At 38.8% G+C, this 72089-nt stretch overlaps 3 protein-coding genes across 3 annotated transcripts in view; 1 reads left to right on the top strand and 2 right to left on the bottom strand.

Annotated features, from left to right (window-relative positions):
* Positions 1-42447: 42447 nt before the first annotated feature.
* On the bottom strand, positions 42448-42915 carry LOC134805727 (uncharacterized). The gene has a single exon (XM_063778973.1). It carries the CDS (start codon positions 42913-42915, stop codon positions 42448-42450), a length of 468 nt encoding a protein of 155 aa, XP_063635043.1.
* A 15430-nt stretch (positions 42916-58345) lies between these two features.
* LOC134805726 (uncharacterized) lies at positions 58346-59189 on the bottom strand. The gene is made up of 2 exons (XM_063778972.1): positions 58640-59189; positions 58346-58578 (listed from the first exon to the last, which is right to left on the bottom strand). Exons 1-2 carry the CDS (start codon positions 59187-59189, stop codon positions 58346-58348), a joined length of 783 nt encoding a protein of 260 aa, XP_063635042.1.
* Positions 59190-71109: 11920 nt separating this feature from the next.
* LOC134805725 (uncharacterized) overlaps positions 71110-72089 on the top strand; it is a 3982-nt gene continuing 3002 nt past the window's right edge. Inside the window, exon 1 of the mRNA XM_063778971.1 lies at positions 71110-71821. Coding sequence (XP_063635041.1) covers positions 71236-71821 — 586 coding nt within the window. The 5' untranslated portion in view covers positions 71110-71235. The remainder of the gene's footprint in view (positions 71822-72089) is intronic.

Below are 72089 nucleotides of genomic sequence, written 5' to 3'. Positions count from 1 at the left end.
GTGTACATAATTGATTTTACGGTCGTCCGGGCCTCGCCGTTAAGTGCGCGCCTAATCCGTCTTACGTTATTGACGGCACTAAACATGGGCGACGTGTCCTCGAACTATGCCCTAAATGATATCCATTCGGTGATATCACCGCCGAATGCGGGTAACTCTAGCGGTTTATGATACATTGGCGCGTAGGTACCGTGCGGTACCTCTAAAAATCGCAGTTGCGGTTTGCTAGCCCGGTCGGCGGCGGCACGCTGCGCGGTCTCTTTCGGCGGCGGGATTTTAACGTTTTCACTCGCGATCTCGCGCTGTAGCCTAGCTTGTCGTTCTACCCAACTTCTAGTTCGTGCGTCGGCTTCGGACGCGACACTGCCGCTGACAGACTGCGCCTTAACTTGGGCAATCTGCAGCTTTAACTTGGCAGTATCGGACTCTGCCTTAGCGACGACTACACTGAGAGAAAAATCATCACCAGGAATTAATAAACAGTTCTGTACTGGGGGAAAAAATTAAGTTTTAGTAGTAATCATGGAAGTTTCACTATTTCTGTAAAATTTATTTATTTCTACAAACAGCTCAGTAATACTAAATCTAATTTCAGCAAACAGACTTTAGTAAATGGAGCATTAAACAAAGTTCAGTATTTGTTACAATCCATTTTTATTACTACTAAAATTCTCCGATTTTTACTAGTAAAGTTTGTGATTTTTGGAAAAAAGCATCTGTGATTTCAAGTTATGATTTTAGTAAATGTCTCACTTACATAGTTTTGTAATATCTAAAAAACGAGTTCGCGGGAATAACATTACCCCATTTAAAATAACAATTCAGTTGTTACTATAGCGACATTACAAAGTTTACTGGTATTTAGTAGATAGACTTGTTGTGTTTATGTTCATTGTTGTACCAATCACTAAACGAGTTTTGTAATACCAACACAGCGAAACGAATGTTAGTGATTTTAGTAAAATTTACTACTTGCTACGTTCATTTGGTTAGAGTTAGTATTGTGTCGGATGTCGGGCGGGCGTGTCTCGTGTCTTCTTTGTTTAAAACATACTTAAGTTAAATAATAAATTTAGGATATATTGTGGGCCATGGACATATTAACCCGCGACCTACTGTGTAGTTGGGGTCTACAGGAATATATTGTTCTGCAACTTCGAGCTAGCTGTTGTTATTCTAGTGATAATGACATCATAGGTAAATCTAAACTGTTTGCAATTCCAACCTCCCTAGCACAGGTGCGCCGCGAGAGCATGTTGCGCGCGTAATAACTACTAGTCTCTTTCTGACTGTATGAATAAGAAAGGAATGGGTAGAATATCTCGACAGGCTTTTATAGTGCCTCTTTAGTACAAAGATATACTAGCAAATGCTTTTTCATTCATACAGACAGAAATAGAGACGGGTAGCTACCACGCGCGCGACATGCTCTCGCGGCGCCCGTTTGCTAGGGGCGGAGGAATTGCAAACAGTTTAGTTTTTGCCTGTGACGTCATTATCTCTAGAATAACAACAGCTAGCTTGGAATCGCAGTACAGTTTAGTAAAACCTATGACGTCATCGTCTCCGATATTGCTAAAGCACGCTTAGAATTACAAAACGGTTAGTTTTCACCCATGACGTCATCACCTCCGATATTGCTAAAGCACCTCTCGGAATAACAAAACCAAATTTCTGAAATTACTCTAGCATACTTCAAATTACAAATATAGAAGTTGTATTTCCTACTAAATGGAAATTGCAAAAGTCAATTTGTTCCTATTAGTTGACTCTCCTTGTCCCCGGATTAAGTTTTATTTTTGTAATTCTAAGTGTGTTTTTGTTAGTTTTTTGTCTCAGTGTAGAGCGGCTTTCCGGATTCATCATCGCGGTCCCTATTTACCGATTCGCGATCCCTAATTGATTCGCGAACAGACGGCGCGCGCGGCGGCGGCGCAACAACGGGTGGCACTAAAGTATTCGACCGACTGCGAACTACCACTGTATCATGAAGCTCGTCTGAGTGTACCGACTCATTTTCACCACTAGTTTTCTGGTTCCCACAGGTGTCTTTGATCCACGTATTGGTCTCGCCGGACGTAGTTTTGCCCGACGAGGGGGTAGGCGTGGGGACAGGCGGGTCCCGCTTGCGTGAGCGAAGAGTTCTTCCGTCTTGTAGCGACATCTTCTTCTTTCTTGATTTTTACGCACACAACACTTGATACACGCGGGGGGTCCCTAACTATATACAAATTTACCTGCCTAACGCCTATGCTCTGACGTTACCGAGCGCAACGTCAGTGCCCCTAAGCGTGGATCCTTCGGTGCACTGAATCTCCCGCAATGGCTAAGTGCAGTGCCTAGAGCGTTCGAAAGCAGTGTGATGGTATCACCATGTGACACAAGCAACGAAAGTTGCCAGGACACGTGGGTGGAGGAAAACCTACAACACTGCACGGTCCGCCGGCAAGCCGGTAATGGTGGTGGGTTATGGAAAGGTAGGTAGGTAAGGTCTGAGCCGAAGCGAACTTCGGAGGCTCAGCGCGTTCGTTTTTCTCATTTCTTCTGAATCAAGTATAGCTTTACTTAAAATTCAGCGCGTACTTGTTTCTTTCTTCATTCGGCAACGAAGGACCATAATTGTCGAGCGTAGACTGCATTACTCGGTGATTTCCGAAGAGAAGAACCGCACACGTTGACTGGACGCGCTGGCCGGAGCTACTGCTGCAGGTTACCGTCGTTTACCACCATTACCGGGTATTGTGTCAGGTTAATAAGAACACATTATTTAGTTTAAAAGAATACTTGGAGATTGTTGGGAGGCTGTTGCCTCTAGTGATGCTGATTGATGAGTGACAAGCACCCAGGGCTGGGGCGTTTATATAGCTGCTGTATGTCATTCGATACCTCCCTTAAGGGAGGTATGAGAGGCCGTGTCCGCCTTCCGGCTGTGACGGCTGTGGCGGGTCGCTCCCCACCGTATGGGGAGGTCAATCTTCGTCGTTTTGTGGACGATGGAGTGGCTGGTACGGGCCAGCTCTTCGCTACCGATCGTTACCCAACCCCACGACCCCTAGCCTGGTGATACCGTTTGAGCGGGGCCAGGTTTCGGGGCAGCGTGGAAGGCGACCGGTAGCTTAGCTGGCGTGTGTGGCGTGGTACATCCGAGGTGTGTGTAGTGCTTGCTTGGCTCCGCTACCGCTGGTGTAGCAGAGCTCGGGGCAAGTCCCGAGCCCACCTGTCCGGTGGTCTGGTGGGGTGGTGTGGCGCGATTTTCCTGAGGTGCCCGTGCCTGCTGTTGTCCGCGCGGTCGAACATGGACCGCGCGAGACGCTCGATGAATTCCTCCAGGCCGCGCCACTTCAGTGTCTCAGCGAGGGCTGCGTTGCTGACGTACCGTGGACACTTGACGATGCTCCGTAGTGTGAGTGTCTCCTGACGCCTCATCTTCTCCTTGTTAGACCTGGAACAGAAAGAATGCCAGGCAGGTGAAGCGTATGTTAGTCTAGAGCGTACGTAAGCTTTGTACAGGCCGAGTTTGGTCCGTACAGGAAGCTTACTACTGAAGACTGGGCGTAGACACATGCGAGCGATTTTCGCTCGGCTTACTGTGTCTTTGGTGTGACGATCCATGGTGAGTCTCCTGTCTATGGTCACCCCCAGGTATTACTGTGGGTGACCATGTGAGCGGCTGACCTAGAAGGGAAGGAGGTTTAGGCAGTTTGATGGCTTGCCCTGTGATGAGCGCTTGTGTCTTGCCCACATTGACTGATAGTCTCCATTTGGAGAGCCAGTCAGGGAGGGCGTCAAGCGTCGGCTGGATCTTGGAGACTGCGTGTGGCATCTAGAAAGAGGAAGCAAAGTAAGCAGTATCGTCTGCGAATGGAGCTAGTTGCGCTTGTTCGACGACTGGGATGTCGTCGGTGTAGCGCACATAGCATGCGGGCTACAGGCAGCTCCCCTGAGGGACGCCTGCCTGTATTGGGCGTTCCTGTGACAGTGCGCCTTCCACTTGAACGCGGAAGCGTCGGTCTGCCAGGAATGAAGCGATGACTCTCACGATGCGGCGGGGGGCTGTGGACAGAGAAAGTTTGTATATTAGACCTTCGTGCCAAACTCGATCAAAAGCTTTCTCCATATCTAGGAGGACCGCGACTGTGTACTCCTTCTTGTTGAGCGACATGCCCATGTGGTGTAGTACACGGGTGAGCTGCAACGTCGTGGAGTGCTGAGACCTGAAACCAAATTGCTCCGGCCTGGGTGACAGGTGTGGCGAGAGGTGCCGGAGCAGCAATCTCTCAAACACCTTTGATAAGTTGCATAGCAACGTGATGGGCCGGTAGTTCTCCGGCTTTCTTCTGTCCTTCCCGGGCTTGGGGAGGACTATGACCCGCCCGGTCTTCCAGATGACGGGGAAGTGCCCCGACCGCAGGACCCGTTGAACAGGCGCGCCACTGCCGCTAAGGTGTTTAGCGGTAGGTGACGGAGCGCCATGTTCGGGATGTCGTTGAGTCCCGGCGCCTACTTCGGGTTGCAGTAACGTCTAATGGACGCCTGGACCTGTGAAGGAGAAAAGTAAAGTGGATCATCGTGTGGCTCGACTGGAACGTTGAGATAATCTCGGACGTGCTGTACGATGTCCGCTGTATATTGCGGGTCGGTGACGGGGTTGGGCCTGAATTGCTGCTCAAGGCTGCGAGCGTGTATTTCCGCTCTGTCCTTGGCTGCGTACTTCAGTTCCCCGTCAGTGTCGTCCAGTAGGGGCCGAATCGGCTCGGGCGTCGCTCTGAGTTGTCTGCATAACCTGTGGATAGAAGGAACGTTATCAGTTATGCTTTCGATGTGCGTTTATATAGGCGCGCTCCCCACCGTAGGCACTTAGGCCACGCCTACTGAATGCGTGGGTGTTACGTGCAGAGTCAGTATTTATTACAAATGTTTACATAATTAGGGAACAAGGTAATATAATTTATTAGGAACAACAATGACTTATAATTAGACGCATAACATTGAATAAAATGGTAAAATAGACACAAGTTAGTACAATAATAGAAATTAAAATAAACACACAAAAGTAAAATTAAGAACCTTTAAAACTAAGATTAAAGTAAAACATACATGATTAAGAGTTATATACGACAGAAATTAAAGAAGTACTCTCTCTCTGTGGTCGCTCCCTCATGACTGAGGATCGTGGTCATCGGTGGATGTGGATGCTCCACGCCTGGTCTTTATGATCTGCCTCCAACGGTGCCTGTTCATCGCGTCTCTGACAACCGAGCAAAAGTTGGTTGAGGATGGAGCCCCTTTTAATTGATCGCTCCATCTTGTTGGAGATCGTCCTCGGCTTCGTTTGCCCTCCGTGTTTCCAACAATAATCAGCTTTTCAAGGCTTTCATCTCCCCTCCTCATTATGTGGCCGAAATAATACAGTATGCGCTGCTGGCAGACTGTGGATAGGCGAGTCCGGACACGAAGCTGTGAAAGGATCGATACATTGGTGCGCATGGCGGTCCAAGGTATCCTCAACATACGCCTCCAGCACCACATCTCGAATGCATCGATCCTTTGCCTTTCTCGGGCTCGTATCGTCCAACGTTTCCACGCCATACAGAAATATGGGGAATACTACAGCGCATACTAGCCGGGTCTTGGTGGTGATGGTTATACCTCTCTTCTTCCAGATGACATTCAGTCTGGTCATCGCGTCCTTAGCCATACCAATACGCCTCTTTATCTCAGGTACGCAGTCGCCATCATCGTAGATCAGTGCGCCCAAATAGACATAGTGGTCCACGATATCAACCCCTGGGATGATGTTATTTATTCTGGGCAGTTTTTTGGCACGGTCTACTACCATTAGCTTCGTCTTGCTCCTGTTTACTGCGAGACCCATTCCATCGCTCTCCGTCTCGAGTCTCTGAAACAGCTCCTGCATATCTTCCACGGACGTCGCTAAAAGGACCGTATCATCGGCATATCTGAGGTTTGATATCCGCTTTCCTCCTATGGGAAACCCCTTGTCCCAATTTTCCAGTACCTTCCGGATGATACACTCGCCATATATGTTGAAAAGGGCCGGGGACAGGATGCAGCCCTGCCGCACTCCCATCTTTGTTTTGAACACACTGGAACAGTCGGTGCCGATTCTGACAAAAGAGCGGTTCTCAACATATAAGTGTTGTATCAAGCCAATTAAATGTTCCGGAGTTCCCATCTCGCGCAACACAGTCCACAACTTGCCCCACTGAACGCAGTCAAAGGCTTTAGTGTAATCTATGAAACACAAGACAACTGAGCAATTAAATTCTCTGCTCTTCTCGATGACTTGGCGGATGTTAAGAAGCTGCTCCCTTGTGCCCTTTCCTTTCACGAAACCAGCTTGTTCCTGTGGTATCTGGCTCCTGAGGAAATGGTTGAGCCGCTGGTTAATTATATGTAAGAGGATTTTACTTGCGTGTGAGATCAACGAGATGGTTCTATAATTGCCGCATGCCTTAGTAGATCCTTTTTTGTGTAAGGGGATGAACACGGATTCTGTCCATTCCGACGGCCATTTACCCGTTCTCCACACCTCATTACATATTTCCACCATAAGTGCTGTTCCTGCATCTCCCATGTTCCTCAGCAGTTCGGCAAGAATACCATCTTTGCCAGGCGCCTTTCCGCATTTAAGCACCCTGATAGCGCCTTCCACTTCCGAACGAAGGATCTCGGGTTCGTCTGGTAACAGTTCCTCTACCATACTTTCTGTACTCCCTGTATCATACAGTGCTGCGCAGTATCGCTACCAGCGCTCCAAACCTGCGACGTGTCCGTCAGGACATTCCCGGTTTCGTCTTCGATGGCACAGGTTCTAACGCTTCGATTCCCCGCTAGCTCCCTCACTTTACGAAACAAGTCCCTAGTTTCGCTACGTACGTTATGTTGCTCAAGCTCTGTGCAAATGTTGTTGTATTATACGCCTTGGTAGCGTAGGGTTTGAAATGGAGCCGCCTGGTGATTTGAATTTAAACTAACCGCTACGACAACGTGTGCACCAGCCGGCTCCGTTCCTATTGATCACTGTGATGCTAGTATGTTTGGTAAAACCAATTTATTGAACTTAGTTCATCAAAATATCCAAGGATTTACCTGTAAGGAACACGAAATTGATTTGTTTATACAGTACTCGAATATTGACATTCTCTGTATAACTGAGCACTGGCTTAAAGGTCATGAATTTATGTTTAATTTCAATAATCATAGTATAGTAAGTTCATTTTTTAGGAGATCTTGCAATCGCGGCGGGTCATTGATAATGGTAAAACATAATTTAAAAAGTAAGGAGCGTAAAGACATTGTTGACATGTCTGTGGAACGCCTTATAGAACTTTCTTGTGTTGAATTGGAACAATTTATAATTATACTAGCTGACCCGGTGAACTTCGTATCACCTATCTATTATTATGTGTCCTTTTGGCACGTCACGCATTAGCCTGGCCGCACACGCTCAGAATTTTATGTAGGTACTGATTGACATGATGTGTAAGCGAGACAGCACCATGCATTTGTAGAGCGACGTCCCGATCCCACCTGTCATTCCGTACGGAAACATAATGAACATTCCGAACGCCTGCAGCCAGGCCTGAAAAAAATTGTTATCGATTAGTCCCTCTACTATATAGGGTGACTTTAAATTGGTAATACAAAATGAATGTTTTACATATATCTTCCCTTCATTAAGCCCCTCAATTAAGTCTCATGCTTTTAAAACAATTAAAAGTATTTTTTCACACCACCTATTCGGAAAAGAGCTTTTTCTTCCCTGCTAGGAGGGATCAAAGTGGCACTTTTCTTCCCTGCTAGGAGGGATCAAAGTAACACTTTTCTGTTCTAGCACTAGCACACTATTTTTAAATTTTTTTGCACATTATTTTTTTAGCTTAAATAATCTGTTTAAGCATCAGATTGTGTCAATACTAAGATTTTTTATTTTCCTCATAGTTGATGTGAAAAGCAGTATGCATGTGTCACACGGTATCAAAATTATTTCGTCTTAGGCGTTAACACTTGAATCCCTCATTACTCTCAGGATTCTACTTTAGAATCCATCGCTTCATTCAGGATTCAATGTACGCCCTTGACGGAAATATATCATTTTGATCCCTTGTAACACAAACTACTATTTTTTTATTCATCCAATTTTTTTAGGCTTCACATTATCCTAACATAATAATTAACAAATGAGATTAAATAATTTTAAATGAACACTTCCCTTTTTGGTTATCAATCACCTGTCAGAGTATTTATGAAGTAAATGTGTTTTGATTAGTAATTGTCACTTGTCAATTGAAAATTAGTTTTTCCGCAAATTTTGATTTTACAAAATTTTTTTAAATAAATAATACCTGAGAAACGTGTTTGCTACAAAAGGTGCAGGAGCACAATTTGGAGAACCTCCATTTCCAGCAAGATTGTGTGCCAGCACATCTAACTCTAATTAGTGTGCGATATCATTTAGACCAAGAGTTCCCTAGCAGATGGATTGGACGCAACGGCCCAGTCGCATAGCCGTCTCGAAGTCCCGATCTTCGCACGGGAATTAAATACCCTCGATGAACTTCGCCAAAAGATAATTGAGGTGTTCAATTCTGTGAAACCAATGAATTTATTCTTGGCAGACTAAATAATCTCAAGAGTATTCATAAGAATCAGATTTATGTGTCCAGAAAAGCGGTGGTCATTTTCAATACATCTTAAAATACGTTTAGTTAAAGTAGGTGCACACTTATCTACTTATTGAAAGTGTTGAAACGTAGGTCTTGTTGTGTGTTGTTACATTCGGTAGCTAGATTACGTATATTAATAAATGATTAAATTTAAATGAATTCGATTATTATTTACCATAGATTGGATCAGGGTACTTAAAACTAAACCGCTTAACTTAATGCCAGTCCAGACGGGAACAGTCTTGCTCCAATCTGATTAAATTGTTTGATCAAATCAGGTGGTGTGGTGTGGTTGCAAACTCCATTTTGCTTGCCGATTCCCTTTTATTCGATTGTAAATGCCCCAGTACACAATGGGCCATCGCCGGCCACTCCAAGGGACGCAGCCATGCGGTAGAATGAGATAGCAATATCACTTGCTCCCTCTAACGCATAAATGCGTCCCTTGGAGTGGCCGGCGATGGCCCATTGTGTACTGGGGCCTTAAGATTATGACCGATAAAATAGAGGTGCTAATGCTAACTTCAAAATCTGTTCTTATTTCTTGTACACATTACAAATGTAACCTGTAATGGTGTGCAGATGTCAACTTTCTAACATTAATTGTAGTTTCGGTTCTGCGTGATGATGATGAGTCAAGTCAGTCATCCAGGACACGTAAATTTAACGCTGTTTTTTAGGGTTCCGTACCCGATGGGTAAAAACGGGACCCTATTACTAAGACTTCGCTGTCCGTCTGTCTGTCTGTCACCTGGCTGTATCTCATGAACCGTGATAGCTAGACGGCTGAAATTTTCACAGATGATGTATTTCTGTTGCCGCTATGACAACAAACAGAACAACATAAATATGTAACCTTACTTACATATTTATGTTGTTCTGTTTGTTGTCATAGCGGCAACAGAAATACATCATCTGTGAAAATTTCAGCCGTTCATCCTATACAACAAACGTGATTTTTTGATGATTTTTGCGTAATGGAACGGAACCCTTCGTGCGCGAGTCCGACTCGCACTTGGCCGGTTTTTTTAATCCTGTTGGCACCTCAGACAGTGGCGAGACACTCCTGACTTCGGGCAGGGGTGCGAAACTCCTGACTTCGGCCAAACTCGGCTCCGCGCGGCTCAGCATTGCTCCGAGCAATTATTAGGGTTGGCACCACTTGACTTCCTTTGGCGTGCACGAACACAGATAAGCTAATCACTTGAATTTTGACAACCCTAAATAGCCGAAAGGGATAGTGCCATATATTAGAAAGGGATAGCATGATTCGACCCTGAACCGCTGTCAAACTTCGGTTTTGTAGGAAGTTTCCTTTCTGTACGGTAGTACTATTATTTATTCTGTGCTTCGGGCAAACTCGGCTCCGTTCGGCTCAGCATTGCTGCGAGCAGTTATTAGGGTTGCTACCATTTGACGTCCTTTTGCATGCACGACCACAGATAAGATAATGACTTGAATTTTGATAACCCTAAATAGCCGAAAGGGACCATACATTAAAAAGGGATAGCAAGATTCATCCCTGAATCGCTGTCAAACTTCGGTTTTGTAGGAAGTGTCCATTATGTACTTACGGTAGTACCAAAGAGTAAAGGCCCCAGTACACAATGAGCCATCGCCGTCACTCCAAGGGACGCATTTATGCGTTAGAGGGAGCAAGTGATATTGCTATCTCATTCTAATACCGCATGGCTGCGTCCCTTGGAGTGACCGGCGATGGCCCATTGTGTACTGGGGCCTTAAGGTAGTACTATTATTTAGTATGTATGTATTTGTCGGTTGTCATTTTGTTTATGGGTGCGTTCGAAACTGTTTAACAGGGAGTTCATAATCGCTCCATTTGACAAACGATAAGCCTCATCACTATAATGCATGCATAAATCAAAATATGTCAATCCTTTGTCATTACTGTCACTATTTTACAATTTCAAAATCTCAAATACGGGGTAATCCTAATATTGTGGATATATCTTGTCGATTCGAAACCCTTTTTAAAATACGTTCTTTAATTTGAGGTCAGAGTTTACCTTATCGACGGGATGAAGATCAAATGTTTGACAGGTAAGATACCTAGGAACATTTTGTATGGGAATGATCATTCTTTCATTATTTTGTTTTCGTAAATTTTTTAATGTTTTTAATGGTTATTCTGCTATTCTAGGCCGAGACTAATCCAACAAATCAAAAACCATGAAAATCGGTCCAGCCGTTCTCGAGTTATGGATGCTGGAACAAACACGACTTTGTTTTATATATATAGATGCGTGTACAGGCCCCCATCGGCAGACTATAACTTATTCGAATCAGTCATAGATGAAGTACTTAGTAGTGTTTTTGGAAGTCATAAAAATATAATTGTATGTGGTGATTTCAATATTAATTTGCTAGAAAATTCGTCATTATGTGGAAGGTTACTAAATACTTTCAAATCCTTCAATTTAGTCAATTTATTTTGTGAGCCCACTCGAGTCACAGCAACCAGTGCTACATGTATAGATAACATCTTTAGTAATAATGACGCGATTAGTAAATCTGTTATTAACAACCTATGTTCTGACCACTGTGGACTAAAAGCTTCTTTCAGCGGGAAAACTGAAGAAATTCCTCAAGACACTTTGTGCAGGCCGATTTCCGAAAGTCGCCTAGGTTTATTCAATCGTAATATTACTAAACAATTATGTTGTCTTTCATGTACCCAGGAAAACCCTGACTGTTTGAGTTCCGAGTTGTTTAATTGTATTAAAAAGGAAATTGATGCCTGTTTCATTCAGAAAAAGGTGCAAGGCAAGGCCAAGACTAAATTTAGCGACTGGGCTACACCGGATATTCACGAGAAAAGACGCCGGCTCTACGACTTATATGATTTAAAGGCAACTGATAAAAGACCGGAATTTCTGGAGTACGTCAAAAATTATTCTAAATCTTTTAAGATGTTGTGTGTCGCCGCTAAAGTCGATTATTTGTCGAAAAAGATCCTAAATTCCAGCGATAAAGTCAAAACTGTATGGCAAGTTATCAGCAATGAAACTGGAAAACGTAAACTGAAGGATCCGCACTACAACCTACGAATTGCTGACACTTTAGTAAGTTCCGACCGTGAAGTGGCAGATCATTTTGAGCGGATTTTCTGGAATATCCCGGTAGAAACAACAAGATCCCTTAATTCATCGCCAGACGTCGCTGAAGAAATTTTGAAGACAAATGTGGCAGAATGTACAGAAATCTTCAAATTTTCGTATGTCTCTCCGAATATAGTTCTTAAGACTTTTAGGTCTTTAAATTTAAAGAAAACAGAAGATCTTTGGGGCCTGTCTGTCAAAGTATTAGATTCCATTATTGAGTCAATTACACCATACTTAGCTGAGATTTTCAACAGATGCATTGATGCTGGAATTTTTCCAGATATTATGAAACATAGCAAAATTATCCCTCTGTTTAAATCAGGAACAAGAACAGATCCCACGAACTTTAGACCGATTTCAATACTACCGGCATTAAGCAAAGTGTTCGAGAATCTTATTCTGAATCAACTATTGTCACATTTCAACAGAAACAAACTGCTTGATAGCAATCAATTTGGTTTCACCAAAGGTCGATCAACTACTGACGCGTGATACTGTGCGGTACTTCTAAAACACATCTTTGATGCCTGGGAAAAAGCTCAAGATGCTGTTGGAATTTTCTGTGATCTGTCAAAGACATTTGATTGCGTTGATCACGAAAATTTAAAGAGAAAATTAAGCCGCTATGGGATAAAAGCTAGTGCCCTTGACCTGGTCTCATCGTACCTTTCGGATAGAACTCAGCGAGTAGTTATTAATGGAACTCAATCGGCGGGGTCCCCGGTAGCCCTCGGAGTGCCTCAAGGTTCAATTCTTGGTCCCTTCCTGTTTTTGGTATACATTAATGACTTACCAAAAGTTGTGCAAGATAGACATGATATAGTGTTATTTGCAGATGACACTTCCCTTATATTTAAAGTGGACAGAAAGGAAAATAGCTTCGAGAGCATTAATGACGCGCTATCTACCATAGTAAACTGGTTTACGGCAAACAATTTGCTTTTGAACGCCAAGAAAACCAAATGCATCAAGTTTACGCTACCTAACGTCAAGCAGGTAAATAACAGCAAGATTAAAATAAAAGGTGATACGCTGGAATTTGAGGATCGAACTGTTTTCCTGGGAGTCACTCTAGACTCCAAACTGCAATGGCATGCACATATAGGCACTCTAGCCGGAAAACTTAGTTCAGCAGCCTATGCAGTGAGGAGAATCAAACAGCTAACAAACGTAGAGACGGCCAGGCTGGTATACTTTAGTTACTTCCATAGTGTTATGTCTTATGGAATTCTGTTGTGGGGAAAAGCGGCAGATATTCAGACAATATTTGTGCTGCAAAAACGAGCTGTACGTTCCATCTATGGACTGGGCGCTCGAGTATCCCTAAGAGAGAAATTCAAAGAAGTTAACATTCTTACCGTTGCATCTCAATACATACTAGAGAATATTATGTATGTTCGGAAAAACATCCACGAATTCAAGGTTAACAGTGATATCCATAACTATAACACTAGAAACAAACATAAGCTTGCTGTGCCCGCCCACCGCCTCCGTAAGGTTAGTACGTCTTTCGTCGGGAACTGTACACGTTTTTATAACAAAGTCCCCACTGATGTAGTGAATTTACCACTTCACAAATTTAAGTCGCACATTAAGCGCTCCTTGTTAAGTAAGGCGTACTACACTGTAAATGATTTTATAAACGATAGAGATGCCTTTAAGCAGGTAGCTTGATTTCATTAGTATAATAAGAGCTAAATAAATATTGTTTTTTTTTTACATTGTGAATTAAATATGCTAGTGTCCAGTAGAATTGACACATGAGACAATGATGTTCTCGCTTGATTAAATTGTTTAATTTAATTTTAGTTTTGGACACTTGGAGACCTTATACATCTCTAAGTATTTATTTATATATTTTATTTTTGATTGTACATACCTATATTTTTAATGTTTCTGACACTTAGAGACCTTTACATCTCTAAGTAAACTTAGGCTAGTAATTATGTGAAGCTATACTGTCTTTTTATGTAAAATACGAGCACAAAATGCCGTGTCTTACAGCTACATGTTATTACTATTTTAATATTATTATAGGCCGGTAGCTTGAACATGTCATGCTCGCTTAAAAGTCTTTGCTTACGGTGGCGTCGTTGATCGGGTCGCCACTTTCCCGAATGAAGGTTGAGGGAGGCGATGGCTGAGATACGCGTCATACTCGTGAACGGGTGCTGTTTGTGGAGACTGGTCTGTTTAAGCTAACACAAGCTATTATACTTAGTAACTTTATTTTTATTAATTAATTACAGTGAGACGCCTCATTCTGCTCTCGTCTGTTTCTTTTCTCTTAATGAATGTATTAATTATACAGGATATTGACTCTTGGAGACCCTATACATCTCTAAGGATAACTTGATAAACTATATAATCTTATAGTTCTGACACCTAGAGACATTTACACCTCTAAATATTATAGATTTTTTTTTTGTGTTTTGTATCTGTATTTTTTATGTAATTCGACATTAAGGGACCATATACATCTCTTAGTAATTGTAATACGTTAGATTGAATTCTTAGTTTTATTTTATAAAATTGTTGATGTTATTATTTTTGCATGTATGTAAATTCAATGATGACGTGTAAAAGTGCCCTTGTGGCCTATTTGCTGAATAAATGTTGATGTTTGATGTTTGATGTTTGATGTTGATGTGTGCATTGTAGTCCTGGCGACATCTTCTTTGGACTTCGCGACTGAGCTCCATGTACCGTTGCTGATCCGCAGCTGAACTTGTACCTCTCTCTTTCAGCTCACGTCGTTCCAGGATAATGCGGCTTGTCGATGATGTTATGTAGTCCTTCATGTCCTGCTTCTTAATGATGTGCTGCTTGGCAACCTGGGTAATCAGCTGTTTTAGAATCGTTCCACAAAAGATGTACTAACGAAATGCAAAAAAATCGCCACGCACTTTAATCATTCCTAAATAGCTCAAAGTGAACTACATACAATACAAAAGGAGCAACTGAACCAAGACATTTTAGGTGTGGTACAGGAGTGTAGTACACGGTAAGTCATAAATTCTAAATAATAATTAAAGGTTCCGTCACACAGGTGCGTTTTCCAGGCGGGGCGTGAGCGCTTTATATGTAAAAGCGGCGCGCCCCGCTCACGCGCCGCCCGAAAAACGCCTGTGTGACGGAGCCTTCAATTGCATGTATTCATCCCTATTGTTATAATAAATCCGACAGTGTCTGAAATCTCAATATCTAGCGTGAAAGTCAACTAGTTTAGCTTAGTTAGGTACCAAAATTACTAAGGATAGTATGACTATGTAAGTAAATATTCTTTATTGTGCACCATACAGTTAAAAATACACAGAAAAATTATAATGATAATAGTATGATTAAGTATGAAGCGAAATAAAAGTTTTATTGTATGTATTAGTTTTGTTATAATTTTATTTAGGAAATGGTATATTTGTTATGTAGGATAGTGCATAATAACTGCTTTAGAAATAATTAAGTGAATATTTTTAAGACGTTCATGAATCTACATAACACATTACATTTTATTATAGGTGGAATAGTGCATTTTATATGGTGGAACGATTAATAAAAATACAGGATTCAATCTGCCTGTACGCAAGTAAATTCAATACCCCTCAAATATCTCCCGAAGAGTGGTTGCACCTCAAAAAACTAGTAGCCATACTACGTCCTTTTGAAGAGATCACCCGAACAATGAGCGACATTAACACAACCATCTCATCAGTTACTCCATTAATACATACACTGCAGCATACATTACAAATAGAAGACAATAAACCAGATACAACTGAAAGATTTAAAACTGTAATAAAATGTGCCACTGACCAATTCGAAGACTTTGATGAATTCGAGATTTGGAGATCTTCATTTCAACAATTCGTTTGCCATATTTACGTATCTGGATCCACGATACAAAACTAAGTTTTTCAACGATGTGATAAAGGAAAAGGTTGAATCAGAATTAATGGCCTTACTTGATGAAGGAAATAAACAAGTTAATGATGCTGAAAGTGAAAACACTGATGTTCCCGCACAAAAACGGCGGAGGTTGGTATCACTAGCGGCTGGTCAATCTAGCAATGTCCAATCAATTTTATCAGATATATTGTTGAGCAGCAATGATGACGACGATAATAACACATCCGAAAATAATGCAGTCGTAGACAAATTTATGATATTTAAAGGGTTAATTAACGAGTACAACCGAGAGAAACGCATTTCTATTAATGAGGACCCACTATTATGGTGGAAAACGAATACTAAATATCAATCGCTACATTCAATTGTGCGCCAATATTTGTCATGCCCTCCTTCTTCAGTAGCGAGTGAACAACTTTTCAGTGGTGCAGGCCTTATCTACGACCCACTTAGAAACAGACTGCAAGGAGACGGAGACAAAGCTGCTAAGCTTTTATTTATTAAATACAATTTACTTCTTTTAGAATCACTCCATTTAATTTAAGTACTTTAACTATGTACAATTTGTATTAATAATTAGACATAGAACCTTTTCGAAGAAGCTTTTTTTATTTAATTAACGATACCACACAAAGTACATTTTTTTTACGTCAAAACTTGTTTACAAAATCATTATATCAGACGTTACGTACCTACCTAATGTAGCTATAAAAAAATCATTTATTTTAAGCTACAAGGCTCATAATCAGTTTATAAAAATGCCTTATTTCTAAATCATATAAATTCTTATGTCATAAAATATAATCATTTTAATGGTTTTTATTTCTTATTTTCTTAAACACCTAAAAGTTCTACGTGATGCTAATTATATTTGGATTGTAAAATACGGTAGGTATTATACATATTAGGTAAAAAAAAATTGTGACAGCTTGAAGTGAAATGTAATGGCGGATGATTAAAAGCAAATAATTATTTTAGTTCACTGATGCCGGTGTTATCTGCGGATTTATGATGGCGAAATTAATTACACTGTCAATTACTATATGTATCACTAACAAAATTTTAAAGGGCCTCTGATCCTTTGCATATTTATCTGAATATAATATTTTTTTATTTGTGGTCCACCGTATTTAATTTTCGAAAAATTACTCAATATGCGTGAAGTCTGGTTTTAAATATAACAATACTAACATTAGGTCAATATTAAAAGTATTTTTATTGAGTATTTAGGTCAGTAAGCGATACACGGCCGTCGTGAACGCTGCTCGCATCACTGTTAGTGCTTGAGAAAGAAGACCTAGGCTCTCCGAAACATGTCGCGCGAGTGACTAAAAACAAGTGAGTCTAAACCGTAAAATTATTCAATGTTAGTATGTCTCACAACAGTTTAAATTCGAGTATTTACGTTTTAATTAATAGTTTTTGTTTTGCTTATTGATTCATGGGTCATCTTAATATGGCGCTATAGGCTTAGGTTGTAAGTAAGACTCTAATAACAGTATAAGATGTACTAAGGTATTGAATAACGCTCGTTTGCGACTACATGATCTATAATGATGACTCATAACTTCTCTTTTCGACTGTAAGTGATACAAGAGAGTTAAGTAGCGATTGCGATACACGGAGCTATAAAATACTTTTTATCGCCTGTTTAGGACCTTAAGTGAAAATTGCAGCTGCTTATTACTCATATAGATGTTAAGGTGGTAGAATTCACTTTGAGCTATAACACTAGCGGCTTAAGATGCATTGTAGCGGCCAAAACGGCTACTGTGGATCTTAAAGCTATACATGGACCTCTTAAAGACCATGATGTCACCAGAGCCTGTAAGCTTAGAATATGTAGCTATTCTACAGCCGTTGTATGTCTTTAGGTGATAAAATAAGTGCTAAGTGTCACTTAATTGTTTGTTGGGAACCGTCGTATTGGTAAAGATAAATAATCTGTCAGATCCTTTCAACCCTATTGTTAGTAACACTGGCGATCTTTAAAAATAAAACAAATAAAATGTGGGTAAGAATTGATTTTTAATAAAAAAATAACAGGCGGGTATTCTAGAGAGGCAAGATGATCGAGATGTAACGGCTGGTTCTTTGTTAAAATAATATAAGTTTAATTAATTGGAAAAGCAGAATACATTGATTTACAAATCAAAGGCTGTATATATTTCTGGAAGCAGATGACCTTTAATATATCCGAAGTGGTAAGAACGTTTAGACAACCTCAGGTATGTGTTAATTTTGATCACATACAAATTTTAACAACTACACGCCTACAATTTGGAATATCACTTGTATTAAATAATATTGGAGTAGTGTAAAATAACTATACACTAATACAATATTAGTGGCATATGTAAGTAGTGCCAGTAAATTATAAAAAAAAATATACAATCATTGTACAGGGTACAAGTATTGAGATTACAAAAATAAAGGAATAAAGGTGTTTCTGATTAATAGCAGCGTTTTACCTTACAATAAAACGCTTATTAAGCGAAATACCTTATTTGAAGCCTATTTAATATTTGAGAGAGCGATACTGTTGACAGATGACGTAGCGGTTCACAATTGGCTGACACCTACCGTCAAACTCCCGCCTTGAACTTCCGTTTCCAGTTATACCCCCTCCATCGACCACCAGGCACCGTGGCTCGGTGCCACGGAGGTTGCCTTCATTGGATCTCAAATAATTATAAATAAAACGAAGTTGCAATAATACCACTTACCAAAGGGTTGCATTATAATAGTATTATTATTCAATTTTCCAATGTGAAATAAAACCTAGACGTACCAGTACATTGGGCTGTATAGTGTGATGATTTTAAGAAATAAAAGTTAGTTTTAGAATAATTTATTTAGATTACTTTTTACGTAGGGTAAGATTATAACACTGTAATACTAACTACCGGCCTCCCACTCAATAAGTAGTGGGGAGACGGGTAAAAACCAGGTGTTCGGATGGACGAGGGTGAGTCGTTGTGGAGCGTTAGCCGGAGGCAAAGGCCTGAGTAGTAAGTAGCTCTCAAGTCTAGAATCTGTATTATAAGTACTAGGATAAGTGATACTATTGTGTGTAGGTATTTAATGCGCCTGTGAAATAATAATTAAGGTATTTAAATAAAGTGTACTGATTGTGAATCCTGGAGTTTTAATATCAATTCAGAAGCAGGGATAAAGAACCGTAAGTAAAAATCGACACTAAAGTAATTCATATCGTTGAAATTGAATTTAAGTTATTGAAATACAATTTTGTTTCAATGGTGAATAATATAACTTATGCTAAATGAGGTCAAGGCACTGTAAATGATTTTGATATTTATATATTTTTTTTTGTTCATTCTATTTGTAACCATATGCGGACACTTGTGCTGTACAGGCTAAGTATGCCTGATATCGGCCACGTGGATCATGCATTTCCTTTCTACTATACGTGGCGTACAGATTAAGTAAATCAGACACCACGTGTCTCACGTTATAATACGCGTGCTTGGTACAGGTCAGTGTGCCTGATACCAGCCGCGTGTCCCATGTGTTTGTGTACTTGTATGATTTAATGGTATCACGTGTGTGGTACAGGCCCAGCATGCCTGATACCAACCGCGTGTGCCATGTTTTGTTTATCGGTGTGAATTAATGGTATCACGTGTGTGGTACAGGCCCAGCGTGCCTGATACCAACCACGTGTGTCAAGGCACTGTAAATGATTTTGATATTTATATATCTTTTTTTGTTCATTCTATTTGTAACCATATGCGGACACTTGTGCTGTACAGGCTAAGTATGCCTGATATCGGCCACGTGGATCATGAACATCAAACATCAAACATCAAACATCAACATTTATTCAGCAAATAGGCCACAAGGGCATTTTTACACGTCATCATTGAATTTACATACAAGGAAAAATAATAACATCAACAATTTTATAAAATAAAACTAACAATTCAATCTAACGTATTACAATTACTAAGAGATGTATATGGTCTCTTAATGTCGAATTACATAAAAAATACAGATACAAAACACAAAAAAAAAATCTATAATATTTAGAGGTGTAAATGTCTCTAGGTGTCAGAACTATAAGATTATATAGTTTATCAAGTTATCCTTAGAGATGTATAGGGTCTCCAAGAGTCAATATCCTGTATAATTAATACATTCATTAAGAGAAAAGAAACATACGAGAGCAGAATGAGGCGTCTCACTGTAATTAATTAATAAAAATAAAGTTACTAAGTATAATAGCTTGTGTTAGCTTAAACAGACCAGTCTCCACAAACAGCACCCGTTCACGGGTATGACGCGTATCTCAGCCATCGCCTCCCTCAACCTTCATTCGGGAAAGTGGCGACCCGATCAACGACGCCACCGTAAGCAAAGACTTTTAAGCGAGCATGACATGTTCAAGCTACCGGCCTATAATAATATTAAAATAGTAATAACATGTAGCTGTAAGACACGGCATTTTGTGCTCGTATGTTACATAAAAAGACAGTATAGCTTCACATAATTACTAGCCTAAGTTGACTTAGAGATGTAAAGGTCTCTAAGTGTCAGAAACATTAAAAACATGCATTTCCTTTCTACTATACGTGGCGTACAGATTAAGTAAATCTGACACCACGTGTCTCACGTTATAATACGCGTGCTTGGTACAGGTCAGTATGCCTGATACCAGCCGCGTGTCCCATGTGTTTGTGTACTTGTATGATTTAATGGTATCACGTGTGTGGTACAGGCCCAGCATGCCTGATACCAACCGCGTGTGCCATGTTTTGTTTATCGGTGTGAATTAATGGTATCACGTGTGTGGTACAGGCCCAGCGTGCCTGATACCAACCGCGTGTGCCATGTTTTGTTTATCGGTGTGATTTAATGGTATCACGTGTGTGGTACAGGCCCAGCATGCCTGATACCAACCGCGTGTGCCATGTTTTGATTTACGGTGTGATTTAATGGTATCACGTGTGTGGTACAGGCCCAGTGTGCCTGATACCGGTCGCGTGTGCCATGTTTTGTTTACCTGTGTGATTTTATGGTACTACATGTGTGGTACGGGCTAAGTATGCCTGATATCTGCCGTGTGTGCCATGTGTATATAGTATGTGGTATAACATGTGTGACAGGCTAAGTATGCCTAATATCAGCCGTGTGTGCCATGTGTATATAGTATGTGGTACAACATGTGTGATACAGGCTAAGTATGCCTGATATCTGCCGTGTGTGCCATGTGTATATAATATGTGGTATAACATGTGTGACAGGCTAAGTATGCCTGATATCAGCCGTGTGTGCCATGTGTATACAGGGTGAAATTTAAATCACTGGCCATATTCATTCCCGGCACTAGGTTACACTTAAGGAATCTATTTAGCGAAAAAAAGAGTAAATTTTTTTTAAATTTTCATTTTTCAATTTTTAAATATTTTCCACGAGTTGTGGTCACCCTATTACCACAAATGTAAACAAACCTAATAGTAGGTTTTAACAACAACATCAGCAAAACCCTTATCTGACCTTCACTAAACCTTATAATCGTTGCAATAGGGTCCACCCAGTTAGTGTTGGCGATGGTAGGCAGGTTTATCAATTACGAGGGTAGTCCAAACCATTCCGCGCTAGCGGTAAACATAACGGTAAGCACAAATGATTAGTCACTCGCCAAGCTTAAAATAATAATCGCGCGCGTACTAAGGTTTAAAAAAATGTTTTCGAACCGGGAATATTACGAAATGGTACGGTGTTATTTATTAAGTGGTGAGTGTTTACGTGGTGCACAAAGATTATACGAAATGGAATCAGTTCCGCAGACAAGGATTGAATCCAAGAGGTGGGGTTCTGTGGGGTGAAATAAAAAGACGCGTCTACGTACGTGAACGAAGCCGAAAGCCTGGACGATTTAAAACGTAAAATTGTGCGTGCATTTGACCAAGTACGAAACAACGTTGTAGTGCTTAGAAAACTAAAGAACAATGTGCATAAACGTGCCGCACTTTGTTTGGAGCAGCACGGATTACAGTTCGAACATTTATTGCAATTACTTGCTTCAGTAAGTACCGAGGATGATATGTAAATAGTTTAATTGCGTCGATTTTTTATCAAATGTACATAAGTTGATTCAATTTTTTAAATACGCCTGAATGCAAAGATTCCTGACCTAGTTTTTACTCATTGTTTTTAACCCACGGACGTTTTGTTAATAATCATTAGTCAGAAATAACATTTTAGATTAAAAATGGGTTGCCTTTGCATTTTGACGGTCCTAAGCCCGTTAAAGTATGAAGGAAAAATTTGCAAATTATGTAGGTAAGCGTCTTATCTCGCTGCAATAGGGTTCATAATTGGTGACGCGATTGCAAACAGCGGGAGGGGCGGGGTGTCAATGACCTTAACTGATAAGAGAGAAGCGGGTGTAGTGGGTAGTTGACGGTTCACCATAACGTACGAGGTTTTTAGGACAACTTGATGATGATTTATTTCGAAAAAAATGTACTGAGCGGTATTAAAAGAAAAAACACGTGTTTAATATTTATTCGAGTTCTTTCGGGTGTTTCATTTTGGCCAGTGAATTAAATTTCACCCTGTATAGTATGTGGTACAACAATGTGATACAGGCTAAGTATGCCTGATATCTGCCGTGTGTGCCATGTGTGTCTAGTATGCGGTATTACATGTGTGATACAGGCTCAGTATGCCTGATATCAACCGTGTGTGCCATATGTTTTGTGTGTGGTACTACATGTGTGGTACAGGCTAGGTATGCCTGATATCAGCCGTGTGTGCCATGCGTGTGTAGTACGTGGTATTACACGTGTGGTACAGGCTAAGTATGCCTGATGTGACCCTCGTATGCCAATATTACGAATGATGTCCAGCCCAGAGTGCTGTGATGGCTAAGTATGCCAAGTATATTCAGCGCAGAGTGCTGTAATGGCTAGGTATGCCATTCATACTCAGCCCAGAGTGCTGAGATGACCATAGTGGAAACGAAAGAAGCGACGCAGGAGATCGTCGAATTCATCCTCAAGTGACAGTAGTCCACACCGAAAATCGAGTCGGATGACTACAAGGGACGTCATCAAGCTGCTCGCTACGTGGAAAAGTGAACCAAGTAAGAACTTTACCTTAAGTAGTAGCAACATGAACAATGTGGTACCTGAATTTAACCCCAAGAACAAAGCCCAGACTGTCGAAATCTGGATCAATAAGGCTAACGAGTGTAACTGTGGCTAACGACCATATACGGATGGGATGAGAAACAAACCATTCATTTTTCATTGCAAAAGCTCAGTGGACTTGCAAAGACATGGTATGAGACTCTTCCCTCCGTTGTGTACACTTGGGAAGAGTGGCAACATAAACTCAAGAGGGCGTTTCCAAGCGAAGAGAATTACGGACGCCTTCTTGAAGAAATGTTGGCACGCACTTCCCGGGCTGATGAAAGTTATCGCGAGTACTTTTATGAAAAACTAGGCTTGCTAAATAGGTGTGAAATTAAGGGGAAGAAAGCTGTTGATTGTATTGTGCATGGTATTGGTGACCGAACAGTTAGGAGTGGAGCTCAGGCTCAAAACTGTACAGAACCGGAAGATCTGCTCAATTACCTCTGCTCTCAGCGAACTGTATTTCAAAACCCATCATTTGTGAATAATAAAGGTAGGGATCGTAACGTGAATAGAAGTAGTAGCTCGACTAACACTAACAAAGCACAGTCCACTTCGAATGAGATTGCAGGAACATGTTTTAACTGTAGAGAGAAGGGGCATCCGTTCTATAAATGTCCCAAACCAATCATTAAATGCAAGAAATGTTTTAGAGTCGGACACGATACCGATAATTGCAAATTAGACCCTTTGAAAATAGATAAAGTCCACCGCAACAGCACTAGTTCCGAAAAGAAAGTTTTAAGAATCGAAAGCAACAATGATCCGAATGAGAAATATTTTAAAACTATTGATGTCAATCAGAAATCAATGTCCGCGTACGTTGATTTCGGCGCGGGAAGCAGTCTCATGCGAAGTACTGATGCTGAGAAGTTAGATCTTGCTAAAAACTTTGAACGCATTCCCATCTTAAGGGGATTTGGTCGTTCCGCAATCAACCCGCATTTTAAATCGTTTGTTGACATAAGAATTGATGAAGTAGAGAAGACCATCGAGGTTTTGGTTGTAGATGATATATATTTAGAGACTGCGATAATGATTGGGCAAAATTTCACGGAACTGCCTGGCATTACCGCCTTAAAAGATAATAATAAGAATACATTGATATTCTGCGAAGCTCCCATCTCCGCAACTGATTATGATAAGCAATTGAAACTTTTTGTTACTGAATCGGTTTCCATTGCACAAGGTGGTGTCGCACCCGTACCTGTCCATGTCGAAGATGTTTCATTTACTGGGGATATTTTAGTAGAGGGATATAGCGCAACTGAGCCTGGGAGAGAGTACCGTGTACTCTCGGGAGCCTATAGTATAGTCGAAGGTAAAGGATCCCTAGTACTATCAAATCTCTCACAACATAACTTGGAGGTAGCGCCCAATACTATGATCGCCAGGTCGATTCCTTTCGTTGAAACTAAAATTTGTCCGGTGAATCGTATCCAGGTAGACGTATCGACCCTGGAGCCACTTAACAGGTCCGATATTAAAGTTGGCCAGGAATTGAGCAATATCGAGGTAGAAAGATTGCATACGTTGCTTCAGGAGTATCGTGACTGTTTTGCCGAAAATTTGAGCGAGATAGGTTGTGCAGTAGATGTAGAAATGAAAATAGAGCTTTTAGATGACAAACCCGTCGTATATCGCCCGTACCGTTTGTCCTTCTCTGAACGCGAAAAAGTCCGAGAAACTATCGATGAGTTATTGCGGAACGATATTATAGAAGAATCTAATTCAAACTTTGCCAGTCCCATACTCATGGTCAAGAAAAAAACGGGTGACCAGAGGTTATGCGTAGATTTTAGAGCGTTGAATCATAAAACTATTAAAGACCGCTTTCCACTGCCGATTATTGATGATCAAATTACTAATCTGAGCGGTAATACTTATTTTACTACACTTGATCTCGCTTCAGGATACTATCAGGTCCCCATGGCCCCCGAAAGTCGCCACTTAACTGGATTTGTAACTCCAGATGGCCATTATCAATTTAAAAGAATGCCCTTCGGTCTGGCCAATGCACCGGCTGTGTTTCAGCGGATGATTAATAAGATTCTTGGCAATAAGCGTTTTGAGTATGCACTAGCCTATTTAGATGACATCCTTATACCGTCAAAAGGTATCGACGAAATGTTTTCACGGCTAGAGAGCATACTCAAACTATTGAGGGAATTCGGACTAACATTAAAGCTAAGTAAGTGTCGTTTTTTTGACACTTCCATTACTTACTTGGGCTACGATATATCGTCCGCTGGAATACAACCCGGTGAAGCAAAAGTAATGACTGTCAAGGACTTTCCCACACCCCAAAATATACACGGCGTTAGGCAATTTCTTGGACTTACCGGATATTTCCGTAAATTCATTAAAGGATATGGTGAAATCGCGCATCCCCTCACTAATTTACTAAAGAAAAATGTGCCTTGGCAGTGGAGCGAGAAGGAGGCCCAAGCCTTTGCAGAATTAAAAGATAGACTAATCCATAGGCCGGTATTATCTCTTTATGACCCGAAACTCGAAACCGAGATTCATACGGACGCGAGTGCAATGGGTATAGGGGGTATATTAATGCAGTGGCAATCAAACCCCAGGGTCTTGAAGCCTGTTGCTTATTTCAGCAGGCAAACAACACCCGAAGAAAAGCACCTGCACTCGTACGAGCTCGAGACCCTGGCGGTTGTATGCTCCTTAAAGAAATTTAGGGTATACATTTTGGGACTCTACTTCAAGGTTTTTACTGATTGCGCCGCATTACAGACTACTTTAACTAAACGAGATCTTATACCGAGGATAGCTAGGTGGTGGCTTCAAATGAGCGAATATTCGTTCGAGATAAGTAGGTGTATATTGGGCATTCTAGATCATTTAACCCTTTCCTGCCTTAACGAGACGGAAACCAAGCTGTTCATAAGATCACTTTCAACAAAAACTTTCGTGTAACCGCATTTGGCCGCTCACTGCGTTCGCTCTATGCGTTTTACGAAAGTTTTTGTTGAAAGTAACCTTATAAACAGCTTGGTTTCTGTCTCGTTAAGGCAAGAAAGGGTTAAATGATCTAAAATACCCAATATACACCACGAAAGATTTAGCAGTTTGCGTTTAGACACCTAGTGATCTCGATTCGTGTTTTAAAACACCCAATGCAACGTTATAAACAGTTATAATTGAATATCAGTTTCTTTACACGAAAAAACGTTACGTAGTGTAGACGTTACTAAATTGACAAGATATGAAGTTTATTAAGCAAGCACAGTCACTTGATTTACACAAAGACTATTTGATTTCTAATAAAACACATTTACGTCATAGTAAACTTTTACCAAGCACCATTCGTTGTCTCATTTGCGGTCCATCTAACTGTGGAAAAACTAATTTAGTTATAGGTCTTCTTATGCACGAAAACGGATTAAGATTTAGAAATGTGTATGTTTATTCCAAAACTTTATTCCAACCTAAATACTTATTTCTAGAAAAAGTACTTCGACAGGTGTCTGGAGTATCATTTTATAAATATAATGAAAACGAACAAGTCTTAAATCCAAATCAAGCAAAACCAGATTCAGTCATGGTATTTGATGATATAGCATGTGAAAAGCAAAACAACGTTAGAGATTACTTTTCTATGGGACGACATTCCAAAATAGATTGTTTTTATCTTAACCAAACATACACAAAAATTCCCAAGCAATTAATAAGAGATAATGCTAATCTTATTATACTTTTTAAACAAGACGAACATAATTTACGTCATGTATATAACGAACATGTAAATACAGATATGTCTTGGCAGCAATTTAAAGAAATGTGCGCTAAAATTTGGTGTGCACCATATAATTATTTAGTAATAAATAAAGATTGTGAAAGAAATAAAGGATGCTACAGAAAAAACTTTAACACTTTTGTTATTCTTACTGAATAAAGACATATAAGAATAAACACAAAGTGTTGCTCATCATTTCAAATATTATCGTCTACAAAGTAAGGTCTTTATTCGCAGTAACTATGGAAAAAATTACTAAACAAGAAATTGTAAAATCAGCAAAGGCTGTTAAGCGAAAACTAAAATTGATGCGTGATATGACAAGTGAAAACCAAACATTCCTAGAGTCAGTTCTTAAGCCAATCACGCAGCCTCTCAATGAAATCGCAGAACGAAGCGGTATAAACGAAAAAACGAAAAATGAGTATAAAAAGAGTCCTGATTACCACAGTACACCAAAAAAACTGAAGTTGAATTATAGTGATACTAAACCAAGTTCATCTCATGATGAAACGGTTTTCGAACTAAATCGTTCGAGCACAAAATCTAAAGAACATCGTTTAGAAGGAAAAGATGTAAAAAAAAATGAATCAGATTTTGAAGAAGAAAGTGAATTAGAGGAAGATTATTCCAACAACGACAGTGTTGCAACAGATGAGGAGACTTTCGAGAGTGTTTCCAGTTTAGATAGAAACTTTTCGTCTCCACTATCATTTTCTGCAAAGGCATTTGAAGATGTACCTTATGGAGTCAGACTAGACAGAGGAAAACTTATGATGGGGTTGCAGAGGGTTTACGTGGCAGATAAAACTATTACTATTAATGGACATGCTTTTCAAAAAACTCAAGGGCTTGTTCAATTGTTATTTAAGAAAATTCCGAATTTAAATTTAGTAACCGAAAACGATAAAGAAAACTACAAATTAATGTTACATCAGACTAATGCACACCGCCGGGATTTTGACTCCACAAAACCTATCAAAAGTAATAGAGGAAGCAAGTATTTGCAAGTAATCAAGCCGTTATTTAAACATACAAGAGTCAGCAACAGTACAGATAATCTTGCAGTTGGTGACGGCTTAAATTTATTAAAGAAAGTTCAGTCTAATACCGGTTACGTTTACTGGGATGATCCAAACGAGCTAGTTGATAGGCTAAAGTTACTAATCGCTTCTCGCGACGCTGGTAACACTGGTCTTGAAAATGAAATAATATCGATTGTTGAAGAATTACGTGAAGCTGGCATTATTCAATAAAACCATTCATCTCGTTTATAAGCACATCAGTTCACAGTGACAATTGAACAAATGAATATTGACAAATTTGGTCACCACGTACATAAACGTTTACGTATTGATCAAAACTATGATGATGCACTACAAAAAACTGATAACGGTGATTACAATTTGAGGTCATCAAGGCTAAAAGGTTTAAAATCCCCTCTATCAAACGATGAAGCGGTTAATAAGGAGTATGTTGATCATATAAATAAAACAGTTCAGACTAATATGGCTAACATAATAATTCGTCTCCAACACATAAACTCAATCTTAGACGAATTTGACAAAAAGTTTTGCACCAAAGCAGATGTTATTAAAATCGTAAAGGAGAAATAAAAATGAGCAAACAAGAAATTGTAAACGAAATTCATAGGGATGCAAGAAAAAATTTTAAACGTTGCGCGGTTGTACTAAAAGGAATTAATGATTTATGGCAAGCTGATTTAATCGATATGATTAAATTTGGTTCAGTGAATAATGGATATAAATACATATTGGTTGTTATAGATTGTTTTTCAAAATATGCGTGGGCAATACCTTTAAAAACGAAAAATAAAATAGAAACCACCCAAGCATTCCAAAACATCTTGGATTCTAATCACGTACCTAGCAATTTACAAACAGATATGGGCAAAGAGTTTTATAACGATGTATTTCAACAGTTGATAAAACTAAAAAATATAAACCACTACTCTACATACTCTACCAAAAAAGCTTCTATAGTAGAAAGATTAATTAGAACACTTAAAGCAAAATTATATAAACATTTTAGTTTATATGGAAATTACAAATGGATTGGGAATCCTTTAAATAACATAATTAAAACCTATAACGCAACTAAACATAGAACAACTAAATTTAGACCAACTGATGTTAATTCCACAAATGAGCAAATTGTGAGAAAGAATATCTTAAATAGTAAAAAAAACCGGGCAAGTGCGAGTCGGACTCGCGCACGAAGGGTTCCGTACCATAATGCAAAAAAATAAAAACTAAAAAAAAGCAATAAAAAAAACGGTCACCCATCCAAGTACTGACCACTCCCGACGTTGCTTAACTTTGGTCAAAAATCACGTTTGTTGTATGGGAGCCCCATTTAAATCTTTATTTTATTCTGTTTTTAGTATTTGTTGTTATAGCGGCAACAGAAATACATCATCTGTGAAAATTTCAACTGTCTAGCTATCACGGTTCGTGAGATACAGCCTGGTGACAGACGGACGGACGGACGGACGGACGGACAGCGAAGTCTTAGTAATAGGGTCCCGTTTTACCCTTTGGGTACGGAACCCTAAAAAGCAATCTCTAAAGAAACCAAAGTTTAAAATAGGAGACTACGTACGAATTAGTAAGTATAAATCAGCTTTCAAGAAAGGTTTTACTCCAAATTGGTCTACAGAACTATTTTGTATTATCAAAGTGAAGAAAACCAATCCTGTAACGTATAACATTGAAGATTCTCATAAAAATATTATCCTCGGCTCGTTTTACGAACAAGAATTACAAAAAACAGTTTATCCAAATGTGTATCTTGTTGAAAAAGTTATAAAAAAAAGAGGTAACCTACTATTTGTCAAATGGTTAGGTCTGAGCGAAGCAGAAAATAGCTGGATGCACAAAAAAGATATAGTTTAAATATAAATAATAGTCATACTATATTTCTTCACATAACATAACAAGTAATGCAAGGAAGAGGACTAGTTAATAGTGTGATAAATAACCTACCTTTTGAGTTACATTTGCCTGGTTATAATTATTGTGGTCCAGGTACAAAACTTAAGGAAAGGTTGTTAAGAGGAGACCGTGGTATTAATCCATTGGACGAAGCCTGCGAGCAACACGATATTGCATACAGCAATTATTCAGACATACCTCACCGTCATAAAGCTGATAGCGAGTTAATAAACATGGCCAAACAAAGAATTAAATCGACAAATGCTAGCAAAGGTGAAAAATTAGCTTCGTGGTTAGTTAAGAAAGTTATGAAAGGTAAATTGCGAGCTGGCGCTGGAATGAAATCTTTTAAAACTGTTATTTCCAAGATTCGAAAACATATTAAAATGCGAAAACCTAAAGGTCGATCATCAACAATTAAATGTGCATATAAAGCAGCAAAAAAGTTACTTCATAAAAATATACCTATTCGTTTACCACGCATTATTCCAATTCCAAAAACTGGCGGTATTTTGCCCTTGATACCTATTTTTGCTGGTTTGTCAGCATTGGGCTCATTAGCTGGCGGAGCGGCTGGTATTGCAAAAGCTGTAAATGATTATAAATCAGCCCAAAAGAACCTGCAGCAGTCAGAACGTCATAATAAAATGATGGAATCGATTGCGATTGGCAAAGGCTTGTACATAAAACCTTATAAGAAGGGTAATGGTTTGTTTTTAAATGCATCAAAAAACTAAATAGAAGGCTGCCTAGAAGAGCTCTCACAAACTTAGATTTAATAAAATTCGGAGGTGATATACCATATTTCAGAGGTGTATTTATGCGCGACAATTTACCAAAGCGACCTCGACGGATGGAATGTGCAATTGTTAATTTAGATATTTCTAAGAATATGGGGACTCATTGGGTAGCCTATGTGAAATTGAACACGTATTGCGAGTATTTTAATAGTTACGGAGATATAAAACCTCCTGTAGAACTAATATCATATTTAAAGAAATATAACATTTTTTATAACTATTGTACCTATCAAAAAATGAATACTGTAAACTGCGGTCATCTATGTTTAAAATACTTACGAAACTTTTGGCAAAAAAATAATATAAATTAAGACACAGTCCGTGAATATTACCAGTTCCCAAAATGTCGTTTACCATATCTGTTACCGGATTAACTTCTACGCTTACCACTAATTATACCCCTCCTTTGCAACTTGAAGGAAGTTATGAGTGTGGGCTTCTATATTTTTCTACGTTTAATTCAATACCTAATATTGATAGCAAAAATAACCAATTCTGCTATGGTAATAATGAGTGTATTGAAATACCTGAAGGATCCTATGAACTTGAAGATATTGGTGATTATATAAAAGAAAATGTGAAAGATTGTACATTTAAACTAATTTGTAATAACAATACCTTAAAAACTAAAATATACTGTTCAAAAGATATTCACTTTGAAAAGAAAAATTCTATTGCGAAAACTTTAGGCTTTGGAAATGAGATCTTAAAGGCGAATATAAAAAACTGTTCAAAATTCCCTGTCAACATTATATCAACGACTGTTATCAGGATAGAATGTGATATTGTGAGCGGATCATTTGTTAACGGAAAACCTAGTCATATAATTCATGAATTTGTTCCTAACGTACCGCCTAGATATCGAATCATAGAAGTTCCAAGAAATCTTATATATTTTCCTGTAAATCAAGATACCATAAGTTCAATTAATGTACGGATACTTGACGCAAAAAATCAACTAATTAATTTAAGAGGAGAAGATATTCAGTTATATTTCCATCTCAGAAAAAAGGTATAATGATAGACTTTAATAAAAAGTCTATGCAACTTCCTAAAAAAATCAGTTTAGATACTACTGTGAAAAGGAAAACACCTATCAAATTAACAAAGGAAAACGTAAAGTTTTTAAAACTTGTAGGATTATTAAAATGAGTGAAATACTCAGTGTGACAGAGTCTTTTGCTGAAGACAATGCAATTGAAAGCTTTGAAGTTCATTCTTATAGACCATATGTAACAACGCTTAATAAAAACGATGAAATTCGAATACCCATTAATCAACAAGACCTATATATTTTACCGTCCGCTAGTACTTTATACTTAGAAGGCACCGTCAAGGTTATTAACAGCGAATCAAATTCAGAAGTGCAAAGCATTCAATTTACAAACAATTCATTTCTATTCCTGTTTCAAGATATTCGTTACGAATTGAATGGAGTTGAGATTGACAAAGTTAAAAATGTAGGTATCACTACCACTATTAAATCTTTGTTATCTATGAATAGTAATGAATCATCGATGTCAAAAGCATGGGGATGGGATTTGAACGATACAAAAAATACTCAAGGTGGACGTTTTGCTGTATCTTTACCTTTAAACAAAATTTTAGGATTTGCTGAAGATTTCAACAAAATAATAATAAATTGTAAACATGAATTGATTTTATTGCGAAGCAATACTAATTTAAATGCAGTAAAACTGAATACAAACGAAGTGTTGGAAGATATTGTTATTGACAAAATCGTATGGAGAGTGCCACATATCTGTATCTGACCGTCAACGAATACAAATGTTAAAGTTGTTAGAAAAAGACCGTCCTCTGAACTTGGCTTTTAGAAATTGGGATTTATACGAGTACTCCAGTAAAGATACGGTTACGTTAAACATTAATTAGTAATAGGCAATTTTTTTTTTTATTCCTGTTCTTTAGATCATTTTAAGATACTTTATTTTCGAATCCAACAAACTTTCTGTCCAGAAGTAGGTAAAAAAAAATAGTAAAAAAAAAGAGCCGTTCTTGTTTGTTAAAAATAGTAATAGTATTTTTAGTTCGTAAACGTGACGAAAATAATATTTATAATGAGTCGACGGGTACCTAATGATTCTCCGATAAACTTTTAGCAGATCATCGATTCGCCGACAACGATTCGCCGAACATCGTTTCGCAGAGTCATTTATTTGTCAATGTAACTTCTGGTCAACTAACGTTACGTAGACTCTTGGTTCACATACCGTTCAGTTTGCTTCTATGTAAATTCGCAGAACTATTATTGGACGATTTCCATTTGGCAGAGTAATCGTTTCGTTTAAGCAATGTTTAGTCGAATAACGTTTCACATTTTACATATAAGTCGTTATTTTCGAAACAAAAGAATGAAATAAAATTTTATAATTTTTTAAGTAAATGCGTTAAGTATATGTATATAAAGTTACGAAGAAGTTAGCGAATATGTGGTGTCAAACTCGTGGTAAGGCTACAGTTGCACTTCATGAAATTGGTGGATTTCAGGAGGAAATGATTGAGTTACTTTAGAAAATACCGAAATCATAATACACATGCCTTTAAAAATTGAGGGGTTCCGTCAATTCCTCATGGATTACAACATCAGATCAGAACCAAAATTGTTATGGGAATACCTCGCAGGTAACTTTTTTCAAACAAAAAAAGAATAACTCAAATCGGACCATGGGTGCTGGAGTAATCGCTAAACATACTACTTTAAAAAAATCATCATCATTATCATCAACAATCATCATCAGGTGCACTTCATCAATAATTGAAATCTCACCTTATTTTATAATTTTTTTTTAGCATTAGAAAGAAGGTAAGCGAAGTTGACATGTCTTTTAATTGAAAAACGCTTTTTAAAAATCAGTAACTAAGTATTACTTATGAAAGCAGAAGAATATAGATCGTATTAGATTCGTGAATGTTACATATTTGCCATGACTTATTTTTAAAAAGAGTTTTTCAATTAAAAGACACGTCAAGATTGTTTACCTTTTTTCTAATGCTAAAAAAACGAACATTCAATATTAATGCCAAATGAACATTCGACCTATTGTGTTTCGACCAATGGTTTCTCGGGTAATTATGACAGTTACTAAATGATTATTCTACGAATAGTAAATATGCGTATCAATGTTCTGCTTATTGACTATTCTCGCAATCGACTATTATGCGTAACGAGATTCGGCGAATCGTTACTCTGCCAAACAACCCGTCTGCGAATTGTTGTCGGCGAAACAAAAATCGGCGTATTTTTTTTCTGAATATCAATAGGGCACCCTGTATTCGGTTGTGGCTATGTTTTTTTTTATGTATGTTCACCGATTACTCCGAGACCCGTGGGCCGATTTGACTTATTCTTTTTTTGTTCGAATGAAGGTACTTCCAAGGTGGTCCCGCATTAATCTGGCGCAGTTCTGATGATGGCATCCATGAGGGATTGAGGGAACTCCTCAATTTTTAAATGCACATGTATGGTGATTTGGGTGTTTTCTTAAGCAACTCGAGCATTTTCTCTCGAAAAGTACCAATTTGATGAAGTGGACCTGATGATGATGATTGTTTTGATGATAATCATGACGATTTCTTAAAATGTACGACGTTCAGCGATTACTCCGAGACCCGTGGTCCAATTTGAGCAATTCTTTTTTTGTTTGAAGGGAACTGCCTCCAAGGGCGTCCCACATTAATCTGGTGCTGTTCTGATGATAGGATCCATGACGAATTGAGGGAAATCCTCAATTTTTAAAGGCACATGTATGGTGATTTGGGTATTTTCTTAAGCAAATCAAGCATTTCCTCTTGAAAACCACTAATTTGATGGAGTGGAGCTGATGATGATGATTGTTGATGATAATGATGATGATTTTATAAATGTAGATTACTCCGGAATCCGTGGTCCGATTTGAGTAATTCTTGTTTTGTTTGAACGAAGTTATCTCCAAGGTGTTCCCATAATATTGTTGGTTCTAATCTGATGACGGAATTCATAAGGAAATGAGGGAACTCCTCAATTTTTAAAGGCACGAGTATGGCGACATCGTTGTTTTCTATAGTAACTCAAGCATTTCCTCCCGAAAATCACCAATTTGATGAAGTACAACTGTAGCCTTACCACGAGTTTGATACTACATATTCGCTAACGTCTTCGTAACTTAATTTCTATACATCTCGCTCGCACTAATGGGATGCCAGTACAGTACGAGCGAGATGCATAGAAAGTAAGTTACGCACACGCTAACGTATATGTCAGTGTACTACTGAGGAGTCGGGAAATGGCAGTTGAAGGGTTGGTGGTTCAGGGTTCAGGGTCGAAGGGTTCCGTCATCAGTGGTTGATGTGCTGTGAGGTTGAGTGATCGGGGGGTTGAGGGATTGGGTCAGTGGCGGGGCGGAGGATAGATTTTGTGTTTGTGTAGTGACAAAAATGATTTCGAATTTAGTGATATGCATTATTATGCTTTTCATTCATGCGTCATGCGTCACTCATAAGCTTTTAACAATGCCTTAAAACTAAAAATGGAAAAATAAAAACTTTTACAAAAAAAAAGAAAACCGACTTCAAAAAGGATAAAATAAAATATTATCCGTTTTTAAGTATATGCGTTACCAACTGATATGTTTGAAGTCGGTGCCAAGACAAATAGTAACAATACCGGTCAAAAATAATCAGCTTTATGTCTATAAATCACATTAGGTATAACTGTACTAATATTATAATGGTGACTGTAGTTCTGTCTGCCTCTTTGTCACCTTTTCGGCTAAACAACTGCCATGTAAACTGGTGAAATTTGTAGGTAAAAAGTTAAAGCCCTGTAGATGGTCCATGAATTGTTTTATATTTTGAAATCAAGTTCTCTGGATAAGAGGCGGGAAATAACTCAGTCCCAATCCCACACCTGGGTACTATGGACAATTCATAAAATTGCTCTTTAAAAAACATGTCGGCAATCGCATTGGTTTTATACTAGTACCGACAAACATGGTACGAACTGCGCCAAGGTGGATTGACGGTGTGTTCTTAGGTATCTACAGAAAGTATGATCATTGCTGTCGTGTAAGGCAATCCAACGTACATACATATAGCCACATTCTTATCGAATCGCCCTAAAATCATGGTATGCTTCACATTTGACTTGGCACCGACTTCAAACATATCAGTTGGTAACGCATATACTTAAAAACGGATAATATTTTATTTTATCCTTTTTGAAGTCGGTTTTCTTTTTTTTTGCAAAAGTTTTTATTTAAATATAAACTTGAAACTGATGTGAGTGATACGGTTTACTTTTAAATATACTTTTATGCAATGGTTCTAATTTTGGTGCATCAATTTTTGTGGTTTTGGTGGTAATTTGAATACCACCAAAATTGCTTAATGCCACCAAAATTGATACTTATGAGCCATAACTAAGTAATTTTGTATTTGCTGTCATAAATTTATACTTTGTATTCACAGCACTAATGATTAAGTCCATTGATTACCAGTAAAAAATAAATACTTTACAATAAAACAAAATTTCACATTTTGTAATTGCACTGACTTTAACCTACATTATTTGATCGTGTAATGTTTTCATCTACCCTCAACTGGCTTAAGGAGCCATTTGAGGGTAGATTTCGTTTACTTTTATTGAAATACCTAAAGATACAGACTATAATAGGGATGGTGGCCAGTAAATCTAATTTTGGTGGCAACCAAATTATTAAAATCATAATATCTCGAAAACTACTATGTATAATGAAAGGCCATTACTACACAATATCGATTGTGACTAGTTACGTATTATCGATACATAATTTAGACAGAAACTTCAAAAATAAAAAATCCCACCAAAATTAGGTAAATTTTGGACCTGTTGAAATTCACCCCCATGCATGTTGTCAAACACTGCTGACGGTATATACTACTTTTATTTTTATTATTTATTGTTTTAAATTTTGTGTTAGTTATATAAATTAATAATTAGTTTTTAAGATTCACTAACAAAAATGTATGGGCTCTGTCTAAAATAAATGTTTATTATTATTATTTGTATCTCCGTTACAAACTCTCGGGTTTTTAAGCCCGGTCATTTATAAGGCGTGCGTGGGGATATAGATCCAACACGTAGAGGCCGTTTGGAGAGCTTTGATGTCATGTAGAACGCCTGCTGGAACCCATTCACGGGTACATAAATAGATACCCGTAAACCGGTTTCAGCAGGCATTGGGAGCTATTATAGAAAAATGGAAAGAGTCCTGGTCTATGGTTTAAATTTGGGTGGAAAATAAGTCTGGGCTATTGCTAAGAGTTCCGGTCACCTGCCATAACATTGTGTTATACAGTGTTATCGAGGCAGGCGGTGACTCGCCACTCGTTAGATGGGCACCTGATGCGCCATCGTAAAGACGGCCAGGCGCAACACCGGCGTGAGCGGCTCAGGGGTGTCGAGAGGTGGTGCTGCGCTTTCTCCGAAGTTACTCGCGGCGTTATGCCCTTTAACACTTCCACCCCTGGAGCATATAGCTCTAGCGACTCCTCTCTGGACGGCCAATGAAGGCAAGCCAGAGCTGAGAGTCCTGCGGGTCCCCTTGGGGTCCACTCCGACCGACGAAGACACGCCGGAGACGGAGACCCTGACCGACTCTCGGGAGCACTCGGGTCCGTGGGGTCGTTACTCCCCAACAGCTCGCCACAAGCTGCCCTGCGGGCTTATTGTTATTATTATTATATTATTACATTTTATTTTGAGATTTTTAAAGTCCCGTATCCATTAGTAACATGTCTTTTGTGTGCGCTACTGAGGCATTTCACAAACCTTGGAGTTTAACCTGCATACATGATAGAACTGATACCGTGCAAATGATGATTTCAGTAAGAGCCAGCTATGATGAACCACATCGTGCATCTCGCCATCTGCCGTAGCAACGGCAACTGCAAGGCGGAAAGCATCAGGCTTCGTGCTTGGGTTGATCTTTACCACAACCACCACCTTTGATTTGGACACGTGGACAATCTGGTGAGCAGTTCACATTTCGTTGGGATTATTTTGAGTTGTTTTACTTCTGTTTAGAACTCTTGAGCGAGTTTCGGTTTAAAGCTAAAGTTGAAAGCGATCTTTAGTGATTTTGATCAGTAATGTTCAGTTTTATTCGATCAGTTGACGCTGATAGTGCCAGTGATTCTGAGTAATATGATTGTAACGCCTGATGTTATTTATTTTCGGGATTCACTCTTAACATTTTTTTTGCTTTCGATGGACTGAAAGTACGCCCGATGGACTGAGTGTTGTCTAGTAACTACATGAGAAGTTCCGGAGCATGTAAGAGGTGCAAGTGGTCTGCTTTTTATGCGCAGTATACTCTTTGCGAGGAGTAGCACTTACGCGGCTGAGATGGTTAACTTCTGATGAGTTATTAGATTCTACCAGGCCGATGGACTGGCGTATCATCCGTGTGATGAATACACCGAAGGACTGGTGTATGTGAAGTGTGAATTCAGGCTGATTTTTGTATATTCTGTTTTATCAATCCAATGTATGGCACCTGGCAATATCACTGTTACTGTAAATGTTGTATTGACTTGCAGAAAAAAAAACGATTGAGGCCTATTTGCGGAAGTTATCATCATATTGTGATCATTGATGTAACTGACTCATGTGCATCTAGTGAGGATCGCAGCAACGTTTAAACACCGAACGGCGTTGTAGCGCCTAAGGGCAGTTTTATTAACGTTGATGTGCTGTAAACTAAAATGGGCGTTGCTGCGCCTTGGCACTGTATGTTGTATTCACGTTGATGCTATCTATACTGGAGCAGGAGTTGAAGAGCCTTAGATTAAGACCGTTATTACTAAATTGAACCGTTGGTGCGTTAACGAGATGAGTGGTTGGTGCGACAACTACATGCGTTTCTGGTTACCCTTATTTTCGTCGAAGCGAAAGTAAGATGAGCCGTTGGTGCGGCGCTTTTTGATGTTGATTTAAGATAATTTTGTTACAATGGATGTCGAGATTGTAATGATGCGTATGGTATACCATTTGAATAGAGATTAAATACGATCATTTGGAGTTGTGAGTTTGAATACACATTGTCACAAGGTCTCAAGTGCGCACGGTCAGAATAACCGAGTGAAGTTACTGTCTATTGTAGTTTTTTTTTTACCGATTTATTACTTATTTATTCAGAGACCATACTTTTATATCCGCAACGCAGGCTTCGTCAGGTAAACACAAATTTAGAATCAGCTACAGGCATCATCACAACAAACTACAGCGATAAAATCCGCAACAGGCTTCGTCAACTCACTTAATCTAAAAATACACATGAATAAAAAACAAAAACCAAAAAAAAACCTACAAATAAAATACACCCTCCAACTCACCGCCCGCAGGCAGTGTACCCAACAGGCTGGCCGCATTTCCCCGTTGAATCATCATCATCATCTCAGCCATAAGACGTCCACTGCTGAACATAGGCCTCCCCCTTGGACCTCCATACGTGCCGGTTGGAAGCGACCCGCATCCAGCGTCTTCCGGCGACCTTAACAAGATCGTCTGTCCATCTTGTGGGTGGACGTCCTACGCTGCGCTTGCTAGTCTGTGGTCTCCACTCGAGCACTTTTCGGCCCCATCGGCCATCTTCTCTGCGTGCAATGTGGCCTGCCCATTGCCACTTCAGCTTGCTAATCCGGTGGGCTATGTCGGTAACTTTAGTTCGTCTACGGATCTCCTCATTTCTGATTCGATCACGTAGAGAAACTCCGAGCATAGCCCTCTCCATAGCTCGTTGAGCGACTTTGAGTTTTGAGATGAGGCCAATAGTGAAAGACCACGTTTCGGAGCCGTAAGTCATCACTGGTAACACACATTGATTAAAGACTTTCGTCTTGAGGCACTGAGGTATGTCGGACGAAAAGACATTACGTAGTTTCCCGAACGCTGCCCAACCGAGTTGGATTCGGCGGTTGACCTCTTTCTCGAAGTTGGACCTACCTAATTGGACTACTTGTCCTAGGTAGATGTACGACTCAACAACTTCGAGTACCGAGTTCCCAACAGAGACTGGGATGGGCACAACATTGGCATTTGACATAAGTTTCGTCTTGTCCATGTTCATTTTCAAGCCCACCCGTTGTGAAACTCGGTTGAGGTCATCGAGCATCATGCTGAGTTCCTCCATCGATTTTGCCATGACTACGATATCGTCGGCAAACCGAAGGTGAGTGATGTATTCGCCGTTGATGTTGATGCCAAGTCCTTCCCATTCCAGGAGCTTGAAGGCGTCTTCCATTACGGCAGTAAACAGTTTCGGAAAGATAACGTCTCCCTGCCTTACGCCTCTTCGCAATGGAATCGCCCTCGTGCTCTGCTCCTGTACTCGGACCGACATGGTGGCGTTACTATACAAACACTTCAACACTTCGATGTACCGATAATCAATATGGCATCGCTGAAGAGACTCAAGCACCGCCCATGTTTCCACCGAATCGAAGGCTTTCTCATAGTCCACAAACGCTAAGCATAATGGCAAGTTATACTCTTCGGTCTTCTGTATAACTTGCCGCAGCGTATGGATGTGGTCTATGGTACTATAGCCTTTTCGGAAACCGGCTTGTTCGGGAGGCTGGAAGTCATCAAGTCTGTGTTCGAGACGGTTCGTGATGACCCTTGAAAACAGCTTATAGACATGGCTCAGAAGCGTGATGGGTCTTTAGTTCTTCAATAGGTTGTTATCACCTTTTTTGAAGAACAGCACCACCTCGCCTCTATTCCATGTTTCAGGCGTTATGCCCTCGGACAAGACGGAATTAAAGAGCTTCTGGAGGACTTTAAGTACCGGTGTTCCACCCGCTCTCAGAAGCTCTGAAGTGATTCCGTCTTTGCCCGACGCCTTGTTCTTCTTAAGCTGCTTCAGGGCCATCCTAATCTCGTACAGACTGATGTCCGGGATATCTTCGTTATAATGTCGGGACAGCTTGGCTCTTGGATCTCCTACCAAGCTGTCAACGGGCTTTGCGATCGAAGTGTATAACTGTCCATAGAACCTCTCGATCTCACCTAAAACCTCCGCTTTGCTCGACGCTATGCTGCCATCTTCCCGTTTCAGCTTTGTCAGCTGGCTTTGCCCAATAGACTTGTCCTTTGCGAACACTTTGGAGCCTTGGTTTCGCTCAACAGTCTCTTTAATACTGTTAGTATTAAAGAGACGCAGATCATGTCGCAAGGACTTAGATATACGTCTATTGAGCTGCCTATATGACTCCGCGTCATCGGGAGACTGCAACTGTAGCGAGCGTCGTTCAGCCATGAGGATTAAGGTTTGCTCGGTAAATTTCTGAGGTCTATCTTTACGGCGGGGTCTAAAAAACTTAGACCCTACTGTGTGGACAGTTTCCACTAGCCCGTCGTTGATTTCGTCCACTGAAGCCAAGTTCTCTAGGCAAGCAAAGCGGTTAGAGAGCTCGAGTTGAAAGCTTTCGGGGTTTTGAACATGGGCTCGAGTAGGTCGGAGCGTAGACTTCATCAGGCTGGACCTTTCAAGTTTAATATTGTGTACTAACATGATCGTTGTAGGGTGACTGGAGAGGGTTAGAAGTGATAGGCTCGGTGTCTAGTATAATAATTCCATTTATTCTATTCGCTTATGCGTTTATATGCATGTATTTTATCGCTGATACAAGCAATATGCATTATGTCGCAGCAATCCATGAAGTTACTGTTAAACGCTAAATGTAGTTGTTTACTACATTACACCTCCCCCGAAAGTCCGTTTCCCCCCGGGGTGGCAGGAGAAAAAAAAAATAATGCATGTTACTTGCTTACATTTGTTAAAAAAAAATTTATTCGTGGTTCAAACTTTTTGCTCTTTCTAGTGTCACTGTGAAAGGTAATGTATTAGAGATATGATAATATTGTTTTAAGAAGATTTTATTTGGAAAGAAGTATACTTGTCTAATGTTATCACGTTTTAATGTTACAATGTTACTTTGATGCTTGGTTTTGTATTTTCATTCCGTTTTGGTATGCCTCAACGATAGCTATAATATAATGTTTTAACTAATGCCGGCCGGAGTCCAATGCTCCTAAACAATAAAATGTGGGCATGGTCACCCTACAAGTGTGGGTGTGGGTATGGTCACCCTACAATACCTTGTGCTACGCCTCTGTGCGTACACAAATACATGGGAATCGTTCCCTAGGGCATGGTCACCCTTAAAAAAAAAACACGGCATATCAGGCCTATCCTTTAGGGATATCCTGTACCTAGGCACATCTACATTAAGACAAAAAGGGTCTCCTACATCTTTCACGGAGGAATACGGTTGTTCTCACCATGATCAAGTATGAAGGACTTGTGCTCTAGCTGTATGAGGTCATATAACTTTGATGTGCCTCCACGTTTGCAGAAACTATTTAAGACCTCGTCTCCAAATTGTTGATTTTATCTAACAAAAAGGACTAGTTACGCAACGCTAACCTATCTGTATTCAACGATTATTAAGTGCTATACCGTTCCTAAGTGTATTTTTGGTGAAATAGTTATTTTAATTATTGTTTCCAAGCTTAATGAAATTACGTATTTATTTAGTTATTTCATATTTAATCACTGGGTAGCTAATCCAATAATTTCATAGAACATAACTTTTCATCGATAAGTTAATTGTAATAAAATATTTGTTGCTAAGAAAATTTCTAAATGTGAGTATCATATTTCATTCATTGATTAAATAAATAATGTTAATTCGCGGCGAAGTCACGCGACCTAGTTAAATTTCAGCTGACGCGCGCGGTCGAACGGTGGCGCGTGCGACGGATATTGTGAAATTTATTGCGATGGACTACATTCGACACTGCAAAAATGAATGTAATCGGCTGAGAGTTTAATTATATAGTTTTTTAAGTAATGAAAACGAGTTGTTATATTTTATGCATTTTACGTGTGACACTAGAATTACGCATGTTATCCGTATTTAGTCAGCGATATCTTAAGAAAAAGAGAAAAAAAATATTAACATGATTTACCTCTACATTTTGATAATTAACAAAAAAAAAATCTACTATCAACCGTTACAGCTGCGTTACCGTCCGTCGCCATCCTCTTCCTCGTCCTCGTGGTGGGCTCCTTTCGTGCCGTTGCGGAATGTAGTGGGGCCGGAGTGGCTGGTACCTTGGTGGCAGCGGTTCTACGACTGCTACTGGTCTTGCGGTGGTCCCTGGTGGCTGCGACGGGCACTGTGGCTGCGATCGTGGCTGTGCTGGGGAATTGGCCAATATGCCATTACAATTGGGCAATGGGCATTGCGGCTGTGGTTGTGGTTGCGATGGGTGTTGCGGGGCATCGGGCGGCGTCGTCGCGCTTGGTGTTGGCGGTGGTGCCGGTGACGTGTCGGTTGTCTCCGTTACTGTACATGATCTGTCTGGGGCCATGGGAATGTTCACGGTGAAGGTGGCATTTAGTGTCACCTCCACTTTCCTGCTTCCATCATTATTCACAGTCACCCTTATCGACTGTTGGTACTGCACGGGGCAGGTCATCGTGATGTCGTCGCCCTCGACCGTGATTAGTGATGTGCCGAGAGTAAAATACCATTACCGGTATTTTACCATTTGGGAATATTACCAGTAAATTACCATTCTTCCCGGTAATATTCCCAAAAGCGGGTAATATACTCGTACTTGAACGCTTACGTTATAACTGAATTAATTTAATTTAAAACATGTAGAAAATAAATAAAACAAACAAAACAAACAAAACAAACAAAACAAACAAAACAAACAAAACAAACAAAACAAACAAAACAAACAAAACAAACAAAACAAACAAAACAAACAAAACAAACAAAACAAACAAAACAAACAAAACAAACAAAACAAACAAAACAAACAAAACAAACAAAACAAACAAAACAAACAAAACAAACAAAACAAACAAAACAAACAAAACAAACAAAACAAACAAAACAAACAAAACAAACAAAACAAACAAAACAAACAAAACAAACAAAACAAACAAAACAAACAAAACAAACAAAACAAACAAAACAAACAAAACAAACAAAACAAACAAAACAAACAAAACAAACAAAACAAACAAAACAAACAAAACAAACAAAACAAACAAAACAAACAAAACAAACAAAACAAACAAAACAAACAAAACAAACAAAACAAACAAAACAAACAAAACAAACAAAACAAACAAAACAAACAAAACAAACAAAACAAACAAAACAAACAAAACAAACAAAACAAACAAAACAAACAAAACAAACAAAACAAACAAAACAAACAAAACAAACAAAACAAACAAAACAAACAAAACAAACAAAACAAACAAAACAAACAAAACAAACAAAACAAACAAAACAAACAAAACAAACAAAACAAACAAAACAAACAAAACAAACAAAACAAACAAAACAAACAAAACAAACAAAACAAACAAAACAAACAAAACAAACAAAACAAACAAAACAAACAAAACAAACAAAACAAACAAAACAAACAAAACAAACAAAACAAACAAAACAAACAAAACAAACAAAACAAACAAAACAAACAAAACAAACAAAACAAACAAAACAAACAAAACAAACAAAACAAACAAAACAAACAAAACAAACAAAACAAACAAAACAAACAAAACAAACAAAACAAACAAAACAAACAAAACAAACAAAACAAACAAAACAAACAAAACAAACAAAACAAACAAAACAAACAAAACAAACAAAACAAACAAAACAAACAAAACAAACAAAACAAACAAAACAAACAAAACAAACAAAACAAACAAAACAAACAAAACAAACAAAACAAACAAAACAAACAAAACAAACAAAACAAACAAAACAAACAAAACAAACAAAACAAACAAAACAAACAAAACAAACAGAACAAACAGAACAAACAGAACAAACAGAACAAACAGAACAAACAGAACAAACAGAACAAACAGAACAAACAGAACAAACAGAACAAACAGAACAAACAGAACAAACAGAACAAACAGAACAAACAGAACAAACAGAACAAACAGAACAAACAGAACAAACAGAACAAACAGAACAAACAGAACAAACAGAACAAACAGAACAAACAGAACAAACAGAACAAACAGAACAAACAGAACAAACAGAACAAACAGACCAAACAGAACAAACAGAACAAACAGAACAAACAGAACAAACAGAACAAACAGAACAAACAGAACAAACAGAACAAACAGAACAAACAGAACAAACAGAACAAACAGAACAAACAGAACAAACAGAACAGACAGAACAAACAGAACAGACAGAACAAACAGAACAAACAGAACAGACAGAACAGACAGAACAAACAGAACAAACAGAACAAACAGAACAAACAGAACAAACAGAACAAACAGAACAAACAGAACAAACAGAACAAACAGAACAAACAGAACAAACAGAACAAACAGAACAAACAGAACAAACAGAACAAACAGAACAAACAGAACAAACAGAACAAACAGACCAAACAGAACAAACAGAACAAACAGAACAAACAGAACAAACAGAACAAACAGAACAAACAGAACAAACAGAACAAACAGAACAAACAGAACAAACAGAACAAACAGAACAAACAGAACAAACAGAACAGACAGAACAAACAGAACAGACAGAACAAACAGAACAAACAGAACAGACAGAACAGACAGAACAAACAGAACAAACAGAACAAACAGAACAAACAGAACAAACAGAACAAACAGAACAAACAGAACAAACAGAACAAACAGAACAAACAGAACAAACAGAACAAACAGAACAAACAGAACAAACAAAATAAATAAAATAAATATATAAAAAAAAACAAATATACACGCTCAAAATAAGAATATAATTATATCAATTAAGCTATAAAAAATTACCACTTAACGTATAAAAACAATGGCATTGTACTACACCTTACCTACTCATAAAAATGTGATGATTATTATTAAATCAATGTGATTTTTACATTTTCGTTTTAGTTTTACTAAAATTCTAGTATTATTCATTGAGTGGTTTTGACTGAAACTGGTTTTGACTATGCCCACTTGCCCAGACAAGGGGAATACTTCCTAGTAATATTGGTAAAATACCGAGTAACATTGGGAAAATTACCAGTAGTTTTGGGAATTTACTAGAAAAGTAAACCTATGTTGATTTTTTGCACTTCGTATGATGCATTTGTTGACAAGTAATGATTTAATGTAAAACAACTTATGTTGACATTTACTTAATTTGAATATTACCGTAAATTACTGATTCTGGGTAATCTTACCGGTAACATTACTGGGTATTTTACCACCTTGGGTATTTTACCGGTAACGGCACATCACTACGATAGACAACACAATGTCAAGCAAGATTGACAAGTTTTCTCAATATCCAAACAAAACAACAAACAACGAACCAGTCTGGCAACAGTGCAAAGCGCTCGTGGCGATTTCGAACAATGCACGAACTTGCAACGTTGCTTTCTTTCTTTGCTACAAAATGCTTTATCTAGAATCTAAAACTTTTTAAAATCAAAGTATGGTGAAATCCATGTAATTTACTAAATTAATTTAGATATTTTTTTTTCAAAGTATGGTGAAATCCATGTAATTTACTAAATTAATTTAGATATTTTTTTTTTAGAATAATTTAAGCATTATATTAGATTTTTCTTTAAAAGAGTATACTCTATTCTATGTCATGGTATAGATTCGTGTAATAATTTTATCTTTACGCTACAAAAGCGCCTGCGCAATATGACAGAGCAATCGTAGTCCGACGAATAAGTGCGACGACTTCGTAGGCACTAGGTGGTTTTGGGTCTACAACCCATATTACAACTAAAGTCTATTTCAATAGAACTTGCTAACTATGTAAACAAACCGCCATATTGAAATTGTCTCTGAATGATGAATTTACTAGTGATGGGCAAGACTCCTACTTACTACCAGTTACTATTTTACTAATGTCAAACCATCTCGAATAATAAAATACCAAAAGTAAAAAACATGTAGTTACATATTTTTAATTTGTTTAATCACGATCAGAAGACAAATTAGTACTTAAGAATGATGTATTGATGTATTTTATAACCGCGGCGGTAGGTACAGATCATGGGTTGGGTAGTGTGTAGCGGGTTTATATCACAAACTTTAGTCACAACACTACCCATCATAGGCAATTGTAGAATTTAAAAGAAACAAAACCGTCATTCCATCAGGTCCTCATAACCTAACTTATGAACCCATTTTAAACTTTTAATTGAATATCCAAGATACAGTTATATATTTATGTATTTTACGGAACGGACCGTTTCAATAGTGTATATGTGTATGGTTTCAATGGTATTTGATGAGGTGGTGTAAAAATTCAAAGAGAAACAGTGATAAAACAAAGTTACGTTGTTTGTTTACATAGTTAGCAAGTTCTATTGAAATAGACTTTATTTGGAAGTAAGTTAAAAAAAAATGCTGTCGTAAAATTCTGTCCGGATGGAATAAAATGCATATAAGTATTTATTAAAACTAGTTATGAAATGTACTTTCTAGACTTCATTATAACAGACAGACACATAACTATTACAATATCCAATACTTGAGTGTATTTTCGACAGGAATAATCACTTTCCAGACCTCCATATGCCATAATATGACCAAACTATTTCGACAAAGACACCTCTTTTTTACGGTTTTGCCCACCCCTTCACCTTAAAAGGCGGCCCTCGTATTTACGAAAAAAAGGCTCTAGGCAGCAGGTATTTCGTGACCTTTTTACTTAAGAGCTCTATCACTATAGGTCTTCTTTGTCCTTTTCTACCAATCCTCGTGCAGGTTTCAATATATTCAACTAAATTTACATTTAGAATATCCTGGAAAACGTATAAAATACGGTCGTAAAGTTCAGACTAATTTTCCCAGTGATTTTCGTGAAGTCCATATAACACAAGTTTTTTTTGACTGATTTCGTTTTTATATTCTGAGCAGTGGGTGCAATTTACATGGATGGCCTTGTTACTTGAAGATGCTTGGCCGAAAAGGGACGTTATTTTATTTATCTCTTCAATTTCAGTCTTTATTTTTTTTGTGTTCTTTTTCTATGGAAATAATAGTGTTGTTTATTTTACTAATAGCTTGTTTGTGGTTGTCTTGTTCTGATTTTATTGTATTGTGTTTTTGCGCTATTTCGTTTCTCAATTCTGTCATTGCTTGATTTATTTCAGAGAGCAGTGTTATTTTAAGCTCAGAGATTAATGACTGCCTATTGGTTTCTAGTTTTTTGTCTAGAAGTTTATCGAATTTTTCTAAAGTTATTGTATCGGCTATATTTGATGGTATGGATGGACCTTGTTGGCTTGTTGTCGAGTTAGTGTCTGCGTGCAGGGTGTCTCCTAAAATACTCGACTCGTCGAAGCATGGTGTTATGTTCAGTGCTTGTTGGGACTTTTTTCTTAGGGTGACGTTACTTGTCTCAGGATAAGTTTCACGATAGCACGTTTCGTTGTTGTCTCGCAAACGGACTGGTGTGTTTGAGTTGTCACCTTTTGGTTCTTGACAGCGGCAGGATGGACATTTCCAGGCTTTCTTATTTTCAGAATCCGGTGTGCTGTAGAAACTTTTAAATTTTTCAAAAGACATACCAGCGCATTTTAAGTCGTATTTGCTACTGCACAGCATACAAGTAAGATACTGTCTGTTTGGGATTATTTCCAAACATCCTGAACACGTTTGTTCCATTTTTGAATATAACGCCCTCTATCGTCGGGTAGCGAAACTAATAGTATTACTCTGTGGATAAAGCAGATCAGTCGATGAGTTGTTCTACTATTCAACAATAGATGTCGCTAGTAAAACGGATGGAATTCGAATGTTAACAGATATTATATCAAGTTTTTCTTCAAAATAAGCACTTATGTTTCTTTTTTTAGTTTTGCAAATTATGTTACACCACTGTTTATTAAATTGTCTTTACTAGCAAACTAGTTTTTGTTTAAGTTTTTTGCACTTCACTGATTAATCACAATAACACGTCCTGTTTTTATTGTTATTCACAGTTTGTTTAATTCTTGGTCTAATTTAAAGATAACACTCCCTCGTATACTTTAGATTATGAAGTGAATAATGGTTACTATGCACTCTAATATAACTTTAAACATTTTTAAAATACATATGTTTACGGAGCCGATGTTGTTCGTGACGCTAGCGCCACCTATATATCAATTATATACAATGAGTTCGACTCTCATTATAGGCAAACGTATTATGATAAACGTAAGCTGCACTTTAAAATGGAAGCAAGCCGCTTTGCATGGTGATAGTAGACACCAAAGTAGGCGATTTATTTCGAAGTACCCAAAAATTCACCCCTTAGAAGGCGAGGTCTATTAGGAAAAAGAAAAAAATCCACAAGTTTCAGGGATCAAAAAATATCGAAAAATGTCTTATCATTTGAAACAAAATCACTTTTTTTAACGTAAAAAAAAATAAAAACAAAATCTCTTCGAACACTATTAGTGTGAAATCATTAAAAATCTATTTTTTCTCTTTTGCCTTTTATTCATGGCAAATAATGTCCTCGAGTTTGAAGAATGTCTGAAAATAAGTATTTTTAGGGTTCCGTACCCAAAGGGTAAAACGGGACCCTATTACTAAGACTCCGCTGTCTGTCCGTCCGTCCGTCCGTCCGTCCCTCCGTCCGTCCGTCCGTCCGTCCGTCCGTCTGTCCGTCCGTCCGTCCGTCCGTCCGTCCGTCCGTCCCTCCGTCCGTCCGTCTGTCACCAGGCTGTATCTTACGAACCGTGATAGCTAGACAGTTGAAATTTTCACAGATGATGTACTTCTGTTGCCGCTATAACAACAAATACTAAAAACAAAATAAAATAAAGATTTAAGTGGGGCTCCCATACAACAAACGTGATTTTTGACCGAAGTCAAGCAACGTCGGGCGGGGTCAGTACTTGGATGGGTAACCGTTTTTATAGATAATTGTGCAGAACCCTTTGTGTGCGAGTCCGACTCGCACTTGCCCGGTTTTTTATTAAATTCAGATATATTTCTTAATATATGACGAAAACCGTATCAAAATCGGTTAGGCAGTTTTCGAGATACCAGTTTCAGAATTTGGCTTACTTTTATTTATATGGGATCTTTTCGTCTTATATAGTCCGATCCGATATCGGATGTCGGAAGGAAGTAAAATGTAAGATATATGTGTTTCTCTGTATTTAAATATGCATTTATTAAATCTCTCTCTCTCTCTCTTCCGGGCTATATATCCCACATGGTGATGGGGTCAGCTTTCCGTGTTATTTGCTTCCACTTCGCCCTATCCTCGACTTCGTTTTCGGACACTTTGCACTCACTCATATCTTTTAGCACTACGTCCTTCCATCTTGTTTTCGGTTTACCTCTGCCCATGGTATAATAATATACTCCGCCTGGTACTCCATTCCGAGATTCGCGTATGACCTAACTGACACGCGCCTACGTCATCATGCTGTTTACAGGTTCTCAAACTTTGAAATGTGGGAGAATTTTAACCAACGGTGAAAATTATTTTAACGGCATTAATTTTAAGTTATTCATGTAGAAACATAGTAAAATAAAACAAATCTAATGTATTAAATTAAACTTTATTTATCTATACCAGACAAACGTTTGAAAAACTAATTCACAGTTACACATTAATTACCAAGCTTACGGCGTGAAAAGTTTGGAAAACACTGCGACTGCTGACACTGAGCGAGAAGGAAATAACAATTAACACGCGTTCGACAAGGATGACGGTCAGGGCATGAAGTTATCTAGATCCGAATTGTCAAATGTGCACAGCGTTATCCTGTGTTGCCAGTAGTATAAACAGAATTACCCGAAAGTCTGAAATTTCTTTCGTGAATCGGAAGATATTGCTAACGAGTAATTAAAAATGACGTGTTATTGTAAAATTTAAGCTAAAATACATATAAATGAAAATTATAAAATTATAAAGAAATATTTTAACTTATTAACCATAGGTATAATGTACCCATGTAACATGTTATGTTGAAATAAAGTGGCAATGTTATTGTGACGTAGGCCCGTGTCACTCTGGGAATGGAAGACCATGTTTTATTAGACCATGCCTCTGCCTCTTTTACCGGGGATGGAAAGTCGTAGTGCTAAATTTCCGACGTAGTCTGGTGGTCTCCTTCTAACGTGGCCATACCATCGCAGCCTACTCTCCTGCATTTTGTCGGCGATGTCACGCACGTGTGAGATACTTAGTATAAAAACAAAGATCACACTCATGGTATAATAATATACTCCGCCTGGTACTCCATTCCCGTCTTTTCTAGGTCACCTAACTGACACGGGCTTACGTCATCATGCGACAGCGCTATATGATAATATGCGATAGCGCTATATATAGCGGCCATGTTGTTGTGACGTAGCCCCGTGTCACTCTGGGAATGGAAGACCATGTTTTATTAGACTATGATCACACTTACATTTTTACGAAATGGTTCACAGTTTTGATAGACTATCTCCGAAAATAGTCTCGAAATCGAGTAAATGCTAAGTTCTGAGCGTAGCATCCCAGCCAATGCAGGTCTGATACCCAGCATCTCAGCAGTTCTGGATAGCCAGCTCTCTAGAGCACTAGAATAACCACAGTGCTATCTTCTAGAAGGAAATTTGGCAGAGTTTTTGAGGATTATGTTTGAAATAGTCTCGAAATCGAGAAATAGCTAAGTTCGGAGCTTAGCATCCCAGCCAATGCGGGCTAGATACCTAGCATCTCAGCAGTTCTGGATAGCAAGCACCCTAATGCATTAGAATACATGCAGTTCTATCTTCTAGAACGAAATTTGGCAAAGTTTTGAAAGATAGTCTTTCAAAACTCCAAAAAAGTATCAAAATCCAGGAATTGCTAAGTTCGGAGCTTAGCATCCCAGCCAATGCGGGCTAGATACCTAGCATCTCAGCAGTTCTGGATAGAAAGCACCCTAGCGGATTAGAATACATGCAGTTCTGTCTTCTAGAACGAAATTTGGCAAAGTTATGAAAGATAGTCTTTCAAAACTCCGAAATAGTATCGAAATTGAGGAATTGCTAAGTTCTGAGCTTGGCATCCAAGCCAATGCAAGTCAGACACCCAGCATCTCAGCAGTTCTGGATAGCCAGCTCCGTAGAGCACTATAATAACCACAGTTATATCTTTTAGAAGGAAATTTGACAGAGTTTTGATAGACTATGTCCGGACATAGTATCGAAGTCTCGAAATCGACTAAATGCTAAGTTGTGAGCTTAGCATCCCAGTTAATGCAGGTCTGATACCCAGCATCTCAGCAGTTCTGGATAGCCAGCTCTCTAGAGCACTAGAATAACCACAGTTCTATCTTCTAGAAGGAAATTTGACAGAGTTTGTATAGACTATGTCCGAAAATAGTCTCTACATCGAGAATTAGCTAAGTTCTGAGCTTGGCATCCCAGCCAATGCAGTTCGAACACCAAGCATCTCAGCATTTCTGGATAGCCAGCTTCCTAGAGCACTAGAATAACCACAGTTCTATCTTCTAGAAGGAAATTTGACAGAGTTTGTATAGACTATGTCCGAAAATAGTCTCTACATCGAGAATTAGCTAAGTTCTGAGCTTGGCATCCCAGCCAATGCAGGTCGAACACCAAGCATCTCAGCATTTCTGGATATCCAGCTTCCTAGAGCACTAGAATAACCACAGTTCTATCTTCTAGAAGAAAATTTGGCAGAGTTTTGGAGGATTATGTTTGAAATGTTAAGTTCTGAGCTTAGCATCCCAGCCAATGTAGGTCTGGTACCCAGCATCTCAGCAGTTCTGTATAGGCAGTTCCCTATTGCACTAAAATAACCACAGTTCTATCTTCTAGAAGGAAATTTGGCAGAGTTTTGGAGAATTATGTTTGAAATAGTCTCTAAATCGAGAAATAGCTAAGTTCTGAGCTTGGCATCCCAGCCAATGCGAGCTAGACACCCAGCATCTCAGCATTTCTAGATAGCCGGCTTCCTAGAGCACTAGAATAATCACAGTTCAATCTTCTAGAAGGAAATTTGTCAGAGTTTTGATAGACTCTCTCCGAAAATAGTCTCGAAATCGAGTAAATGCTAAGTTCTGAGCGTAGCATCCCAGCCAATGCAGGTCTGATACCCAGCATCTCAGCAATTCTGGATAGGCAGTTTTCTAGTGCACTAAAATAACCACAGTTTTATCTTGTAGAAGGAAATTTGACAGAGTTTTCATAGACTATGTCCGAAAATAGTATCGAAGTCTCGAAATCGAGAAATAGCTAAGTTTGGAGCTTAGCATCCCAACAAATGCAGGTCTGATACCCAGCATCTCAGCAGTTCTGGATAGGCAGCTCCCTAGTGCACTAGAATAACCACAGTTTTATCTTATAGAAGGAAATATGACAGAGTTTTCATAGACTATGTCCGAAAATAGTATCGAAGTCTCGAAATCGAGAAATAGCTAAGTTTGGAGCTTAGCATCCCAACAAATGCAGGTCTGATACCCAGCATCTCAGCAGTTCCGGACAGCCAGCGCCTTAGTGTACTAGAATACACACAGTTCTATATTCTAGAACGAAATTTGGCAGAGTTTTGGAGGATTATGTTTGAAATAGTCTGAAATTCGAGAAATGTTTAAGTTCTTAGTTAGCCAGCACGCTAGTGCATTTGAATACACACAGTTTTATCTGCTAGAATGAGAATAAACAAGTTCTGATGGATATTATTCGAAAAAATAGTCAAAAAAATGCAGGTCTGACACCCAGCAAATCAGCAATTCTGGAGAGTCAGCTCCTTTCTTTTTATTCTATTTGGCATATTGTATATACTATGACGTGCGGTGTTATTGCAGTTTTTCCGGACACCGTTTTTCTGACGGGTCCAATGTCATTGTATTCGTGCCAATAAAGGCCTGATTTGATATACGCCGAATAATGACCGGGCGTATAGTCTACGATTCCTGTCAATGTATATATTTTTTTTTGTATTTTAATGTTTGAGGCCACATAGTCGAGATCATGTGTTATATTGGAATTTCTGGTTTCATAATTGTCATCTGTTAAGACGCTTGTGTCTATAATAAGATGTGGCCCATAGTCCAGGATGTCGTTGTTTAGGTTCTGGCAATGCCGGCAGGTAGAAATCTGCGTTATTCCCTCGTTCACGGCCTGTTGCATTTGAGCGAATCCGTCGCATAGTAAAACGTTCACGTTTATATTTAAAAGTGCACCGGTCCTGCTGAACTTTTGCCCGCATACGCAATTCACCGTTTTTGTATAACTGGGCACTTCATAAAACAGGAATTCTGCCAAATGAGCCGCGTTACATTCGGCATCCAGCCTTTGGCGAGGTTCTGTGCCTTTCCTAGATGTATTTTCGTTCCCGAATAGGGGTGTATTCAAAAGAATACTTGCTCTCTCGGCGTAATGTCTTTGAGTTACTTTTTTCTCCTCAAGCACCTTGTGAGCTAGCTGAATAATGCTAGTCTCGGAATCAAGAACCTTTGTTTTGTACAATTTATTGCACGCTATTCCGCTCATCACGACTTGCGTGAGTGCATCAAACGCGCAAGTATTCCTGACGTTTATTTTCGTAGAATCGATTTTCACGGGAGCGCAGAAATTCCCATTGTGAAAAATGGGCAATTTACTATGCGGCACATCTTTGATAATTTGCCATTCTGGGCACGGGTCCAAGTATGTTGGCTTTCGCCTTTTTTTTTTAATTCGGCATTTGCTAGGCCACGCCAGTCTTCATTTTCATTCCATAATTTTCGCTTTTGAGGCGTGTCAGTGTCACGCATGACTGAGTTAGGAGCATCGGTGGAAATCGTTTTCGCAATCATCCCTGCTATTTCTAATAAAGAATCGGATATTTGATCTTGGGAAGTATCGTGTTTCGCAGGGGTATGAGGATGGAAGTCGGGAGGTGTATTGATACAACCAGATTCTAAATAAGACTACATTTTATTCATAAAGATCATCGATTATATAGCATTGAAATACACGTACATAAGCATCTATAGTTCTATACACTACATCTCCCACGGAGGGAAAGAAAAAAAAATAAGTACAAGTATTTTTTTTTTTGTTCAAATGAGCACGTTTTAAACAATGAAATTATCTGATCTTATCATTACTTAGAACTAATTAGTATATTAAGAGTTTCAACTCTTGTTTACAATAATACAGACAATGCTGATCGAATTACAAATACATTTATGCATCAACCACAGTAAAAGAAAAATAGACAGTATGCTAACATTGTTTTATGGTATAAAAGGCTTAGTTCTGTTTTTGTGAATTACATCATATTTACCATTTTTAATTATTTTTACATTGGGTGGAATATCTTTTACTACAATATATGGTCCTGAATATAAGCTTTGGAGTTTATTACCAGTCTCGTTTTTTATTAAAATTTGATCGTTGGGTTTATATGTAACTGGATTTATATAGGAGTCGTACCTGAATTTACGCTGTAATTTACTAGAATATAAGTTGTCACGTGCCTCTCTCTGTGTAACTTGTAAACGATACTTTAGTTGTTTTGGGTAATCATCATAGTTATAAAGCGTGTCTATAGATGTGACTAAGTTATTTGGTAAATTACACTGCTTGCCGTAGACTAATTCGAAAGGGGTGAACTGCGTTTCCGAGTGCACTGACGTATTATAAGCGAAACTCCAAAAGGGAAGCCATTCACTCCAAGCCTCGGGGTGATTGTCGGTCTGTATGCGTAGAAATGCACCTAAATGTTTATGTGAATTTTCGAGAGATCCAATAGATTGGTGATGATAAGCGGTAGAGTTAATTTGATTGATATTTAAAATTTTACATACCTCTTTCATAGTTGTGGAGATAAATTCTGTGCCTCTGTCAGTTGCTATGGTGTTTGGTATGCCATGTTGAAGTATGAAATTGTTTACAAAACATCTGGCAACCTCTGCTGAAGTTTTAGAAACAAGGGGATATGCACAAACGTATTTAGATAGTTCGCATTGTAAAGTTAGAATATATGAATGATTATAATTATCCTTATCTAGAGGGCCCACTATATCTAAGAATATTTTTTCAAACGCAGAGTGCGCTGTTGACGTCACGACCATAGGTTCTTTTATCTGAACCGTATATTTTTGGCGCTGGCACTTTTCACACTTACTTACGAATTCTTTAATATCGTTTTCAAGGCCAGGCCAGTAATAGTATTTTTTCAAATTGTTATACATTCTCCTTATACCCGCGTGGCCACTCGTGGGTAAAAGGTGAAAATCATTAAGTATGACTCTTTTATCGTCTTTGTCATAAATTCGCTTTACTTCATTTAATATATGTAGTTGTGGTCCGGACCAATTCACCATATTTTGTATTTCGCTAACTAATTTGTCGACAAATATATTATTATTTTTATTTTTAATGAAGTATATGTCTTCAACTTTTATTTTCTTACACAACTCACTAAGTTCTCTCACAAAAGCGGCTCGCGTCAGTTGTGATTGAGATACTTGTTTAATATATATTGTTTTTCTTTCCTGGCTATAACATAATGTTTTACTCTCGAGATTAATTCTTTTTTCTCTTTTTAACCTATCTATACTTCTTATATCCAGAAATCTCAACTCTACAGAATCCTTCGGTTTGCTATGTGTTGCTACAACTCTTGGTTGATCAGACCTGTCGTCAGTAGAAACCATATCAACCGGGGATACCGCATCCATCCTTCTTTTCTGCGCTCTAGTCATCACGTTAATTACATGTTCATTCATTTCTTTCAATTCCTCTGACGTAATGCGTATCCGGGACAATGCGTCTGCAGCCACGTTGTCCTTGCCTTTCACATATTCAACCACGTAATCGTACTCTTCTAATGCCATTCTAAATTTTAATAATCTACTCGAGGGATCTTTCATATTGAATAAGTACACGAGAGGCTTATGATCGGTACATATTTTAAATTTACGCCCGTACAGATATGGCCTAAAATGTTTAACTGCCCAAACCACGGCGAGCAATTCCTTTTCCACTGTTGGGTATTGAACTTCTGCTTTATTTAAGCTCCTACTTGCGTAAGCTATGGGTAATCCATTTGCATTTGATAGAATTGCACCTATTGAAAATTTGGAAGCATCTGTTTGTACGATAAATTCATTTTCCTCTGAAAAATCAGGATATTGTAACACTGGTGGTGATACCATGCAGTCTTTGAGACATTCGAATGCTTTTTGACAGTTGTCATCCCATTGAAACTTAATATTTTTCCTACATAACAAATTCAAGTAATAAGCTTTTTCGGCAAAATTTGGGATGAATTTTCGGTAATAATTTGCGAAAGCTACAAAACGTTTCACCTCGTCTGTGCTTTTAGGAACTGGATAATTCTTCATAATTTCAATTTTAGATGGATCTGGCAACACTCCATTACCTGATACGACATGTCCTAAATAAAGTATATCTTTTCGCAAAAAATCACATTTTTCCGGATTCAATTTTAAATTTACGCTTCTAAGTCTTTCAAAAACGTCCTGTAAATTTTTGTTGTGTTCATTTAAATTACGGCCGAAAATTATGAGATCATCTAGGTAAACAAAACATTTTTGATAAGTTAATCCAGCCATTGCCATGGTCATCATCCTGGAAAATGAATTCGGACTAGTTTTACACCCTTGGGGCATGCGGGTCATTTGCCATCTACCCCCACAGAAAGCTGTATATTTTCTACTGTCTGGCTCTAACTCGACGTTGTAATAACCCTGATTTAAGTCTAAATGAGTAAAATAAATACTACCGGATAACGAATCTAAAATCTCTGTAATGTTGGGAAGCGGGAATTTATCGTCTGTAATACAATTATTTAGTTTTCGGTAATCCACTACCAATCGCCATTTCTTGTTTCCACTGCTATCCGATTTTTTAGGCACTAGTAATATTGGGCTTGACCACTCGCTTCTACACGGCTCTATAATACCTTGTTCTAACATACTATCTAACTGTCTTTGTACTTCACCTTGTTGGGAATATGGCAGCCTATACGGTTTAGAGTTTAGAGTACACTGGATGTACATCCTGTTTTAAAGTAATTTTATGCTTATAAATGTTCGTTGTCGTTAATTTGTCCCCTGGCAAATAAAAAATATCGCAGTATTTAGCACACAATTTCTCAATAGAAATTTGTTCCTCTCTATTTAAGTGATTAATCTTTAAATAAGAAAACATATTTTTAACCCGTTCCGCATTTTTCTGCGTTTCGCCAAACATACATACATCATAATCACTTGCTTTGTGAATAGTCGGGTTTAATTTGTCAATTATCAAATCATTTTCAGTCGTATTAAGCAAACGAATAGGTATCTTTCCATTGTTAGGTTTCACTAATGCACTAGCCATAAACAATCCGGGTTGAATCTCATTCGCGCACACCACACATTCCTCTTCCATATTCGTCTTTATGTAACGTATAGATTCCGACCTAGCCGGTACCGTCAAACGGTTGCTATCCTCTATAAATAGCGGTAATATTATTTTACAATCTATACCATTCCTTAAAGTCAAAGTGCTATCATAGTAGTCTATAGTTGACGTGTACTTTCTGAAAAAGTCATGTCCTAAGATGCCGCCAGCCGTACATGGCAAAGAATTGAAAACATAAAACTTTTGATTAAGGCTCTGATCTCCATAATTAAGGTCTAAGTAAACATATCCGATAGGTTGGACTTTGCCGCCTAATCCGCTGACTACTACATTATCGTTATGGATTGGAATATTCTGATTATGTATGTACTTATATTTTATAGCACATATGGTAGAACCCGTGTCAATTAAATATTGAGTCGAAATTCCGTTACCAAAAGATAACTCTACATAACTATGTTTCTTATTGCTGTTAATTAAAATATATTCTTCAGTCACGAAAAAACTGATTCTCGTTACTATCCGTCATTACATGTACTTGCTGTTGACTGCGTATCCCGTTGTTCCTAGCTCTGTTGGAATAGAATTGGGACCTACCTCTATTCTGCTGGTAAGGCCTCGTTGCTCCTCGGGCAGCCGCAGGTTGGAAGCCACGTCCCGTACCTCGCTGTCGGCTACTGAACCCGTACCTTGCCGTTTGATGGCCGCGTGTTGAGTACGACCTGCCACGGTGTCCCCTAGAGTATGAGGATGATGGGCCTCTGAAATATCTCGAATTATAATTATGATTACGTGCCATTGTCAAAATCCCTTCAGACGTACTTGGAGTGGAGCGGTCGTAATCGATGGCAGCTTGAACTGCATCTTTTAGGGTGGTAAAATTCCTTGCAGCGATTATAGTGCTGAGTCTGCGATTTCGCAGCCCATCAGCGAAGCTCTGAATAGCCTGGCGTTCATTTAAGGGTCGCAATACCTTATAATTATCGGCATTATCCCCCGCCTGGGACAAAGTAAGATCGACAAACATTTCTGCTAATTGTTTACCGTAGTCATCGATAGACATTTCGTTTTGTTTTATACTTAAAAGTTGTTTTTGTAAACATGGCACTGACTTTTTTGGTAAAAGTTCATTTTTCATATCCGTGATTAAAGCGTCAACGGTAGTATATTCTGGTAGCAGCTTTAGTTTAGCTGACTGAGAAAGCCTACTCTTTAAGACGAAGGTTACCAGTTTCATTTTTGAATCGTTATCGAGAAGCGATTGATAATATTCAATACCGTCAATTAAATTCTGAATTTCATTAATATCATCTTTCATTACTGGTAATAAACTCAAAGCCGTTTTTAAATTAAACTTCTCCATCTCGGACATATTAGCTTCACTACACAATCCTAAAATTTCTGCATACAATGCATCAAACTGACTACAAAATTATGAGGTACACCACAGGTGAGGTGAGGTTATACACTACAGGGGTATGGAAAAGGTCACCGCCCGGGCATAGTGGTGTCGGACACAGTTCAACTGACGGGAGATCGCTGCTGATATTTGAAGTCAAGCCCGTCGCATTGGAAGTTTCGATGTTATGCCCGGGACACGGTATTGCCGGACACTGTTCAAGTGGGCGGGGTTGGCGAGGTTCGCAGCTGCTTGTTGAAGACAAGTCGGTCTCATTCGATGCTTCGATCACTCTACCTTCTAAGTATTCTATGTGTTCGAGAACAAACCTATCTACGCGCATCGGTAATTTGTTGCACATTACGCGATTTTTTAAATGGTTGAACTCACTTTCCACCGTGGACGATGCCGCTATAGTCGAACCTCTGCCAAAATGTTCCCTCATTATTCCCGTCCACATGGGAAGTGTAGTGTAGTCAGATCATACACAGCTGCTACCAGCTGATACAGCTGATACTGGATACTTATCTCCCATATATGTATTTTACTACTTTACAGAACATTAAGTTAACGACGCCATAAACCTTGACTTACTGTAATTTGCTATACAATGGTTAACGACCATTGCCATAACTTCCACTCGATTAAACCTGTTAAAACCTTAGTATATAAGGCCAGCGCTTTCTACCAATATATTCAGTATTTACTCGACTCTTGTGTTATCATTATAACCCCTGAACGCCGAACACTTCATGGCGACCCTGCCAGTCGGGCTGCTCGAGGCAGCCCCAGCTTAGACGCCGCCCAGCTTAGACGCCAGCCAGCCAGCCAGCCAGCCAGCTCCACTGCACAAGCGAGCACAAATCCGTGAAAATTATGGGAAGCCAGTGCACCAAAAACGACAAGAAAGAAGAGGTGATTATTGCACAGAACGGTGCTTCCAACAACGCCAGCGCTAAACAGGCAGACAGCAGCACAGTTGCAACATATATAACAACAGCTGTGCTGGTAATCGTATGCGTCATTTTTTCATACGCCATATGGAAAAAGATACATAAGTGTCTAACAAGGAAAATTGAGCGACAAGCAGTAGCCACGATAATGCGCAACACCAACAAGGCAGAGCAGAGCGTCTAGGAAGAGCATCAACCCCACCGCCATTACCTAGCACCTGCAGCGCATCACCAGCACCAGAGCCGTCGCTACGACCACCCCCACGACGACCATACGATGTTAAGAGGTACAACTTAAGCATAACTGTGTTAAACCAATTTCAATTATTGTTGTGAGCAATGTGAATATTTCCGTACCATCTAAATTCATAAGAATATTATGACCAATATTCAAAAGTTATATGACCAATTAAAATCACTACAGGAAGATATTAGAAAATTAGGACCAAAACGCCGAAAAGAGGCTAATGGTCAAAGTAAACTCCAGCAAGTAAAACTATTATATAATCAGTACGAAGAATATATAGAGCTACATAGTTCTAAAGTAGAAAAATCTGAAATTTCTATACAGGACAGTGAGTTAATCCAGTCTTATTTTCTAAAAATAGAAGAAATTTACAGTAAAATTATAACTCAATACGACCAAGACAACAAAGATCAGGTCACAATGACGTCGAATGACAACTTTAACCTGAAAACAGCAGTAGCATTGCTACCAGCTATGGACGGTTCGGAGGCCGTCACTAGACAACTTATAGACGCCATAGAGTTGTACTCTACAATGATAAAAGATTCAGATTCACAATTATTGATGAATTTCATTATTAAGACTCGATTAACACAAAGTGCTAAACTTAGAATATCCGAAAAACATACCAGTGTAAGCGATTTAGTTGATGACATGAAACTCCGTCTTTTACCGACTAAATCAGCTACCGCGATACAAACCAAGCTATTTACGGCAAAACAGGGAAATAGGTCAATCGAGCGATACGGACAAGAGTTAGAGGATTTATTTGTAAACCTCACAGTAACACAGGCCAATGGGAAACCAGAGGCATATACGGTCTTACAATCGTTGAATGAGAAAATGGCAATAAATAAATTCGCGGAAGGCCTGCGAAATGACAAACTAAGTACCATTATAGCTTCACGAGGATACACCTCGCTAAAAGATGCCATACAAGGTGCAAAGGACCAAGAGGTGTCCATATCATCTACGCCCGCTCCGGAGCAAGTTTTATACTTCCGGAACAAAGGGTATAATAACCACAGACAATACAGGTCTAATTACAATAATAAACCAGTGGGTAAATACCCACAGCGTACATGCCCTACTAGGCGTAATACGTCAAACAAGCCACCAAGGGTGCACACCCAGATGAAAAACACTCGACCTATACAAATCGCGAAAAACTATAATACGCGTACATATACAAATTATCACCGTCCTCGTCAAAATATACCTAACAAACGATATCAAGTTAATACGGCGATACAAAATACACCAGATGACAGCAATTCGCCTCAGCTGTTACAATTTTTTCGTGAATAACAACTATATCCTAACTTATTGCCATATGAATTCAGTTCAATTTGCGATAAACGGTACAACGCACAAATGGCTTATTGACACAGGCGCGAGTCTAAGCGCGATAACGAACGACGCAGCATTAATATCTCGCGGACACATGGTACCAAAGATGACTCATATCAACGGAGTCGGAGGGAAAATAACGTCATACAATACAATTACTCTACACTTGCAGAGTGAAAACCAATCATTTGAGCATGAATTTCATGTATTCCAAAAATTACCATTACAGGTCGACGGAATAATTGGGCAAGATTTTCTGATAAAATACAAATGTGTCATAAATTACGAAAAAGGAGCAATCACATTAAACAATAACAACGAATTAATTACAATACCATTGACATTACAAAATGACAACAACAGAACCATTAGTTCAAATCAAATACAATTACCCGCAAGAAGTGAATCTATTGTAAAATTACCCACAAATTACACAGGGGAAGGGTAGCAATTGTTTTGTCAATCTGCTTGCAAATTGCGGATTGTAACACCCGTTAATTATGGGACCATTTCTGGATTTTGCGCCTATTTCCTCGGCCGATTTATAAACTGTGGAGGACCAAGAACTCCAGTCGGTGGCTTGATCGGTCTCTTCGTCTCCGGAGATTTCGTCGTCGATGACAAAATCGTCATCAGCCTGACTTTCATGCAATTCAACAATGTCGCAAGAAGTCCTTTCAATTGCGTTTATTAATTCGTCCATCGACTTCTGTGCAGGAACATCGTTGCCGAGATACTCACTGAGTGCCACCGCTAACATCGCTTCTATGAAAGAAGATAAAGTTTTGGCGTCACTTAATTGGTACGCCTGCGCTACGCAACGTAAATATAATCTGCGCGCCGCCAACACCGTCCCTTTGAGGCACTTCCACCTAGAAACCATTTTAATCAAGTGGCTGACATCTAGCCTTATATAGGTTCGCGGCAGTGCGTTCGAGAATGAAAATATTGCATCATAACATTTTTGCAGGTACTCGTGTAAATCGCTGCAGTTCGCGAATACTTCGGCTACAGCGTTTACAATGGCACGGCCAAAATCACATACCACGATTGGTGGCCGGGGCGCTCCTTTCGCAAGGATATTTTTTAAAAACAGCGCAATTATCAATGACCTTTAGTCTTGGGAGACCATTTGAAAAACGGGGACGCTCCCTCGCTCGGTCACCAACATGCATTGGTACAAAAACGTGTGGGACTGTTCTTCACTTGTTCTTTTCTCAATACCACCCGTTGCATCAATTGTCAAAAACTCATTATTTTGGTTTTTGCAACGTGCAGTATATAGTTGCTGCTGTTCGGGAATCCAGTATATGCAATGAAATTTTAGAAGTCCTATACTGTGTATGGATCCGCGCATTTACCATGGGTTGCTTCGTTTAGCAAATTGATCGGACCATTAGTGAATTCGAGGCCATGTAATTTAAGTAACTCCTGTTGCTTGGCCTTTCTTAGAACTGCTGGTTTTGGTATTATGGCTACATTTCTGCCGCCAAATTTTTTCAGTTTCCGAGCCTGTTCACGACAAAATTCTACTGCGCCTTGGTTTTGTTTTATCATTTGCTCGGCTACCTTATGTCGCCGCTGTCCTCTCAATTGACGACGCTTGCCACCTGTATGACTGGTAGTCATTATATTTTCTATGCGGACGTCTATAATTACATCCACCCCGCGCATAGGACACTTCAGCAAAGTGCCCGTTATTTTCGAATTGCATTCGATGCAGACCCCAGTGAACATGGCATAGTATTGGGCCGATGCGCACGGCGTGACTATATTATTTTTAAAAGAAAACACGCAATCTAGCGTGCTGTGCTGCTGACACAGTCGCTCTGCGACGTGGTCAGTCCAACCTTTTTGAAATTTCCAATACACGCGCCCGCTCGAAACGATTTTTCTAGGGCTGATTTCTTCCCAGTTTTTTGCGGACAATATCAATTTCAAATGTACATTTTGCCCATCCGCGCTCTTGGAACAATCAGAACTCAACATGCTTGTCGATGCTATCGAGTTATCGACGCGGGAAATGGATTTTCGATTGCTAAATTTGCACCCATATTTTTTGGAAACTAGTTCCCTGAATCCATTCCTATTTTCATTCAGAATTGTGTACACGTGACGTGCCATTATATGCGACCCTGCCTGTTCCATTTTATCCGCCACTATTGAATATACGGCAGAGGCGGGGGGGTACAACGAACCATGTTCGTCGACGGTTCGACATTCCACGTCGTTAAGTAAAATTTCCCCCAATTTATCCTTATCGTAAGGCATGACTGACACAATCTCGATATAGGTAATAGAAATTACATTTTTAGGACAGAAACAAACAATAGACACAAACGAAACGACAAATCGATTTTAATTTCGATTTATTACAACAAACCCCAAAGACCTTTTTTTAACTTATAGTTTTATATATTTATATTGAAATTGTGCGAAATAATTGTCAATCACAATCAATATTCGAATATAACGAAACGCAGAACACAAACCAAGATTTATATTAAGTTATAAATCTCAACAACAAATTCACTTCGATTTATCACAACAAACCCCAAAGACCTGTTTTTTTTACTTATAATTGTATTTATCTATATTGAAATTGTGCGAAATAATTGTCAACACAATCAATATTCGAACAGAACAAGACGCAGAATACAAACCAAGATTTATATTGGTTTATAAATCTCAACCAACAATAGACATATTTTTTTTTTAATTTATATTGCGAATTGTGCGAAATAATTGTCAACACAATCAATATTATATTGGTGTAGAAACCAAGATTTTTTCGAATGAAAGTTATCCAAACGGATAGGGGTAGAAGCGGAATCGGAATCCAAAAACAAAGCCAGAGTCAATATGAGGGAAATCACCAGAGTCCAATATGAATAGCCAAAGGTCGTGAGAATATTCAGAGAGCGGATAGAGAGTTAGGGAGTAGTAGCGACAACAACGAGATTGTAAGCATCACTGTAATGAATATTCTATACGTGGCCTTATACTGATGAAACCATGTAGTATGCATCTGGCTTTATACTTTTTGGTTATTGCATCTATGGTCATTTTGGTGGATATAGAGAACTGTCAGATTTGGCGGCAGGTTTTTGCCCCGAGGTTATGTCCGATTTGATCTTTTGTAATCTTATAATTAATCCTGTATATCGATGTAATAAAAGAAATGCTACTGGAAGCAGTGGTTTGAGTGCTAAACCCCTTTTACTAAGCATTAAATCTATATATGATTATATCTCAGAAAGCGGGATTATGAATTCAAACGCCCACATAAAGATTGGATGTAATTTACTTTCATCTACTGTGAGAAGAGACGTTGGAATACAATGAGAGTAGATCTCGACGAAAATGAAACTTACGCAACCATCAGCTTCATGGTGATACATCATTAAGAGCCTGTTACATGGTTATGATTGTTATGAAGAAAGGCAAGGTGGTAAGGATGTCATCGTGCAGTATTCAGGTGCAGTGCAATGCAGATGCTCAGTGAAGCTAATAGTTATTAACACTGAGTTATTTAATGACATTTTGTAAGTTGATTGTTTACTATTGTTATTTTTGGATGGACACTGAAAGTTTTCTTTTAATGATGCATGTGGATATAATATTCACCTACATATGTTAAGAGATAACAAAGAAACGAGAATGAATTGGTATCCCAGAGGTTTTTGCTATGATGGAATGATGGGATATAGCTAAGATGAGAGGGAGAACTTAAACTGACAGCGGGCTAAAATTGTAGGAGAGTGGCCCATGATAGTTGTCAATGTAAATATAGGTACTCTAGTCTCTAATCCCGAGAAAAATAATCTTGATAGGTAGATGTGTATATTGGATAAAAGACACACAGAAATTAATTTTAGATTTGATAGTAAATTGATAGCAAATAAATTATTTATTTATAAAAGTTTATATATGGGAAAAAGTAAAAAAAAAGTTAATTGTAGATATTACACCATACCATATTATATGTGTAGGTACAAATTTAATTGCCTTTTATTGTTATATTGAAAATTCTCAATCTGTAAATATAGAGAGAGGCAAATAGAAACAATAGTGAATGCATGTAATCGCACACGGCACACAGTATGAATTCTAAATTTGAAATGAGACTGGTAGTTTCATGTCTTTTCATACTATTGTTGCCAATGTACTTTTATTGCTATTGTCCCATCTCAACAATCCTCCAATTAATTATATATTCATTTTCTAACCTGAATTGAACTGAGTTGATTACTTCTCAGTTTTAGATGTCATCGGTTACAGATTAGTCATAGGTTCTCTAATTATTTTATTTTTTTTATTGACTGTAGACATTATGTGACAATAGGGGTAGTCCAGGCTTAGCCCCAAGATACAAACATAGGAAGCTAAAGTACCACTATTATTAATATTAACATTTCATGAGTGGAAAAGAGACAAAATGATTTTACACCACAATTTCTAAGCATTATTATTCATGATGACTGTGACCATAATGATCTTTGCTACTGCCAATAATTAATGATGACACTTTTCTTTCATGTTTTCAACGCTGGTAACCTACGTGAAAGAATGAAGTTGGTGATAAGTGATGGACTCACAGCATCTGACTGAAGCAAAGAAGGTTAAGCTATTAGACTTGCACAATCCTGAACTGGAAAGTCAAAATCATGAATAAGAAGAAGGAAATCAGATGGCCAGAGGACATTAAAAGGTGGCAGGGAATGCATGAAAGAGGCATATGTTCAGCAGTGGAGCTGTATGAGCAGTGAAGAAAGAGAATATGAATATTAGATTGTTGTAAAATTAAGATATAGTAAGAAGATTAAAGATTACTAAACATACATAGGTTGTGTTGTGAGCAATTAGTCATGATAAGTGTCATACTATTGTAGATCATAACAGACAGGGTTTTAGCAAACTATTATATTAATATTATGAACCTAGACTATGATTGTTTATGTTAATTTATAGTTTGGCAGACTGTCTAGTGCAGGCCTTGATGGCAGACTGTCTAGAGCAGGCCATGATTGTTTGTTAGTTTATAGTTTGGCAGACTATCTAGTGCAGGCCTTGATGGCAGACTGTCTAGAGCAGGCCATGATTGTTTATGTTAGTTTATAGTTTGGCAGACTGTCTAGTGCAGGCCTTGATGGCAGACTGTCTAGAGCAGGCCATGATTGTTTATGTTAGTTTATAGTTTGGCAGACTGTCTAGTGCAGGCCTTGATGGCAGACTGTCTAGAGCAGGCCAAGATTATTAATGTTAGTTTATAGTTTGGCAGACTGTCTAGCGCAGGCCTTTATGGCAGACTGTCTAGAGCAGGCCAATATTGTTAATGTTAGTTAATAGTTTGGCAGACTGTCTAGCGCAGGCCTTTATGGCAGACTGTCTAGAGCAGGCCAAGATTGTTAGATTATATTTATGTATTTTGGCAGACTGTGATTGTTGATGTTGGTTTATACTTTGACAAGATGTATAGAGCATGCCTTGAGGGCAGACTGTGATTGTTGATGTTGGTTTATACTTTGACAAGATGTATAGAGCATGCCTTGAGGGCAGACTGTGATTGTTGATGTTGGTTTATACTTTGGCAAGATGTCCAGAGCAGGCCTTGAGGGCAGACTGTGGGTGTTGATGTTGATTTAAACTTTGGATGTTAGATGTAGATGTACTTTGGCAGACTGTCTAGAGCAGGCCTTGAGGGCAGACTGTCTAGAGCAGGCCATGACTGTATATTAGATTATATGTATTTTGGTAGACTGTCCAGATCAGGCCATGATTGTTTATAAGTACTTGTTAATAGTGTGGCAGACTGACTAGCGCAGGCCTTGATGGCAGACTGTCTAGATCAGGCCATGATTATTTATACTTGTTCATAGTGTGGCAGACTAACTAGCGCAGACCTTGATGGTAGACTGTCTAGATCAAGCCGTGATTATTTATACTTGTTCATAGTGTGGCAGACTGACTAGCGCAGGCCTCGATGGCAGACTGTCTAGATCAGGCCATGGTTGTTTATGTTTGTTTATAGTTTAGCAGACTGATTAGCGCAGGCCTTGATGGCAGACTGTCTATGACTATGATTGATTATGATAGATTATAGTTTATTATTACAAAAAAAACTATGTATTTACAGGATCTCAGATTAAAACATGTGAAGTGTGAAGATTGATTTCTCAATAAGATTGATATAGGTATACATAATGTCTGTAATTGATTAATAAGGGAGTTATAGTCTGAAGGTTAAAATACTGTTGTTATGAGTGTTTATCTTTTGTTATTATTAAGCTGGATGGCATGTTACGTTATATTGTTGTTATTAATGTTTAATTACTTTTAGTGAGAGGACTCACTAAAATAAAAAGGATGGCCGAAGCTGTAAGCATCACTGTAATGAATATTCTATACGTGGCCTTATACTGATGAAACCATGTAGTATGCATCTAGCTTTATACTTTTTGGTTATTGCATCTATGGTCATTTTGGTGGATATAGAGAACTGTCAGATTTGGCGGCAGGTTTTTGCCCCGAGGTTATGTCCGATTTGATCTTTTGTAATCTTATAATTAATCCTGTATATCGATGTAATAAAAGAAATGCTACTGGAAGCAGTGGTTTGAGTGCTAAACCCCTTTTACTAAGCATTAAATCTATATATGATTATAAGATGCAGTGTGCGACTGATTGCTTTCATCCTAAACCGTACTAATTACTGACACAATACATGTCCTTAAACAAATATAATTGGCTATCAGTGAGAAGGGGCGGAGTTAAGATACACTAGAGCAAATATTAGGAACAATGACAAGGTTCGCTCAGGTAAATGGTTTATTGCCCTGTACGCTTGCCTCTTGCTCACACTATGTTGGTGCGAGCGAGACGGACTGCGAGTGAGTTAGCGTGATCACTGAAGTTTACGTCCGCCTTCGACTCTAATAAAGGGTATTACTCGGAGAGCCTGTCGCTACAATCGAAAGTTATCTGCCTCTTTATCGCACTTGCATAATGGAGCGAAAAAGACGCAGATAACAAACTTCGTATTCGTATTTGCTATTTTCGCGGTGCGCCATCTGAATCTTACTGAATTTGCTAATCACCCAGTTGCAATGTAGGTATTTTTCAAGTAAATTTAAAATAGTCAAATTTTGCATCAGTTTAGACACATAAGTAAGGAGTTTTTTTTTATAAACCATAGTGACAAATACTAAGTAACCTACGAACTAAAGCACTTAGCTTAGTGCTAAGTACTTAGGTACTTTACACTGTCTATAGGACAAGCCAAAACTAATAATATGAGCCCAGGATCGATGCATTTACTAGCAGCTACCTGAGAATCCCACTAACCGCCTCTACTACTGGTGATAAATACTAGAACAATTGTAAATATACTATATATAAATACACTAAAGTTTACGTCCGCCTTCCACTCAAATAAAGGGTGTTACTCGGAGAGCCTGTCGTTACAATCGAAAGTTATCTGCCTCTTTATCGCACTTGCATAATGGAGCGATAGAGACGCAGATAAAAAACTTCGTTGTCGCGATTTTCGCGGTGGACCATCTGAATCTGATTGAACACATAGGTAAATCGGCCACCGGTTTAGACAGGAATTTAACAAGGAATTTTTTTGAGACTTTTTCCTAATCATATTGCCACTCCAATCGACGACGTGTTCCCACATCTATATCGCGCGCGAACTACCCGAACACGTAAGACTATACTTTGTGAGCTCCGTAATTTTAATTCCATAACAGCGATTTAAAGTGTTTGTTCTTGTCATATTTTATATAAATTCAGTGCATTACCTTGTGCTTATCAAAATGTAACATGTGAAAGCAATCAGTGTACAGTGTAAGAAGTACAATTCATAGTTATAGTTTGCAAAAATATTAAAAACACCGTCAGAAAAAGTAAACAACATTTCAGTGAAAGGTGCTCGATCAGAACGCGAAAGCGGCTATGAAATCCCGCGCCGCTTACGCCTTTTGCGATACTCAAACGCCGTGATCGCACAACGCTGCGGAGCATTTAGTAGCGTGTCGCTTGCCTCAATCGGCTTAAAGATAACGTCATATTGAGCAGTAAGGAGCCTTTAACAGCGTGCAACTTCAATTATTTGTATAAAATGTCTAAAAATACAAATCACAGTGTGCAAGATGCGGTCAAGTGCTGGGGTTGTGATGACCCTTTATACTTAAATGAAAAATTGGATTGTTCAAAATGCCATTTGGCATTCCATTACCAATGCTGCCGTATAGATGAATCGCAGTTGTACTATATGCCTAAGTTAACATATTAACAGTAACTATACGTTACTGTCTGCAACATAAATATGCGACGCACGTAATTGTATAAATAGCATGTAAGCAATAATAGCCTATAAATATGTTATGTTTAGATTTACTTGCGCTCTCTATACTTGGATACCGAGAATATAACACATCTTCGGTAATGTCTCGTTTCACTTGATCTCCATTCAACCCTCCAACAACCAACTTATCAGATGGCGACCCATACCAGAAGAATACCAGGAAAACGAAGTCCACCACAGCGCATCGCATAGGAAAATGAAGATAGAAGTCAAGGCAAGAAGATCACCCTAATGAAGAATTCAAGTTAAAGAACCTATTTTTCAAGAAAGGAACTTCCTGCGCATTTTCAAGAAAGAAGCTTCCTATTAAACAGAACCCTCCCACACATTTTGAAAACGAAAGAGAAGGAAGAAAAAGATGACCAAGCAACAAAACTCAAATTAAGAAAAAACGAAGAAAGAAGAAAGAAGAGCGTTGTCCAGGGTTATCCCGGCTCGCAATTCAAGAGGTGTCCAGGGTTATCCCGGCCCATATCAAGAGGTGTCCAGGGTTATCCCGGCCCATGCTCGAGGGAGTCCAGGGTTAGCCCGGCCCGTCATCATCGTCGGAGCAGAGGCAGCCACATGCAGCGTCAGCGAGTGCCACATGGAGGTGCCAGCTCGCCAGCAGCGTCGCGCGACCGCCCAGCCAGCGCGGAATGCAGCGTCGACATAACCTACTTACGGGGGTACATTGCCCGCTACTAATGTAAGTTAGATATAACTTTATCATTATGTTTTAATTGTTTCGTCGCGATATATAGGAAATGTTAGGTATCCTAATTTTAGCCGTTATGTGTTATTAACCGTAGCCGCAAATTTATTATGCTATCTGAGTTAGTGTCCATTCGTGAAAGGTCAAATAAATTAAGAGAAGATATTGTAAAGTTAGGTCCAGAGAGGCGACGGAAAGAAATAGGTAGAAAGAAACTAGACGAATCAAACGAATTATATAATCGCGCGGCGGATATTGTGTCTCAGTTACAGAAGCAAACGGAAAAATATAAAATTTCAGAATTAGAGTTAGCTAATAAGCATATAAACGATATTGCCGACACTTACAGTAGGATAAAGATAGCATTAAATTATTTTGATACAGAATCTCAAACAGACGGAAAAATGGCTAAGCCCAGTTTTGATGTCAAGACGGCCATCGCCTTGTTGCCCGTCATGACGGGGCAGGAGGATACCACTAAACAATTAATAGACGGTATTCTAATGTACAGTTCCATTATTAATAGCGAAACTCAACAGGTTTTAATAGACTTCGTCCTAAAAACAAGACTTTCATCTAGCGCTAAGCTCAGATTAAAGACGTCATATAGTAGCGTAGAATTACTTGTCACGGATATGCGCACATTTTTACTACCTAAAAAATCGTCCGAATCGATTCAAGCTCAACTATACAGAGCTAGGCAAGGTAGGAGAACTATAGAGGCATTCGGAGCCGAGATCGAGGATCTTTTCGTCAACCTGACCATATCTCAGGCCGACGGTAACGATAGCAGGTACGATATACTTCGTCCGCTGAACGAGAAATCAGCCATTAAACGGTTTGCAGACGGTCTAGCAGACCCAAAATTAAGCACAATAATATCATCTAGGCAATTTACGTCATTGCCCGAAGCAATCAGGACGGCCATTGACGAGCACAGCTCATCACCACAACAGGATCAAGTCCTACATTATGGACGGGGACATTCTCGTAATAATTACGGGAACCGGAATGCCCACTCTGCGCGTTACAATAGGAATAAGGGCAGAGATTTTAACACAGGAAATAAAAATACATTCGGGACACGGTATTATTCCAATAATAACCGTAACACAGGTATTTCGCAACACGTCTCGACAAATAGAGTTAAACGACCGGACAATTTCGCTGACCGTGCAGCTACAGTCCACCGACCTGCGCGCGCGCCCACTCGCCCGAATACGCGTGCGCAGCACATGCAACCGTCACACGATAATGT

This window comes from Cydia splendana, unplaced genomic scaffold (assembly GCF_910591565.1).
Source record: "Cydia splendana unplaced genomic scaffold, ilCydSple1.2 scaffold_50_ctg1, whole genome shotgun sequence".
NCBI classification, from domain to species: Eukaryota; Metazoa; Arthropoda; class Insecta; order Lepidoptera; family Tortricidae; genus Cydia; species Cydia splendana.
Note: the sequence above shows the minus strand (reverse complement) of the source record. Positions and strands in the feature narration are given on the sequence as shown.

Bases quoted from the DNA above. Each gene is read 5' to 3' on its own strand.
- LOC134805727 (XM_063778973.1), bottom strand. From the start codon at position 42,915: ATGACCTGCCCCGTGCAGTACCAACAGTCGATAAGGGTGACTGTGAAT.
- LOC134805726 (XM_063778972.1), bottom strand. From the start codon at position 59,189: ATGTCCGAGATGGAGAAGTTTAATTTAAAAACGGCTTTGAGTTTATTA. The intron at 58,579-58,639 runs GTACGTCTGAAG...GAGATATTTCAG, and splicing joins TTACGACCGCTCCACTCCAA to AGGCCCATCATCCTCATACT.